The sequence below is a fragment of the Doryrhamphus excisus genome, linkage group LG7 (assembly GCF_037039965.1).
Source record: "Doryrhamphus excisus strain RoL-2023G ecotype Guam linkage group LG7, RoL_Dexc_Guam_v1.1, whole genome shotgun sequence".
Classification (NCBI taxonomy): Eukaryota; Metazoa; Chordata; class Actinopteri; order Syngnathiformes; family Syngnathidae; genus Doryrhamphus; species Doryrhamphus excisus.
Window position 1 is genome coordinate 9,212,738 of NC_136363.1, and position 71,645 is coordinate 9,284,382.

General features: G+C 42.2%; 4 protein-coding genes across 5 annotated transcripts; 1 reads left to right on the plus strand and 3 right to left on the minus strand.

The window, feature by feature from the left end:
• Positions 1–25,719: 25,719 nt before the first annotated feature.
• On the minus strand, positions 25,720–37,630 carry lpcat1 (lysophosphatidylcholine acyltransferase 1). Of its 2 annotated transcripts, XM_058048051.2 has the most exons (15): positions 37,436–37,630; positions 33,135–33,274; positions 32,831–33,045; positions 32,630–32,742; positions 32,504–32,564; positions 31,594–31,652; positions 30,201–30,235; positions 30,013–30,067; positions 29,860–29,942; positions 29,671–29,796; positions 28,677–28,824; positions 28,464–28,562; positions 28,237–28,378; positions 26,473–26,608; positions 25,720–26,401 (listed from the first exon to the last, which is right to left on the minus strand). In XM_058048051.2, the coding sequence occupies exons 1-14, from the start codon at positions 37,520–37,522 to the stop codon at positions 26,475–26,477; spliced, it is 1,497 nt and encodes a 498-aa protein (XP_057904034.2). In that variant the 5' UTR covers positions 37,523–37,630; the 3' UTR covers positions 25,720–26,401; positions 26,473–26,474. The 2 variants fall into 2 exon arrangements, with proteins under 2 accessions (XP_057904034.2, XP_057904033.2); XM_058048050.2 differs by having other exon boundaries at positions 25,720–26,608.
• A 2,201-nt stretch (positions 37,631–39,831) lies between these two features.
• On the plus strand, positions 39,832–42,105 carry ndufs6 (NADH:ubiquinone oxidoreductase subunit S6). The gene is made up of 4 exons (XM_058048067.2): positions 39,832–40,017; positions 40,235–40,288; positions 40,646–40,768; positions 41,972–42,105. Exons 1-4 carry the CDS (start codon positions 39,874–39,876, stop codon positions 42,038–42,040), a joined length of 390 nt encoding a protein of 129 aa, XP_057904050.2. The 5' UTR covers positions 39,832–39,873; the 3' UTR covers positions 42,041–42,105.
• A 1,816-nt stretch (positions 42,106–43,921) lies between these two features.
• On the minus strand, positions 43,922–49,561 carry irx4b (iroquois homeobox 4b). Its single transcript, XM_058048053.2, has 6 exons — positions 49,174–49,561; positions 48,875–49,060; positions 48,607–48,719; positions 47,850–48,006; positions 47,595–47,748; positions 43,922–47,518 (listed from the first exon to the last, which is right to left on the minus strand). Exons 1-6 carry the CDS (start codon positions 49,216–49,218, stop codon positions 46,953–46,955), a joined length of 1,221 nt encoding a protein of 406 aa, XP_057904036.2. The 5' UTR covers positions 49,219–49,561; the 3' UTR covers positions 43,922–46,952.
• A 10,542-nt stretch (positions 49,562–60,103) lies between these two features.
• Positions 60,104–63,332, minus strand: irx1b (iroquois homeobox 1b). Its single transcript, XM_058048052.2, has 5 exons — positions 62,792–63,332; positions 62,199–62,441; positions 61,290–62,046; positions 61,165–61,225; positions 60,104–60,648 (listed from the first exon to the last, which is right to left on the minus strand). Exons 1-5 carry the CDS (start codon positions 63,026–63,028, stop codon positions 60,600–60,602), a joined length of 1,347 nt encoding a protein of 448 aa, XP_057904035.2. The 5' UTR covers positions 63,029–63,332; the 3' UTR covers positions 60,104–60,599.
• Between the last annotated feature and the right edge of the window lie 8,313 nt (positions 63,333–71,645).

Genomic DNA, 71,645 nt, shown 5'->3' on the forward strand with positions numbered 1-71,645 from the left:
CTTTGAGCACATCATGAAGACTCTTTTGACTGGAGAGTGCATCATCTGCTTGGTGTGTGGATAAATTGCCTTTTTTTAAAGAAACTCAAGAGTTGTGCTGTGCAAACTTCACATCCGACAGAAACCCACAAAATACACAAATAACGCCGTTGTTGTTTGTCGTTTGGCTTCTCTCATCAGCACGATTTTAACATTTCTGGGGGTTGTGTCTTGGGCTTTTTGTTGTCGTTTGTTGATGTCACTCATTTAATTGTTGTTTAAAACACAATTTTCACATAATTTATGTATTTAATTTCGGCCGATTCTATATTTCATCCATCCATTTTCCTTGGAGCCTATCCCAGCTGTCTTTGGGCGAAGAGGCAATGGCAGGGCACATCATTCACACTCACATTTGGAGTCGCCAGGGAATATTGGAGCAAACCGGAGTGGATTTTATATTAATAGACAGAATATCTTAGTAGTCAGAGCATAGAAAACCTGTTCATCACTTTCTAGATACAATTTTGAACATTTTTAGAGACCCGTAGACATGAAATAACACCTCTATAATCACTTTTACACTCCAATTATTCTTTGTTTGCATCCCATTGTGCAGGCTTCGAGATCACTGCAGGGACATACCAAAAAAAAGAAGCCAAAAACTAACCACTTCCACACAGAATGAGAGGAGAAGCTTTTTTCACTCAATTGCAACCATGGTTGTGCTGGCTCAGTAGCCAGTCTCCATGCAGTGTGAAAGGTAATGTCATCATCAAAACATCATTTCTCATGACTTTACAGATGCCGAGTGACCAGAATTCAATATTTTTGGACTAATAATATATTGTAGTCAACCACGAAACAGCAATCAATTATTATTTTTTTGAAAGCCAGCAATGTAGCAAGGGATTTATGATATTTTATAATGTTGAAATAAATGAATAAATGACCGAGATGTCTTGCAATCAGTTTTTTTTTTATTTTCCACGTCAACGTGGACCCTTTGTTCCAGAATTACAGCCGGCTGTTTAGTCCTCCACACAGTCTGCAAGGATCGTTCCTAATAGCGTTACTTTTAATAACTCAATACGTACGGAGGCATCGACATCTCCAGCAAGCCTAAATGTTGATTATTTCACTCAACTTGTTGATGTATTAGCTCTTAAGGACATTATTGCAGCCGTATTTTTCTGGTTATTTGACACTCTGAACAGCATTTTGATGCATTGCATTAATCAGAAGGTACCCCGTGAAGTGATTTCCTCTCTGGTAATAGTTCTAATACATGTCTGTCTGTAATTACACACACACACACACACTCCAACCTGTCTGCCGCAACTGGTGCTGCCCATCAGTCAAAGTAAGCTGACAGCTGTGGCTAATTCTCCGCCCTTTTTATTTTACAGCGCTTCATAATTCACCATAGCTCTAAATCATACGCAACATATGTCGCACTATTTGTTATTATTCAATGCAGATTTGCAGCTCGGTGTGACATCATACTGCCACTTAATTGCGCTCAAATCATCTTTTTAACACATGAAGCGTGTAAAGATTCAATGCCGGTAAAAGTGTAATAAGAGATATTTTGTACCATAGATTCTTGGCATATTAACAACTTCCATGGCCGCTGTCAGCAGGGCATACTTGCTTAGTTATTCGGCGATAATGAGAACAGGTTTCTGTCATGCACACACACACACAGAGTGAAGATGTTGATTTTGTTTCAGTCTATCTAACCCAATGAGTCAAGGGATTTGGAAAATTAGCACTTAAAGCTGCGATATAGAATAGTTACCTTTTTTGCCCGAGGGCCTTCCCCTATAGTTAAAAGTATATCAGCCAATTGGGTGAGTGCAAATCCATTGTAGAGTGAATAACATGTGCACTAGTCTGAGCAGTAATATTGCCAGGCAGGTGAGATGAGCCTTTATTGTTATTCATTTCATTTTTGGAGTGCAGTACTTGGTTGTCACCAGCAGAGGCGCTCTTGGTTCACTTGTGAAATTAAGCTACATGCATTCTTTTGCTCGGTGTGTGTCCAGGCTGGTCCAACAATGTTTGAGACTAAAGTAGACGTCGCTATGGCAACAGTGTGGCATGATTGTCTTCATTACAGAGCAGTGTACCATCACATTGGTTTTGAAGCTGTCATTATGATAAAAATGTATTACATATTGCCATATTGATTGAAATATACAGCAGTGCCTTGATTTTTGTTATGAATTTGTTCCAAAAAGTTGAGGAAATAACGTAAATTCAATCAAACTGTTCCATTCATTCATTCATTTCCGCTTTTTCCTCACAAGGGTCGCGCCTATCCCAGCTGTCTATGGGTGAGAGGCGGGGTACACCCTGGTCTGGTCGCCAGCCAATCACAGGGCACATATAGACAAACAACCATTCACACTCACAATAGTGTCCATGGACACTATGGTATGGACACTAAATTGTCCATACCATGGACAATTTGGAGTCGCCAATTAACCTAGCATGTCCTAGAGGAAACCGGAGTACCCGCAGAAAACCCACGCATGCACGGGGAGAATATGCAAACTCCACACAGAGATGGCTGAGGGTGGAATTGAACCCTGGTCTCCTAGCTGTGAGGTCTGCGCGCTAACCACTAGACCGCCGTGCCGCCTCAAACTGTTCCAGACACACAAAAATATAAACAAAAGAATCCACTTTTATCAAAAATAATTCTATTTTTAGAGGCAGAAATGTGCATCAATTTATTGTTGATGCACTCTTTCCATACATCCTTGATTGGATCCAATCGTGTTTCTCACCTTGTTTATCAAATTGCTGGCACTCACGTTACTTGGCCCCCCTGGCAGGTTATTTTGTAGTTGCACAAAAATGCTAAAACGGTGAATCAGCAACATGTTATGTGTAATGCTAGGCAAATTTTGAACCAATATATTTTATGAAAAGCGATATGAAGTACATAAAATAGTACCAAAATGTATTTCGCCATAATAGTGTGTGCCTGCTTGATGGACGATAAAATGTCATTAGTTAAAACCCTAATGAAGCTTCCCCACACAAAGTTCGGGACGCCCTACTTTAAGCTGAACTCTTTGGCTGTGAACTTGGATTGACCTCTCGGAGGGGCCGACTTGGATCTATCATCTTAACTGAGGCGATTCGGGGATGACAACCCCCTCCGCCCCTGCCTCCCCCCGCCCGCATCCATCATGAGAAGTGCTCACACATAAAACCTAAAACTGCACTCTGAAGAACAGAAGTTGACATTTAACACCACAACCCAACTTTTCCCCGTGATCACACCATAAATTTATACCGGCAAACTTGTCAGCACAGCTGCACATTCTATCGGGTCTCGTTCTAAACGCAGCATCCCTGCGTGTAGAAAGGTTAAACACAACTAAGCAGAGTCGGAGTGACTGATGGCGGGGCTGTTGCTAAATGTTAATGACACCCTCCGGGCAAGCACACCGCTGGATCCTACCGTGGAGTTGCAGCACGGCGGTTATGCTATAGTGGCTCCGTCTTTGCATGCACGCACGCGGAAGGGACAGCGCCACTGTACAGCTGGCACACAGCCAGGAGTCCTTCCACTCCATGGTCAGGCAGAGAAATCAATCAAACATGGCTTGTCAGGCCCCTGAATCCATTACGGCAGAGAGCGTGCTGAGGCTTGAGTAAACAGCCATGACAAGGAGAGACAATTAGCCGGAATTCAGTAGGTTGTTGGGAGACATGCTCGGGGATTCAACGGTCCCTGCATGGCCTACTTTGGCCCACCTCGACTCCAGCTCCATCGCCGCTTTTTATTGCCGCTAATTCACAAGGCCCTCAGTGTTTTACGCCGCTCTCTTTACAGCCTAAGCAGGCAAAATCCATTTAAATAAACACCAGCGCTGCAGAATGATGACTGAGGTGTTTAAAGGCACTGATGCAGGAATAGCACAGTCACAGCTGGGCCGATTACGGCATTTCAGGGCCAATATAGCATACAAGTCGTGGCTCAAACAATGGACAGCCTCTTTGGATTTATACCCCATGCTGTACATGAATGCACCATGCTTATTGTGCTGTATTATAGTCCTAATGCAGATGTAATCTTCACACATTTACCACACAACCCGCAATGTGAGAGGTTGGGGTATTGAAACATCATTTGCAAACACATGCAGGGGTCTGCGTTTTATATGTGCCTCCATGACTCATACATGAACTCATTACGTTGGCCTAATAGCACTTATGAGAGAACATTATAGGTGGCCTATGGAAACCCGTGCCATGAATCTGGCACACAATTAACTGTGCGAGCCGCTCTAAAATATGAAGTGCTGAGAAAAGAAAGGCCAGAACATTTGATACACTTGCAGAGTCTAATCTAGTCAATCTCAACTGGCGGGGGTCAGGGGCAGGGATTTTTTTTCATGGAACGGGGCGCCATTAAGATGTTGAGTGTGGCAGGCCTGTCGAATGGTGAGCCTCTAAGTGCTCTAAACTTATTATATCTGAGTTTTGTAATATGCATCTTAGTTATCAACTAAATTATATGGAGGTGTTTGAAATCGCCGTGTACCATTGTTAATGTTAATTGCTAACGTGCATATGGGATTTTTTGTGTCAATTAGCATCGAGCTAGCGCTAGTTTTTTAAATGTATCTCATTTATATTTACTGTTTTTTGCCCTATTTAAGCATTTTCAAGCATAAAAAAGGCCTACATTACCTTAAATACAAGGATTTCGTCATTTGTTCAAAGACGTGAGGAAATGTAATATTCTACACTAGGTGTCAGTAATGTTACTGTCATGTTTGGAAACACAAGCACCAGACCAGATTGCCAGGACAACAAGCACCTTAAACTCCAGTTAAAAAAAAACACACATGCTACTCTTACGTCCGTAGCCCACAGCAAGCTAAAACTGAACTCTGAAATCTTGACCTCACTTCCTGTTCTCCCGCCACTTAGCTCCTGATGGGAACACATTTACATCAACACACACAAGCAGGAGCTTATTTTCTCCTATTATGGTTATATTATATTGGGTAATATGAATGTAAAGTTGATGATAGGGGGTACTCCGGTTTCCTCCCACATTCCAAAAACATGCTAGGTTAATTGGCGACTCCAAATTGTCCATAGGTATGAATGTGAGTGTGAATGGTTGTTTGTCTATATGTGCCCTGTGATTGGCTGGCCACCAGTCCTGGGTGTATCCCACCTCTCGCCTGAAGACAGCTGGGATAGGCTCCAGCACCCCCGCGACCCTTGTGAGGATAAGCGGTAGAAAATGAATGAATGCTCTACTAAATGTTGGAGGAAACCGGAGTACCCGGAGAAAACCCACGCATGCACGGGGAGAACATGCTACACAGAGATGGCCGAGGGTGGAATTGAACCCTGGTCTCCTAGCTGGGAGGTCTGCGCCCTAACCACTCGACCGCCGTGCCGCCCTACGGAAATATTCAATTTCTAAATAAGGAGTTTTACTTCACTTATCACAGTTGGGTCTGGAGCCAATTAACAGTGATAAACGAGGGATTACTGTTCCTTGTCAGTCCAGGGTGTACCCCGCCTCTCGCCCAAAGACAGATGGGATAGGCTCCAGCATACCTGCGACACTAGTCAAGATAAGCGACATAGAAAATTAATGAATGGATAAGTTCAGAAATTTCCGCAGTTTGGTTCGCCGCTTGCCATTAAGGGGGTGACGGTGGCTTAACCAGTTGAGAACCGCTGATTTCATCCAGTGAATCATGAGGTGCAAGTAATGTTTTGGTTTCTGCCAAATACGTTGTCAGCATATCTTTTTTTGTGTGTGCTAACTTCCTCGTTTGCATATCACCACCAACGGCGTCTCTGCAGTGTCGCCTGACAGTGACACAATGCCTTTGCACTCATGAGCGTGCATGATAAAGTAAACAGGGGATTATTTGGCAAAAAAAACATCACTCACTAACGCTGCGAGCTGTCTAAAACTTTACCAGCGCGCCCTTAGGCTGTAATGATGTATTATTTATATATTTACAGTGTATTCACACAGTAGCTGTGGTGTTGCGTTTGTCAGAAAATTGTTCTGCACACCAGCGTTATTCATGAAGTTGCACTCACTGCTTGCTGAGTGGAACTGTTTTAAGAGCGCTCGTAAAGTCCAGTTTTTGCCATAAATCCTCACCTTTAGAGCGTCTCAATGGACATCTGTGCCGGGGGGGCCCCTCAAGAGAAAGAGGCCCCTAATTTTCACATGGCAAGTTTGAAAACAAGCGTGAAGTTTAGCGTGACATTCCGTGAACTTGTAAGACTACTCTAGCTATGCTTGAGCCAACTTTGAGGTTTTTATGCGCTGAATTGCACACAAACACACACACACAAACACACACAGAGAGAGACACACTAGGCTTGCACATGCAGGGTGATTGCATGTCACAGAGTGCATTCGATCTGTCCCTGTGGGATGCCGTGCATGTGTGTAGGTCCAGGTGGAATACCTAATGCATCACATATATATAGACACATACATCTCTGTGTGTGTGCTAGAATATTTATCAAAGGACGACTCCATAGACTAAAAGCATCAAATAGGCATGGACTGCACATGACACGCATGCAGTGTTCTTGTATGGCTTCATTGATTTCCATCGGTTGAAAGAGAAACCGGGGCCAAGTGGAAGATTATTCAGAATAGCATATATCTCTCAGTGGGAGTCCGGAGAGAAGTGAGTGACAGCATCTGAGCTAAATTGTGATGAAATGATTGCTTCACTCTATGGTAAAGCCGCCTCCATACTCACATGTATGATTCATACATAGATGCATGGAGGATTCCTTCAAAGCTCTCACATGTTTATGAGTCCATAACATCTGACGTGTTCATGTTTATGCTCCCAAGCCACATTTGACATTTTCTAGATAGGATAAATCATTAATGATGACCTCAATAGGCTCTCACATCTTTTGGCCCGCAGATCAATAAAGTGGTTAGGAGAGTAGGTCAGAGGCTCTCCGGTGGTGCGCCTGTCACGATGTGCCTGCGCGCGTCTTTGTCTCTGGCCTCCAAACAGTCGCGATCAGCACGCCGCTGTCAAACGCCGCTGCTAATTGGCGGTCAAATGCGACACCGACAGCATTGCAGCTGGTTTTCCAAGGTTTTTTGTTGGGGTTTTTTTCCTTCCACCCTCGTGCAAAGCTGCGGGAGTTTCATCCATTATTGATTAGATCCAAAAATTAAAGCAGAGATGCCCAGTAGGGACTGTGCATTTTTTTACCCCATGCAGGAAAAAAAATGGTTTGACCACCAACCAGCACAAATACACTCATTGGACATTTTATTAGGTACACCTAATAAAGAATGAGATACAATACATTTTAATGAAGTGACTATCTATATTGAGTCTGTACATACGCACCAACAGGTGGGCCAAAAGACTTATCCACAAGTAAGCTTTTCTTCTTGTCACTCACATGCACATTACATTATATAGTCTCATCTTGCATTCCAAATTTAATTCCAGTTCCACAGACATTGAATTGTTTTTTTTTATATTTATCACAGCATTTTTGATGATGTGTTCATATCCACGAGGCGGCCGTGCCTCTGGAGGTTTCCAGAAACCAGAAGGTTGGCGGTTCAATCCTCGCTCCCTCCAGCCAGTCACTGTCGTCTTGTCCCTGGGGCACTTTGCTCCTGCAGCCAAAACCAGCTCCCAAATTGTGATGTCCAATTGTCTCTTCTATATGTACGTGTATATCTTGTGTATATATACATATATATATATATTTTTTTTTTTATTACCGAATTTCATGATTTTTTATGCTTCAATATAATAGTATTGCTATTACTAATTAAAAAAATATTAATTAAATTTAAGATTGTGGGTTCAATCTTCAAACATGCTAGGTTAATTGGCGACTCCAAATTGTCCATAGGTATGAATGTGAGTGTGAATGGTTGTTTGTCTATATGTGCCCTTTGATTGGCTGGCCACCAGTCCAGGGTGTACCCCGCCTCTCGCCCCAAGACAGCTGGGATAGGCTCCAGCACACCCGCCGCGACCCTCGTGAGGATAAGCGGTAGAAAATGAATAATTAAATTGATAGTAAACTAAGTCTACCGAGCTCTTGTCGTTAAACAGAGTACACTGTATGTAACATAAGAGAGTGATTTACTATAATGATACAACTTAGTAGCATTTTAAAAGCACCGCCCTCGCTTGAGACTTGATATTTCCAGTACGCAGATGATGACATGGTGTTATGTTGGGGTTTGCCAGGCTTGGCAGCGTCTCGGCTCAGTGCTGCTCAATGATTCAGCTGTGCAGCATTGACCTCCACCTCACCTTGGCAAAAACTCCCCAACCAAATGGACGCTTGGCAGCCAGCACACACTCTGGATATAGAAGCGTGTGTGCCCGCCAGTGATAACGCACACACTTGCAGATGCACACACACACACGGAGGGAGAGTCTCTGGCAGCGGTTGTAATGCTGCGTGAAACAAAGGGGCAGATGGTTGTCAAGCGAGAGCGCCAACACTTGCAAGGTGGTTAAAATATGCATTTGTGTTTGTGTGTAAGCAATGCAAGTGTATTTGTATAGCTCATTTGGAAAACGCGGTGATTAAAAGTACTCTACATGAAACATAAATGAGTGACTATGTCCTTGTACGTGTCTCTGAGGTGGTTTTAACCAGGTTAATGCACGCCCAACTGCAGCATAGACCCCTCGTATGTATTTGTGTTGGCCTGTTGCTGCGTGCCTGCAAGCGGTGCTTTGCCAAATGTGAGTGGAAGACACTGCCCCCGCTCCTTAATAGCGTGCACTCCCAGGACACTTTATTAGGTGCAAATGCACATTCTAATGCAGGCTTTGGGAATCTTTTTCCTGTCAGGGGCCATTTTAATGATGCACCGATCGAACCTTGGTGGGTTAAATGTTTTTAGCATTGCATGGTGGGCTGGATCAATTATCATTAGAGGCATTAGAAACTTTTTAATGACTGTTTTTTTTTTCAATGTTTTGTGTGAATCTTCAGGTCAGTAGGCAGTGGCGGCTGTTGTATTCCCACATGATTAGCATGTGAATGAATCTCTGTTGAGCCACTAACTGTCATCGCGAGCAAGTCATTTGGAAACTTCTGGAGCCAACAAGCATGCTGGTATTCTCTTGAACATTTTGCCTCATAAATTTGCAGGGTGTTGATATCTTGCCGTAGTAAAAGCTTATGAATGGTATGGTCGTGTGTTTTTTTTGCAGGGTCTTTCCACAGTGCAAATTGAAAGAGTCCAAAGCAATTTTATTGTCTTTAAATTTCTCATATAATATCATTTTAAGTATAAATATGTAATATTGTGGAACGCTGTTCGCATGCTATTTTGTAATAAGGAGAAGAGTGCCTTTCTTATCACCATGGCAACCCTGGATCAATTACCTTAGAGGTTTATAATAGCGGTGGACACCATTTTGTGTTAGAATTAACATCAGTTTTCACATTATCTTTAGAGTTGGTTATTTGCTATCAGTTTTTCTGCTTTTTTTAATGCTTTTATGTTGACTCGCCACACTATGATGACTCTAAGGCGGACCAGGGATGTATCTGTAGCAGCTTCAACTGTAGCTAGCTAGCAATCTTGTAGCAGCCCTGGAATGGTGCCATCTTAATTTAGCAATTCACCACTATCAGCAGCTAGTATGAAAAGACTGGACAACTACATGATGAAGACCACAGGCGACACACAGAACAACAACGAAAGAGAGCGTGAGAGAGAGGCCGACAACATGTGTGATGAAAGAATTATGAGGCTGTTTTAACAGGAAAGAGGAAGATTTTAGTTATTTTACTTCCCAACAGGAGGAGGATGATTGCGATAAATGCTACTATTTAACAAACCGTATTATACGCACTGTTTGGGAAAAAATATATATTATACTTCTTAACAGTAGGGGGAAACTCTGGGCTACAAAATGGGTAATTACATATGTATATATACATGACAAAAAAGATTGAAAGAAAAAAACACGGAAAATGGACCTCCGACCAGTCGATGGCCTTGGGGAGACAGGAGTCTGGGCTTCCTTACTTAGGCTGACGCACCCATGACCCGACCCAGATAAGAGGTAGAAGATGGATGGATAGATGGACACAGAAAATGTGTTTTTTATTGGCTGGCAATCTTATACATCACAACGGTAGGAGGAGCTCAGGTGGACAAAAAAGGATGACATCACCAAGTTAAAATGATTATGAAATGTTCTCTTAAATGACTGGAGTGGTAATGTTTGTTTAACTTCCAAGTAGTCCAGGGCCAACGTTGAAACGAGAGTGACATGTCAGTCTATCTCTTTATTTCTCATATTTAATTGACTGGCTGGAGTCCACTCCTGACATGAATGAAAGCGTCCACTCCGTGTCATCGCCGCATCAATGGCCATCCACTTCCATCCATCCCGAGTCGTTAGCCTTGTCCACGAGGCTAATCATCATCTCGTCTGGCTCGACTCATCCAAAGAGCGAGCCCAAGACAGTTAAATATTCATGTCTCTCGGCGGTGTAATATCCTCCTCAATAATGTTTGAACCTCTCGACCCGGGCAAATCAGGCCCGTAATCACGCCGACACGCTGCTCAGTGGGAAAGATGACGCGTGATCCGGCTGATGAGTGACAGCACACAATCTGTGATTGTTACTGTACATCAGCATGACACTCGAACGCAGCATTCCAGGAAAGTGACATCATTCCTCACACCCCTAGAGGCATGTGGCTATGACATCACTCGATTAATAGTGGAACAATTAATTATGACCTCTTAGGCGGGTGAATTAGATTAGATAGAGAGGAAGAATATATCCATGTGATAATATTACACCAGGATACATTAAGGTCTATCTAATTATAGCGATGATAAATGGTGTTAGTAATATGATCCTCCACCTGTACCCCCAGCAACGTTGTTGTAATTTGATGACAGTGAAGCTCGTGGATCTATATGTGAGTGGTGACATGACGCTGTGTGACAGCACGCTGCGTTATGAATGAAAATTTCATATTGACGACACACTTAGACGCAAGCTATCTTTGATGCGTAAACATTTTTTTTTAAATATGGATGCTGTTGTTCCTTCAAAGCAGAGGTGCTTGCAATGATAAACGTGACAATTGAGTTTGAATATTTAGTAGTTCCAAAGCATAAATATACAGTATATATACAGGAGCAGATGTAATAGGAAATGATGAATGAGTTTTTTTTTACTGTATATAGTATTGACTACATATTTATATGATGTTAAAGCATCCTCATCAAGAAATGTAAAGATGCACAGTTCATCTCATCTGGAGGAGGATTGACACAAAGGAGCTCAGACTGGTGGGCTCCTGTGCTGCATTCTACTGACATCTAGTGTCAGGATAAGGAAGTGGAAGTGCACTTACAAGTGTGTGACTGAGCAGGTGCACAACACACACACGCACACACACACACTGCCTACTCGCCAATACATCAGCGTATTGATCTGCTCACTGCGACCTTGAACGATCAGACAAGTGGAAGCGCCTCGTCGGGCCTGAAGCCATCCATTGCTTTCCTCCCGCCCTCCCTCCCTCCCTCCTTCCTTCCGCTTGCCGTAATGGCTTGAGGGGAAACAGCGAGGAAAAAGGAGCCCGCTGAGATGGATCTCTGAACCAGTGGGCTCTGCAGCAGCCTTATGTTGCGGCCAGCCTCCCCTCTAGGCAACAGTCTGTTCCGGGTAAAAGGAGCAAAACTGGGTCAGGCTGTCTGAGATGCCTGCGATGAGCAGGAACAATGCTGATAATAGAGTCATGCATGCAGTATAGACAGGATTATGTAAGGCATGTGTATGTTCTTCCCTGGGTATTCATATACGTACATCTGATGAGGGAATACAGTGAGTTAAAATGGTAATCAGTAGGTGGATGATGAAATGTGTTCTCTTGGGGGGGGGAGTCATGCCTGGGGGTCTTCATGAAAGCAGGTTTTGTAGTTGGGTGTGTTTTAGTATCTGACATCTGAAATTATATGTAAGCCATGTTTCCCTGCAGCGGAAAGTATTATAATGATCCTTGTGTGATTGCATTGCAGGGGTCGTGCACCGCATTTCAAGTCCAAGGGCGCTGTTGCTTTTGAGGCTTCTTTGTGGCTCTTTTGAATATAGTGTTGTAAACATGTTGGTATGAGGTGGTTGGAGAGGAGTGTCTGAAAATGTTACAGAAACATGTCTCCGGACATGTAGTGGTTTAATTTCATTTGAACATGCATCAGATTACAATTGAGTGCATCCCATAATCAGTTCACAGTTCCACATGTCCAAAAGGAGTAAGAAGAAGCAAAGCTCATTAAATCCTACCCCTCCTTCTGGTACTTTTACAATCAGTAACTGTAATTTGTTCACTTCCTGCTTTCCATAATACAGTTTAAGTTTTTTTTGTTTTTTTTTAATAATGTACCTCGTACCGAAGTACAAGGTGATATGAGCATCCAGTGACATAATGGGTACCATAGTAAGTGTCAATATAGTGATATATATAGCACATCATGACTGGTTCAAGACTCTTCATCCTTGTATTTAGCAAACATCAACTGCTTGTATTGTTTCTTGAATTGGCTCATCTTTGTGCATTGTTTGAGGTCCTTACTCAATCCATTCCATAGTTTGATTCCACATACTGAAATGCTATGGCTAGCATAACGTAGTCCTAGCATATAAGTGTTTCAAATGTAGTTCTTCCCTGAGATCATATTTCTCCTCTGTTGTAGAGAAGTATTGGATGACATTTTTAGCTAATTGGTTATTTTTAGCCTTATGCATTATTTTAGCTGTTTGAAGGTTAACTATATCAGCAAGTTTAAGTATTTGTGATTTTAGAAATATGGAGTTAGTATGTTCTCTGTAGGCAGCATTATGAATTATCCTTATATATCCTATGTGTAACTGTAACTTCTGACCACTAGAAGTCACTTCGTAAGAAGTCCCAAAATGTTGGATGTATATTCTTCTTTTACGGGCATCAGTGGCTCGCTATTATTTTAATGTTATTATGCTGCCCAAACTGGTGTAAGAATGTTTGGTGGTGGTCAGAGAGGCAATTGGCAGCCACTTTTCCGTCAGACTACCCCAGTGCAGCTGTAGCTACAGATGTAGTTGACCACCACCGGTGTGTGACTATGGAGTGAATAAATAATGGGTTTTACTTTATTGTGAGATGCTTTGGGTGCCTTGAAAAGTGCTGTAAAATTGTTAGCCTAACGAATGCATCATGGTAAGCCACACCTTTCTCTTAGAGTGAAGCATCCAACAGATGTATATAGCGTCTGACACTTGGATCTCGTCTGCTTTGTTTACACTCTGCTGTGGACACACACTGATTGTGTGATGCTAGGTACTGTATCAGACATGACTTTAACTGATTTTTCATGTGTTCTCGGGCTATACAGACATGGCATATATCAAAAGACTGTCATCAAAAAAAAGTTTATTTTTCTACCTTTTTCCATTCTTTAGTAATCAGAAGTAGAACATCAACAAAGAAAGGGAGAAAAAAAATTCAAGCATAACTTTCACTTTGAATGTGGCGGCACGACGGTCTAGTGCTCACAGCAAGGAGACCAGGGTTCAATTCCACCCTCGGCCATCTCTGTGTGGAGTTTGCATGTTTTCCCCGTGCATGCGTGGGTTTGACTCAGGTTTCCTCCCACATTCCAAAAACATGCTAGGTTAATTGGCCACTCCAAATTGTCCATAGGTATGAATGTGAGTGTGAATGGTTGTTTGTCTATATGTGCCCTGTGATTGGCTGGCCACCAGTCCATGGTGTACCCCGCCTCGCACCCAAAGACAGCTGGGATAGGCTCCAGCACCCCCGCCACCCTCGTGAGGAAAAAGCGGTAGAAAATGAATGAACTTTGACTTTGAATGTGAGTGTGAATGGTTGTTTGTCTATATGTGTCCTGTGATTGGCTGGCCACCAGTCCGGGGTGTACCCCGCCTCTTGCCCGAAGACAGCTGGGATAGGCTCCAGCACCCCCGCAACCCTCGTAAGTATAAGCGGTAGAAAATGAATGAATGAATGAACTTTCACTTTGAAACAAATGTAGGCATTTATATTTCGCCACAACATAAACAATACAAAAAAAATGTTGTTTTACATGAAAATAACACATAACACAATAACACACCATGAACTATTTACATACATATGACGTATGAACGTATGAACTGTGTGCATACGTTAAAATTCCTGTGAGATTTTTTTTCACTTCCTGGTTGCTGCAAAGCATCTGGCTGAGTTCTTATAAAATGCGCTTCTGGTGCTGTTTTTGTTGGCTTAAAATCACATTAAACATGCGCTATACTATTGTGCAGTTGCATCATCACCTCTTTGTGATCGTCACAAAGAGGCACAAGCATTTGGGTTGAAAAAAAATGTATAAATACACCTTTGGTTGTGAACGAGTTAAAGTAATTTGGACCCCCGTAGGATGGATTAAGACGTTTGGTCATCATGCCTCCGGCGCAGACGTCTACATTGCAATGATGCTTTTCCATTTATCTGATATTGATATGCATGCCTGTTGAATGTGCTGTGCACATCATTTTCTTGAGTGATGATCAATAAGAGAGACAGTCAGGCACTTTTCAATACTTTATCAAACTGTCCGCAACTTCACAAAAAACATGAAGACAGCTTTATGAGTTTGAGAGTGTTTGGAATGTAATTACAGTGACCATTACACTTCTTTTCAAATACTTTTTTTTTGAGGAAAAAGCCTTAATAGCCCATCACGCACCATAACGAGCCCCACACAGCGACGTATACGCATGTTCCATGTGACACCTGACGGCCCATTAGTTCCCAAAGTGCTATTGTATTCTATGAATTCCTCTCCTTATAGAATATTTAGACTCTGTGTGTTCCCTGGGCTTGTCAACACGGCATGCATTATTCATGTTAATGTGCCATTATCTGACGCTCAACGTGACGCAGAGCACCCACCGGCGGGTCCCGTGACCTCCTGAACCCGGCGGTGCCATCAGCGCGTGTACAGCGCTGCATAAAAACAAATGATTTCATTGCTCCATTAAAATGCACTGCACCTGTCTGTAAGAGTAAGTGGCTTTTAATTATGCAGTTAAAATGTGTTTGTGAGTCATTTCAGCGCGTTTAAGACAAACTAAGATGATTTTTTTATGAACGCATACATGTGTTCACAGGGAAGTTAGTAAAAAAAAAAAAAAGCTGCTTCACAGGACGCTATTGCAAGTTATGGTTCATATGGAGAAGGAATTTATGTCGCAACATTTTCTAAACAGCCTCTGTTGAAGTGCCAGCGTGTCAAAGTGCATTCTGGGATAGCCGCCAGTATTGCGTGCACCCTGAAAAGGATTAGACAGCAAGAGAAAATGAAACCTTTAGTCTCCTCAGTCATCAAACCTATTGTGGATGTGCAAGATGGTTGATGAGCCAATAAATGAAAGGCTTTTCACAGCTAATTAAGATGACGCTCGGAGGTTATTGACAGTGGCTTTATGGGCGGCTGTGGCTTGATGCGCAGGTTTATTTTTAAGATACCAGATGAGCACAATGCATAATTTATCACAACATGCGATAAGTCTCCCAAGCTGGAGAATAAAGGAAGAAATAGACGGCTGAAATGCTTTGCGGGGGGGGAGAAAAATCCAGTTTTCTGTTAAAGGCAAGTGTAATTATCTGACAGCCAACCAAAAGCCACTTCCTGTATGTGACCTTGCTGAACTTGTAACCATGGAAATGTTTTTTTTTTTTTATCCCCCAGCCTGGTCATTCAAAAATGTGTTGTTTCATGTCTTGCTCTCACTAAGGCACCTTGGAAAACGTCTTATCCTGCATTTTATAGCTTACATGTACGCCCTTTACTGTGTCCCGGTGACAAATATGCAGTTCACATGCTTTAACTGTCCACCAGTATACTAATTCTAGCCTGTAATGGTTTTATTGGGTTTTATGGAGGATCTGTGACAAACACACATACAACAAAAATAGAATAAAAATTCAACAATTGATGTGGCATGTGTATGGACAAGTTTATCTACTAATAAAATATCAATGAAAGTGGTTAATAATTAGGAGCAAAAACAACACCATGTGATAATAGCCCGCAAAGCATGCAGGGAAGCCCACGTACACACTTTCCCACCACGTTTTTTTTATCCATTCGCTGGTTTAATATTTTAGCTTCTGCAGTATATATGCATATGTACACGCAATTTCCCATCACAAGCAGGCCATGTAAAGAAGAGTCATGTGACTTGGGATGAAATGTAGCCTGTTAACTTCCAAGGCATCATCCAAAGAAGGCGGAAAATGAAAGAAATCAATCAAACCACCTCATGAAAAATAACAACAGTAGCGCGTGTGGGTATGCATATGAGTATGCGTGCACGTGTGCGACTCATCTGGGGGCTGCTTATGGAGCCACCTCAAGGCCACCGAGATGCTGTCGGTGGTTTTTCCGCATGCGTCGCCAATATGAGCGGGCTGTGTGGCCGAGATTTATGAGTCCCCCCCCCCCTGATGGGAGGCTTTTTTTATGGAGGCAAATACAAGTTCAGCAGATAGACAATGTTGGTGTTATCTGCTGACATGCACACATATCATATTGAGCTTACATGTATATTACGCCAACGTATGTGTGCTTTTACTGCAGGTGTGCAGCATCTGATGACTGCTTTGCTGCTGCTCGTGGGGTAAGCATCGACACAAATTTTTGGTCACTTTTTTTTAATGACACTTTTCTTGCTATATGAATGTATTTCCACTGTATACATTGTCCATCCCCTCTGAAGATACACAACTGTACAGTATGCAGCGTTCTGCAATAGCTGCCGATCAGGACAACACATTTGTAACAATTGAGCGGCTCACCGAGACAAACAATCAAAGTCAATCCGTAGAAAAATGACCTCATCTACCATGAAGGTTCTCGTCGCCTCATCGCCGCCATCTGAAATTGAGTTTGTTTAGACCTCCAGCTAACAATGGCCACAAGACTGGATTTTTTGCGTACAGTATGCGACATGGCATTTTATTTATTTATTTTATTTATTTTATTTATTTTATTCGCTCTTGTAAAAGTGACTATAGGGGTGTTATCTCACATCTAGAGGGCTCTAATAAGGTTAAAACCCATATTTAGAATGTCGTAAACAGGTTTTTTTATGTTCTAATGATGAAAATATTTGGTTTATAAATGAGAAATCCTACTTCACTGAAATTCATTCATCACAGTTGGGTTTGGAACCAATTAATGGCAACAAACAATGGACTGCTGTATATCTTAGCATGAAAGCATGAAGCATGAAATGGTCAAGTTTGAAGCTGGTATCATGATTGTACAATTCTTGTGAGTTTATTTCTCTTAAATAGCGGATTTTTTCTTGTAAAAGTGACTATAGGGGTGTTATCTCACATCTAGAGGGCTCTAATGAGGTTAAAACCTGTATTTAAAATTTCGTAAACAGGTTTTTTATGTTCTAATGATGAAAATATTATTGTACATTGTACTATTTTTTTTCTTCATGTACTCCAGTTCCTTCTGCATGAGTGTGTTTTGTGTGTGTCACTGTACATGATGTGACTTTCGGCAAAATGAGTCAGTTACCAGTGTGAGTCATTACGTGCAAGAGGCTTGATTCACGACTCTTCCCACCAAAAGAGAGCCACGTTGATACAGAAGTAATGTATTCATTAGTGTAGAGTACAACTGGATACTGAATCAATAATAAAGTCCAAATATTAGAAGCGGCTCTCATTTGGATGCAAACTCCAATACAATAACAACCACATGCTCGTGTCCACATCTCAATCTTTGCCTCTCAACATGCTTCCTTTTCACACTTGCCGCTTGCGTGTTTTATGGCTGATTGGAGCATGCCGGCTTCATTACCAAGTGTATGTAAGTGCATAATGTGCTAGAAAAGTGGAAGCAGCGGCATGAGGCTGTTTCCCGGTGAGGATGGAGGCTGCTACGCTTCACCGAGTGTAAAGCTCCATGTGAGTCACACTGAAGGATACGATTGGCTGCTTGGCTGATTGGCAGAACTCTCCATCCCAGTGTGTGTGTGTGTGTGTGTGCCCCATATCTCATCTGCTGCACGACACATGCAGGAATCTTTGTTGTCTTGTGTATGAAAGAACGCATTGTCTTTATTTCCAGGTAGTCTTTATAGGACCATATTATGTAACTTTAATAGAAATGGACACCATGAATACCACATTGTATAGCTATAGAATCATGTGATTGAGCCCAACCAATCAACAAAGAATGATGACATCATCAATCATTCACACCTATGGACAATTTGGAGTGGCAAATTCATGCATGTTTTGGGAATTTATTAAAAATGTTTAAAAAAATACAGAATAAATAATAAAATAATTAATATAATGACACAACCACACAAAGTACAAAAATAAAATATTTTACATGTCTGGGATAAAGAATATTGCAAAATGCATGTTTGTGGGAATCACAAAAAAATTTTAATTATGCACAAAATGTAAGTCACCCCCAAACACATTCAAAATTATTGAAATTATTGTTATGTAAATATAATTTTTAATTATTATAAATAATAATTATTTAATAATTATTATTATTTAAATGCATGCCCTCAATTTGTTTTTTTTTTAATATTCTTCAGCGGGGAGCAGTCACAAATGCTTGGTTGTCTTACAATTCTTTTTTTCTCCTTGGAGGGTTTTTTCCTTAGTTGCGTCATCACAGTGCTTACTCATGTTTGCTGCAATTGAATTCAAATTGTAATATAATATTTAAATATTATAATATATATATTTTTTTGGAGCATCTGTTTTGCCATTCTACATTTCCACCGCACTGTGTTGGTTCTACACTGCACTGTGTTGGTTCTAGGGCGGTTCTCCTAAAGTTCACTATGATTTTGCATTGTGTGTGTATATCAGTCCTACAATACTGTATGTTTATTTAGACAGACGGTCCGTCCATTTAGCAAAATAAGGGATGGATTCGATCCGAGCATTTGCAATCACCATGCAACACTCCTCATCCTCATCAACACGGCCAGTCTTTCTCTTTGGTGATATTCTGCAAAACATTCACATGAGGGCTGCTATGTGTTACTATGTGTGCATTCCTGATGAAATGTCTTTACGTGCTACAACCAATAAGCCCTTTTTTAATGAGTCTGTGTGTGCCGAAGCTCTGAAGATGAATGGAGACGTGTTTGGGCCGACCGACACCGTGTTTCATCAGCCTCATTAGAGAGCGATGTACATGATGGATATTTATAGCTGATAACACTTCTGTACATACGCTTCATTAACACGGGCAGTGAAATACTTGCTTGAAAGTTACTTTATGTCAGGGATGATAATAACATAGCAACACTCGCTGTGGTCACTGCACTGATTTGTTTTTTAGCTGCCTTGTACTTTCCCATTCTTTTAACATTAATGATGTTCCAAAGAGTAAATGAAAAATTGAAACTTTTTTTTAAGTAGACTTCATACACTTGTGAGTAATACTCTGACTGATTCATTTGACAATTATAGCCACTTAAATAGCGGATTCTCTCTTACTTACTAGGTTACTATAGGGGTGTTATTTCACATCTAGGGGGCTCTTTTTATATTTCCTTTATAAATGAGAAATTTATAAAGAGGACTCTAATAGGGTTAAAAACCGTATTTAGAATGTTGTAAACAGGTTTTTCTTATGCTCTAACAATGAAAATATTTGGTTTATAAATGAGGAATCCTACTTCACTGAAATTCACTTATCACAGTCTTACCACAAACAAGTTCTTGACTGAGTGGTAACAAAATCCAGTCAGTGGGGGTTTATTTCTCTTAAATAGTGGATTCTGTCTTGTAAAAGTGAATATGGTGGTGTTATCTCCCACCTACAGGGCTCTAATGAGGTCAAAAACCATATTTAGAAGGTTGTAAACAGGTTTTTTATGCTCTAATGATAAAATATGAAATTATGAAAATATTTGGTTTAGAAATGATGACTCCTACTTCACTGAAATTCACTTATCACAGTCGGGTTTGGAACCAATTAATGGCAACAAACGAGGGACTGCTGTACATCTTAAAGCATGAAATGGTCAAGTTTGAAGCTGGTATCATGATTGTACAATTCTTGTGAGTTTATTTCTCTTAAATAGCGGATTCTCTCTTGTAAAAGTGACTATAGGGGTGTTAGCTCACATCTAGAGGGCTCTAATAAGGTTAAAACCCTTATTTAGAATATCGTAAACAGGTTTTTTATGTTCTAATGATTCTTAATGTTCTTAAATTAACTTATCAAAGTTGGGTTTGGAACCAATTGATGGCAACAAACAAGGGACTGCTGTACATCTTAAAGCATGAAATATAGTCAAGTTTGAGGCTGATATCGTGATTGTACAATTATTGTGAGTTCCAGACTGAGTAGTAATACAATCCAGTCAAATTGAATTGAGTTGCCATACAGTGTGTGTGTGGGGGGGGCTGGGAGGGGGGGGGGGGTTCTTTCTATTCAAATAAGTAGCTGTATGTTTGCTATTCATGATTTATTTAGTATGTATGAGACGGCATGAAAATATCAAGTATTTAAATGTTAAAAGTTGCAACGGAGTGAGCCTCATTTGCATCTTGCCTAATTATCATGCTGTAGGAGGCTGCTGAGACTCCAGAGGGCGACTTTGTTATTCCTGATAAGAATGATGAGTGTAAAAGCAGTTCAACACTTTGACAGTGTTTCCTCCCTTGTACACTATCTATCTCGAGATTATCTCACGTCGCCAATTTAATGTCAGGGAGACCAAACACAACGCGCACCTAATCCAAAGTTAATATTGTGCAAAAGTTTTTCCTCTTCATTGTCTGAAAGCCATCAGGAGCTTTGGCACAGTCAAACACCTTCTCACGTCGGCGGTGGCGGCGGCGGCCGCGGCCATCGGTGTGTCGAGCATTAAGAAACGTTAATTGGAATTTTTTTTTTAAAAAGAAAATATTGCATTACTAGTCACAGGCTGTCAAAATGCAATATTCCAAATTAGATTGTATTTGGATAATCTTTTGAACTGTAATGGGTTTCCAGCCAGGAGGCATATTACTATTGGCACATCATTATTAAACAAAAGTGACACAGAACCATCACTTTGCAGGCGGCGCCAGATAAACGTTCGACACCGTGCAAATAATATTAGTTCTGCTTCCAGAGTCACTGGCTTATCTCTCTATGCTATATTGGCTTCATATCCCTGTCGGCGGGCGAGGGCCTTCTGACAGAAGTGTCTAAATTTATGAGTAGCCTGTATGTGCATGTATGAATAGGCTGCCGGGTGTGTGTACTGTGTAACTTGTGTGTCACACATTAACGCTTTTATATGTAAATGTTTGTGTGTCCACACGTGGGCGGCTTGGGTAGTCGTGCCTCCTCGCCTGTGTGTGTGTGTGTGTGTAAAAAGTAGACATTCATATGTAAATGAGAGTGTGTATTTGCGCCTGTATATGCAGACGCGACCCATATCATGGCATAATGAGATCCGCCACTGTTGGTTACCCTCAGACAGAGGTAATTATGGCTGCACTGAAGGCACCACATATTCAACCACACACGGGCCTCAATCCCGCTGAGAGGCGACGTGACGGCCTGTCCATTTGGCACCGGAATGGGAATGGGATGAGGCAAATGTGATGTGATAAATTAGAGCCGCATCCGTTTTCTAATCAGCATCACCAAACCTGTTATATCATTCAACGGCACATACAGGATGTGCACAATGATGGCATGACAACAAAAAAGTGGTGAACGGTTTGGACCAAAACACAACAAAAAGTTGGAGAAAAATGGGTTGGATGTGGATGGATGAGGTCTAGCTATCCTTTCTAAAGGGTAAAATCATTTATCATCTTTAAGGCACCATAAGATCGGGAAGACCTGGATTCAAATCATACACTTGTGAGTAATGCTCTGACTGATTCATTTGCCGATTATAGCCACTTAAATAGCGGATTCTCTCTTGTAAAGCTTACTATAGGGGTGTTATCTCACATCTAGAGGACTCTAATAAGGTTTATTTCTCTTGTAAAAGTGACTATAGGGGTGTTATCTCCCATCTAGAGGGCTCTAATAAGGTTAAAAACCGTATTTAGAATGTTGTAAACACGTTTTTCTTATGCTCTAACAATGAAAATATTTGATTTAGAAATGAGGAATCCTACTTCACTGAAATTCACTTATCACAGTCGGGTTTGGAACCAATTAATGGCAACAAACGAGGGACTGCTGTACATCTTAAAGCATGAAATGGTCAAGTTTGAAGTTGGTATCATGATTGTACAATTCTTGTGAGTTTGTTTTTCTTAAATAGCGGATTCTCTCTTGTAAAAGTGACTATAGGGGTGTTATCTCACATCTAGAGGGCTCTAATAAGGTTTTCAAATCTTTCTCCGTAATTCCGGTTTCCTCCAACGTTCCAAAAACATGCATACTCTGTTAAAATTGTCCATAGGTATGAATGTGAGTGTGAATGGTTGTTTGTCTATATGTACCCTGGGATTGGCTGGCGACCAGTCCAGGGTGTACCCTGGACAGCCTCTCGCCCGAAGACAGCTTGGATAGGCTCCAGCATACCCCCTATAGGGGATAAGCGGCATGTGGATGGATGGATGGATTTTTTTGACAATATTTTTCTATGAGAAAATTCTTTTTATCGAAAGTTAAGCTCTGAGAAGAACATGGTATATTTAAGGTACTAGTAAGGACTTTATTTCTATTTTTATTTATGATCATATTGACCCGGCTGCACGGTAGTCGAGTGGTTAGCACGCAGACTTTACAGCTAAGAGACCTTAGTTCAATCCCACCCTCGGCCATCTCTGTGTGGAGTTTGCATGTTCTCCCCATGCATGCATGGATTTTCTCCATGTACGCCGTTTTCCTCCCACATTCCATAAACATGCTAGGTTAATTGGCGACTCCAAATTGTCCATAGGTATGAATGTGAGTGTGAATGGTTGTTTGTCTATATGTGCCCTGTGATTGGCTGGCCACCAGTCCAGGGTGTACCCCGCCTCTCGCCTGAAGACAGCTGGGATAGGCTCCAACATTCCCCGCGACCCTCGTGAGGATAAGCAGTAGAAAATGGATGAATGAATGAATCACATTGACCCTAATATAAGCTGGTATTACATGCAAACCAACAGGTGATGTAAAAGGAGAGCTTTTCTTTCTGTCACTCACACACACACACTATCCAGAACCTGCTGGAAATACTGGTCCACCAGTATTGCAAACCATGACGGTAACAATGAAAGTATGAATGTAAAAAATGCTGTATTATCATTAATCTTATACTACCATGTGTGTATAAGTCGTTACAGAAGTGAGATAATTCTTTAGCATCGTTCATGATTGACCGTTACTCTATTCAGGCAACCTTTTAGGCTATTTCAACTCTCAGGATTGCTCCACCAACCATGACCACTGAGGTCCATTACAGGGGAGGTTGCTTATAGCATCATCAAATGCTAAGAAAAGACCAAAACCCATGCAGATCCAAAGTCCAGCTTCTTGAAACAATCCAAGCGAGTATTGCTATTTCCAGAGAGAATGGCCATGTCACCAACATGCAGTATTTCCATCCAAGGCTACAGTGTCCCGCCTCTTTATTGCACATTTTTCATCACTGTCGTTTTCCTTGTCTCCCACAGGAAACCCACCCGCTATCGAAAAAGATCCCCGACAAGCTCTCCATCGTGTTTGCACGCTCGTAATCCTTCCATCCAAGTTAAGTTGTGATTTATTTTCTTGCTCCTCGCCTTGAACCTTTCAGCGTTAGCATCGCTCCATCTCTGCATGTTTGCTTGTTGTTCCTTCCAAGGGCTAATGGACTTACACCCCACCATGTCACTTTAATGGTGTAGGGTCTTTGATGAAGAGCGTGTATGCAACATGGAGAGCTGTAAAAGGATGCATCATCTTTATAGGTTGGGATTCTATAGTTTCAGTCCATTGAGGGTCAGCTTTTTTTTTTACTTGGATATCTTTTGAATGGCTCCAAGTGGCTTTATAGCACGGTCCATTTCTTTCCATCCACTCCGTGAGGATGGCAGAAGTTGGAAAAACATTCAGTATGGCGGCACTCTTTTTCTCTTGGCATGATATCTGCTATCAGGGAAATAAACACGTTGCAGGCATGCAGTGAAGATGGAGGAGGAATATATAATTCCACCATGAAAATATGGAAACTGACTGGGGATAAGGATTCCTCCAACACCTACATCCTGTTTATGGATTTAAAAAAAAACCCTTGAGAAAAAAATCTGCAGTTGTCTATGGTGTGAGGCCAAAAGGCCAAGTAAGAAAAGTACATTATTTGTCCCCCAGACAAACTCTGGTACCCTTACTTTTGGATTACCAACCACAACAGTAGGTTAGCAGGGGTGGAAGAATCTAGCATGGCATCAATTCCCACTCAATTCACATTTGCCTTGTTCTCCAAGTTTCCATGTTTGCACTGTTGGATCTTGAGAGTAGAGCTTCAAAATGCAAAAAGAAGAAATGGGAGTGAGACAAAACAATTTTGAGTCAGCAATTTATTGCAAACAACCATTAAACTTGAAACTGAAAGTCCTAAATGTGATTTTTTTTTTTTTAAAGGAACTAAATAATGAGAAGTTGTTTTGTGGTTATTATTTTGTGTAGTGCAGCATAGTCCTGTTGAAAAAGCCAGTCATTACCACACAGGCAAGGGCCTTCAGTCATGAGGGAATGCCCCCCTGCCCTATCTCCTCATAGTTAATCAACCGTTTGACGCCCCTGCACAACCTGGAGCTCCATTGTTCCATTGAAGGAAAAAGCATCCCAGAATCAAACTTTCTTCCACCTTTCAATGCCCCATGTTTGCTGCTCTCGGGCAAAATTCCAATATTGTGACGTTGAAGGAGATGAGGATCTTCCCGTGTGTTGACGGACAGCCAATCGGATTCTCCACTTCAGGACCAGTGACATTTTGGGGAGGGGGGCTCTACCACTTGACTTTCTTGTTCCATATAACTCAGGATCTTTGAAGAAGTTTCAAATGATTGTTACAGCAGTGGTTGCCCCGTGAGAGGCCTTGCTTACAATCTTAGTATGTTCAAAAAGAGAAAGCCTTTTTGCCTTTGCCATCAAGAGATCCTGGGAATACACTGGGAATACCTGGATTCAGCATTTTGCTCAGTGGTGTTAAAACGGTTGGTACTCACTGCAGTTGCACTCACAAACCAGATTTTGGGAAGAAGAGTCAATCTTGTTGGTATGGTAACCACGACGACACACTCTCTACTGCTACTGTATAAAGACAGTATTTATCATAGTGTCATCATCTTAGTGTTAGGACAGTACACTCAAATGAGTCAACCTTTGACCTTTCAGGCCTCAGGTTTGTTTACTGTATGGCCACGGCGGAGAGATGAAATAGCGTGAACACATTCCAGCCTTGTTGGGCTGCAGGCGTGGTCTTTTATTGCAGATTCCTTTGAGGCAGGAGTATCTGAGGGAGCCTCCACAGAGCCGCTGCTCGCTGAGCAATTTATATGTTCTCATCAAAGCGTCTTCTTTAGGGCCCTCAAGGCAGGTCTTAATTGTTCGACGTGATATCTCAAACACCCCTCCCCTCGCGTTCCCACTCCCTCGCCTTACTTTTGACTATGTTTTCCTCTCCCTCCTACCTCCCACCCACCCTCCCTGCAGCTATTAGGAATTGGATTTGGAGCAGAACGATCCATTTAGTCTCTCTCTCGCTTTCTCACCAGCTTCCACACCTCCTCTGTAGGCTTCTCTCATCAAAGCCAAGGCTTAATCTGTCTATTTTTACCTGGAGGAATGAAAGGAAGGGGATGAGGTAATGCTTTTCCTGTCCATCAGGTGGGCAGTGGTGCGTCTGGTGGGATTTAGGGAGCTGGCGCCACCATGTGGACTCATATAATCAAAACATAAAAGTGGAAAAAAGCAAAAACAAATGCAATTCAAAATAAAATAATTGCATTGTTTGCATTTGAATCAAGACACCACCCTTTTAAAAAAAATATTATACAGTATTGGAAGTACAGTTTAGTTACATTTTATTAATTCCCTGGCAAAATGTGGTGATTAAGTGGATGTTTATTTGTTAAATGTGTATCTTTGGGTGAAAATGACAACAAACGTCAGAAAATAAATGTCAAAGTATCAAAATAAGTCTTTCTCTTATGCTTTTTGAAGCCGCCCCCCGCCCCAAATTGGCTGTGAGCTCCTGTATTCCACAGCAAGGATGTACAAAAGTATCCCAAAATAGTCATACATTTGTAAAGCAGATCCTAGATCTCATTCCCATTGCTTCTGTTAGATTCAGCATTCAACCTTCTCTGCTTTAAAGGCACAAAAGTGGCTGTCTGCCAAGAAAAAAAAGGTAAATAAATAGAAATGTGGCAAGAGAGAGAGAAGAGAGCCTCTCAAGTCCAACCTTCAGTTGTCTTTGTCGCAGTTGTGTCCATTGCAGGTGTTGCGTGGGCGGACGCAGAAATGGCGGGGGTGGTCTTTAAAATCAAGGTAGTCCTGGACGAAGTGTGGATGCGCCGCTACGAAACGGCGAAGTTCATCTAGACAAAGAGGAGCAAAGGTGAGAAATACGATCAATACGGCAGTAAAAGTTATTCACTTTATCAGAAGACATACTGTACTCGCCCATTTAAAGACAAAGGCCTGGTTACAGGTATCTAGTGTACCATCTTCAAACATGTGGCAGTATTTTCACAGGCTAGTTGTTGTGTGGTACTATAGCTTACTAGTCCACATATAGCAGGGGTCGGGAACCTTTTTGGCGAAGAGAGCCATGAAGGCCAGATATTTTAAAATGTGTATCTGTGAGAGCCATATACATTTTTTTAAACATTGAATGCAATAAAATGTGTGCATTTTTATGTAAGACCAACAGTTTTAGATAATGGGCTCTAATTGTGTAGACCAGGCACACTACCCCACGCCAATGGGGTGTGGCCGGCACACTTTCGTGAGCAGCGCAGTGTCTAATAATAAATCAAATACTTGTTGCCATTATTACAACTTCTGCTGCTGCATAATTTTGCACCATACTCAGCATATTTCATTCTTTTGGCCATCTTCCTCAGAAGGCTTGGTTCTGCAGCTTTAGCTAGGTGACTATTTGACTAAAGGAGAAAAGTTTATATTTACATGTTGACATCTCAATGACCGAGGTAGACATTACCCAGTAATAATCGAGTTTTGGTGTTTGAGCTGGAAAATATCAGGAAAGATGGATATGGTTGGCTGTAAATAGATGGACGAATTAAAATACATAAAAAAGTTGTTGATTATTTTTAACAGTCATTTCTGTGATGTTTACTTTAAAATGTTAGCAAAAATACATTTTTCTGATAAGAAATGCTTGAGAGCCAGATACAGTCATCAAAAGAGCCCTACCTGGCTCCCGAGCCATAGGTTCCCTACCTCTGACATATAGTATTATTGCTACTTAGGTGTGTAGTAATCTGATCTGGGGAAAACAAAATCCAAGTATGTGTGTTGCTAGCTCTCGCAAGAGAAACATTTGACAAGCAGAAAACAACGGGGGACTTGGGAATTTGCAAAAAAATAAACAATCACAACATCACAATGTGACTATAGAGGTGTTATTCATGTCTAGAGTGCTCTAATAATGTTAAAAAGCAGGTTTTCTTTGCTCTAACAATACAATTATCACAAATAGTCCATTTATGGGTACTATAGCTTACAAGTCCACATGTAGTATTATTGCTACTTAGGTGTGTAGTAATCTGATCTGGGGAAAAAAAAATCCAAGTATGTGAGTTGCTAGCTCTCGCAAGAGAAACAAGTGACAAGCTGAAAACAACAGGGAACTTGGGAATTTGCAAAACAAATAAACAATCACAACATCACAATGTGACTATAGGGGTGTTATTCATATCCAGAGTGCTCTAATAATGTTAAAAAGCAGGTTTTCTATGCTCTAACAATAAAATAATCACAAATACACAGTGGGGAGTGGTTAGCATGTTGGCTACACAATGGAAAGACCTGGGTTAGATTCTCCTTGTGGAGTTTTGCATCTATTGTATCCATTGCTACACATCCTCTATTCTTGTGTCTCCCAACTTTTTGGAGACGTTGAATTGTGCGAATATAAAGCTGATGTTCCTTTATGTAACTTATAAAGAATGTGTGAAATATATTTCAGAACATTTCTTACCGTATGTAATCTTGCCGGTGTCCGGCCCTTCAAGCGACATAAACACCATGGACAGCTCCACTTCTTTCACCCCCAGCATTATTTCCAACATGGCAGCAAGTTCATGCTCGTGGACCTGGCCGCTGTCCTCATTCTCGTACATCTGCACAACAGTGGCAGCTCTTAGCATTAGCACATTAACACACTGAGTTTAAAAAGCAGCTTTTATGGTAAACATTGTGCTTTACTTGAAACGCCATCTTGAGGGTCTCCATTGCCCTTGATGGTCGGTGAATAGTAGACAAGGCAATAACGTAGTGCCTGATGTCTATCTGCCCCTCTTCGTTCTGGATAGGAATAGAATAAAAAGAATCAATTTGAATCTTGTATGTGGACCTTACTGGTCAGTCCGTCAAGTGTCCACTAGAGGGAGCCATTCTACGGCTAAAACTATTCATTACCTGGCCAAAGAGGCTGAGGACTTGTTGGAGTGTAATTGAAACAGGCACATGAAGGAAGAGGGCCAAGTCCTCCAAACCCAGCTGATGTTCTCGCAGCTTCCTGACTCTGCTGACCTGCTCCTTTAACAAACTCTCTGTAGTCTTTAGCCTGCAATACAGGGTAGTTAAATAATCATCAGTGGTTGCCGTGCATGTGAAACCTCACCAGCCTTTTTATTTACACATTTATTTACACATATAGTGGACTGTATTTAAATGCCCCCATGTAGTAGGATTTGGAATGTAGTCACACCTCGCTATGTAAAGGTTCGAATCTTGCTTCCTCACTTCATTATATTGTGGCTTTTTTTTAAAAATTATCAATGATCACTGTTTCGTGGTTGACTTTGACCTACTTATTATTTGTGAAAAATATTGAAAGACACATTATATGTAGTATTGCGGTCACTGGCATGTTATGAGACATGATCAAAGATAGGTTCTCCTCTCATTCTGTTTGGAAGTGGTATTTTTTTGGCTTCTTTGTCCTTCTTTTGAAGCAAAGTTTGAAACACATTAAGTTTAGAATAAGTAAATTGGAGTTTGCTATGCTAGCTGTGACTGTCTGTTGACCCTGCAGTGATCCCACAGCCTATGCAATGTGAGTTAAAGTAAGTATAATATGAGTGTAAAAACCTATTGCGGTGTTGTTTCATATCTACAGGGATCCAATGGTGTTAAAACTCTTACTTAGAAAATCATAAACCGCTATTATATGCCCTAACTATGAAAATATTCAATTTATTAATATTAAGCCCTACTTTGTGAAATTCACTTAATATGGCTTCAAAGTTAAACGAAATGTTGCCATCATTATGTGTAATCTGAATATTGGACCTTCAGGTTTTCAAGGTTGACTTGGAAGTGTGTTTCTCTCAGTGAACCAGTAGATGTCAGTGTAGCACCACCAAATAACCCACCAACCCACCCAACTACCGACCCCCCCACAACCTACCCCAAGCGGCGAACCAGCTGGTTAAACTCCAGCAGGCTGCTGGGGTCGTAGACGCGCAGGGGTCCCTGTGCAAAGCTGATCTCTCGGTCCTCGAAGGACAGATCTGTGAGCGGCAACTCTAACGCTCTGTGGAGAAAAGACAAGAAAGTTAGCTAACGGGTGGTCAAAAACGTGAAAATACACACTCACTTGGCCATGATTATTCTGACATTACTGGCAAACAGACATGGGTTTTCCTTCTCCTCATCCGACGGAGTATACACAGGCAGGTACTGTGGAAAGACAACTCCAGCTTCACTCAAACACGCTGTCATCTATTGCACGCTCATCTAAAACACTCACCTCTACCTCCATGGAATTATGAGGCTGGCACAGAGTGAGCCAAAGGATCTTGAACCTGGAAGACACAAGCATGAAAATGCAGCATGAAAATAGCTGAGGTCAAGACGGGGTCAATGACACAATGTCAAATCCCTTTTTAATGCTGTTTGAACAGCAGAGAGGTGGCAGCAGGAAGTAGTTTGACTTACGCTCCGGGCCCTCGCCATGTCCATGAAACTGTATCCTGCGGAAAGGAAGTAGAGAAAGGAACATGAGTATGCTTTGTTTTTTTTGCAAAATATAGCCGTGGTGCTTTTGTGTGCATGGGTTGTTTAAATGGAGGCGGGGTTAGACAGGAAGTGGTAGAGGGTTTGCATTGAGCTCAAACTACAAAGCAGCCCATATCAGGCCCAGAATGCTTCAATGAATATACAGAATGGATAAAATAAGACTTATAGAGGTTCTAAACTCATTCAATTAGACGTTTTTGATTATTTTGGCTATATAGAAATGGAATGTACCAAAAGAAGAACAAGACTCTCATCAAACCACAGTCTAGACCAGACTAAAATACACACTAAACACGATAGAAATCATTTACAAATACACATGCATGTGTTTAAAGGGGACTTATTATGCTCATTTTTCGGCCCTTTATATTGTTGTCGACTCCTATAGAGCAGCTACACACAATAACCAGCATAGAAAGATCTAGCGTTTCCAGAATCTGCACCTATTCAGCTATATTTCTTTGGATTCCGTGCTTCCCGCGAAAACGGTCTGTTTTAATGTATTCCACCCACAGCCTGCCTCCAGGCTCCAGTGCTTCGAACCCAACTTTAAAGGATTTGATAATAAACGGCCATGTATCATTTTAAAATGTCTGCTTTTAACATACAGCCATATGTTTTGGATCCCGAATCCGATCCGGAAGTGACTACTGGACAGTCCGAAGTTTCTCAAGAAAAGAGGTTGCTTCAAGACGTCTCTCAATGGTAAGTAAGTTTAGCATTTTAGTGTTTTCTACAGCATCGCTAACGTCTAATGTGTTTTGCAGGACTACCAGTGTTTCAAAAATTCGGGTAGAGCCATTAATTGTGGTGGGAAACAGCTATGAGCAACCCCACTTCCTGTATGCACACTCTATAGTGCTACACAGACAGGCGCTTTTGCTCCATGACTTACAGAAAATAAATACAGTTAGCATCATAGGTCCCCTTTAAGTATAACTGAGAAGTGGTCGATCATCAAAGTGTCATTGGGGGGAAATATATACTTCATGGGGGAATGGTTCATAGAGACACGACACCTGTGTGTGTATTTGTGTGTGTTCGTGAGAGAGGGCTAAAGGAAGAAAGGGGGAGGATGAAATATCATCCAACCAGAACATGAAGTCATTCAAGAAAAGACGAACACATACAAACGTGCGGGAAATAGACACCATTACATCACAGGTGTGTGTGTGTGTGTGTGTGTGTGTGTGTGTGTGTGTGTGTGTGTGTGTGTGTGTGTGTGTGTGTGTGTGTGTGTGTGTGTGTGTGTGTATGGAGTGTCAAGCTAAATTTAACCATGGTCCAAAAAGTACTATAATACTGTATTTACCAGTTTGTTTTGGTACCGTAACACTACTGGTTGTACTGGGAGTCCCGGGATGAAAGCACCTGAGGGAGAAAAAAGGATGACAATGAAAAGTGGAAGTAATCCCCCAACTATTTGACTACACACAGAAACAACGATATGCACGGCAGAATAGAATTACAGACTGGAATAAATGAGGATTAGACGGCGCAGGAGTGGAACAATGGCTCACAGCGAAGCGTGATGAGACACAGGATGTGGGGGGATTACAATATGCACGTTAGAAGTGTTGTTGAGGGGACCTTTAGTTTAGTAACACACAACACACAAATGTGTTGTAGCATTTTTTTTAAACATCGGTCGACGGCGATATCAATCAATTTGTCATTTTAATGCTGATATTGGGCTGATATCCCTAGTAAAAGTAATCCAAAATGTTGTATAAACATTAATAATAATCATTATTATTATTATATTTTTAGAATAATATTTCTGTACAATATATAAAAAATATAATAATACAAGAAATTATAATTACTAACTATTATATAATCAATTACAGTAAGTAGAAGTATTATAATTACTAAAATTAAGATTAAGATTAAGATATGCCTTTATTCGTCCCTCAGTGGGGAAATTTGTAAATTCTAAATATATAATTATATATATTAATAATATATTATTATATATAATAATAATACAATTAATTATCAATAATATTAATAATAATAATAAATATAATAATAAATAAATATAATTATATTATTAAAAATAATATTTTGGGGGAAAGAAAAGTCACAAAAATAAATGTAATCCCCATTTTTTAAATTCATAGTAGTAATAGTAGTATGGTAGTTCCTAGCCTGCTTAAACATAGTGCCGAATAAAATGGGAAAATATATAAAATCTGTAATATTCTCAATAAAATACGTACCAGCCTTGAATAAGATGAGACTGGACCTGTTGGTGCAAGTGCCCTCTGGAAATATCATGATCTAAATAGAAGAGAACACGAGTATTTCAAACCCAAAAAGTATATAAAGTGACATGAATACCTTACCTGAGGCCACTCCCCTCCAGACTGCACTCGCCTCTTGATCTCCTCTACAGTTTGTCTCCTGGAGTCGTGATCCGAGCGGAACACAAACACCGGTCTGATGTAATTGATCAAAGCTGGGGAGCAAAAATAATTGATGCACCAAATTCTGCACTTAATTAAATGTGGTGCGGTCTAATTGCTGGAGAGAAGTTAGTTACTGACTTCCCCAGACCGGAATACTGCTACTCTCCAGTTTGGTAACAATGGAGCACATGGTGAAGGTGACCGGGATGGCGTCAAAGTAGGTGGAGTGTGGCGCCACGGTGAGGATGGGGGCCTCCGAAGGCGCCACCTTTTCCCCTTTCACTTTAATCCAATGGAAGCCTCCGCAGAACCACATGGCTCGCATGATGACACGCAGGGCTAGGTCTACTAAACTGGAAATCAACACAAGAACAGCAGCAGCAGCATGCAAGCAGTCAGAAAACCAACACGGAAAAGTGACTAAATATTCAAACACACACACCATCTCCACCATGACTGCGACTCAACCACAAACTCAGAGCGTCCCAGCGAGGCCACAAAGGCGAAGGGCCAGGCTAGCAGCATGAAGAAGGACACCATGAGTAGTCGTACTGGAAACACTGTCACAGACATCAGTCCAATCTATGGAGAGAAACAGAGATGGCATTCCATAAATGTTCTCATGATTAACGTCAACCGCAAATAGCCGGGTAACAATAGTATATGTCTCTTAGAATAATGAGTCATTGTATGCAATAAACAATATATATAGATAATAGTTTGTGCAATATACAACAAATACTGCAAGGTTAGTCTCAAAAAGTTGACAAATAAGAATCCAGTTAAATCCAGATGGCAACTGTTGGAAAGCTGCAAGTTTCTATGTTGCACAAACATCCGTGGAAGAAGAAAAGTGCAGGTGCAAAATAAGACAAATGCTGCAATTAAATAAAATGCAAACCCCAAAGTGGGTTAGTCTTTAAAAAAATCACAACTAAGAATCCCATTTCTATGTTGCACAAACATCCATTGAGAAGAAAAGTGCAGGTGCAAGACAAATGCTTCGATGTACAACCAAAGTGGGCTAGTCTTTAAAGAAAAAAAAATCCCAACAAAAAATCAAATTTCTACGTTGCACAAACATCCATAGAAGAACAAAGTGCAAAGCGTGAACGTCTGGACTAATACAATCAGTCATATTATCAGCACGTTATTTTGCTGCAGGTCCGGTAGCTGTCAGTGACTCAGAGTGATTCTTCTTGAGGACACCCGCCTCAACGCTGTACAGCCATTGCAAATTATATTGCAATACATTAGCCCAAACATGGGTAAAAATAATGTCAGTTTTACTAGCTTGGGTTGGAATAATTTAGATAAATGAATAATTTAGAGGCGAACGAGGTAGAATCCACTTAGCAAACATTATGCAAGGGGAAAGCCACCCACTGGTCATATGGTCCATGTGGTGTGGACGTCAACGAGAGCACAAATCAGGATAACAAATAATGACTTGGATGACTGCTCCCTCGCCGTGTTCTGACATGAGGCGTCAGTGTGCGCTGTAGTGTCGCAGGGGTCACGGTTGGCTATGTAAATTCACACAGAACCATTTGTCAGACATTTTAAACCCCTCCTAGTCACGGCATCTCTTCGATCGCTTCATCCAACGCCGCTGTGTGCCGACCTCCTGGCCTGCTTTACAGTAATATCCCATCTCAGAGGAGTTTCCCTCCCATCTATCAATCCGACACTGACCATGTCGGTTTGCTACTCAGATGCGCCTTGCTGTTTTTATGCTGCTCTGGCTTCAACTGTCTTCCCCCTGCTTTGCATTGATGTGCATTTTGTCACCTCCCTGGGGAATCATCTAGCCCGCCCATCCCTTCCCGCTCTCCGTCTCTGCGGAGGAGCCCAGGTGCACGCTGCAGGGCTGTATTAATAAATAAACAGTGATGAGGCTGATTTATGACGCTCTAATTCTTCTTCCTGCCTAAACAACCCCCGCTTGGTTTGTTCATCAGAGCTTCACAAATCCATCTGGGAGGATCCTCTGACATTTTCTCAGGAGGGGGTATGACAATGAGGGCAGGGGGGGAGCCGTTTCTCGTGTTTTATGGAGGCTGTGCTTCATCCAACGACAATGGTGGCTACACTCTGCTTGCGTCAACCGGTCTATACCGACTGTATAAAGGTTTTAGATTTACAGGAATGGCGATTTGTGCCCCACACCAGCTAGATCAGATCTGTTTATATTTCAATTGATGGATAAATTGATTGATTATTCAGCTTTATACCTGTAAAGATATATGCACATAAAAGGCAGGCATTTTCGAGAAACATGCTGTAAGCTAAAGCATCCTAGACGCATCCACACTGTACATGCCAGCAGCAACACAACGATTGCACCATCTCAACATTCCAGCTGCTTCAAAGGCATAAACAGGCAGCGACACATGCCCTAACCTCCACGTGCACACAGCAGGGGCATAAAGAAAGGGAGACAATATCCAGACCGCTTTACAACACATTGCTTCTGACTTTACGGAAGACTTTTTTTTCCAAAGTCAGAGCCATAAAGGTATGCTTAGAAGAACAAATGTGCGATAGGATCTGTCAGGCCATGGTCACAACCCACCTGAAAGCTGCATCTGATGTCAAATATTTATCCCAGGTGTTGCCAAGAACACGTGACGGGAATGCGATGAGTCCATGGACATCAACAGCTCTACCAAATGTGTTTTGTTTGCGAGCTGGCAGCATTGTAGTCACTGCTCAGAAATGTGTGACTCAGCTGGAATGAGTTCTAATGGGCGTCTGTGGCGCTTCCTGACCTGCATGGACTACAATTGCAGGGTCAAATAAGCATCAAATGTGCCTTTGTGTTTTGCAAGAACACGGTTCAGCAGGCGTCAAAGGAGTGACTTGCTTTGCTTTTTCTTTGGCTTTTTGGCAAGAAAATGAACAGCCTCAATAAAGTAGTGCTTATTTTACCAGAATAGTGTGTGTGCTTTTTGGGTTAGTGAACAAAACGTACATGAACTAAATGCAAGTCCCTTCATTTATTGATGCAATACATCATTGGCCAATTTTGCTCAGTATTTCAGAAACGGATGTAGCCATCAAATGAGACAAAAAAAAATCTGTAATCTTCATGCTGGGAAGAAAGATGTAGTCACTGATGCAATTCCAATTCGCTTTAATGACACCCTTATATCGTTTACACAATTAGACAAGGTGCGGCAAACAGCGGTCCTGTGTTGAAGGCCAGAAGTGTGTTGTGTGTGTTGAGAATGTCTGTTGATGGTTAAGACAAGCTGGGTGCATGAATAAACGTGCCTCTCGTCTATTTTTCACTCCGGCCTTGCGCAACATCAGCGCGCATTGTAAAACGCTCGCTGACCCTAAAGCGGTAAAACCACACTCTTGCAGCCAAACTAGCATGCTCTGCTAAACTAAGATGACCCAGCTAGTTTTATTGTCCAATTCCTCCATTCCGTTATCACTTGGTGACAGTTAAGGCAATGTTTGGCCATGTTTTGGTTAGATTCTTTTTACACTTGTGTAAGTGAAGTGAGGAGCTTACATAGGGCTGTCTTATGTCTTCATATTAAGACTAACTTTGATAAGACTATTAAAACATTCCCTGTACAGTTATTAAATTTAACATGATAGCAACAGTTTGATCCCAGAACAGATTATTTCCATTTCCATTACTTCCTACTGGGGGGAAAAAACGGAAGCTCAGAAGTTCCACTGTATCTTTAAAGCCTAAGGCATGTAGAAAGTCGTGTTTGTTTATGTTCAACACTCACGTGTCTGAAGTGGAAAAACACCCCACACTGCCACAGTCGACGCAGGGAGAAGAAGGTGTGACCCAGACATGCTTTAACTTATATTTACAGGACTGATGCATGCCGTCTGGCAGAAACACAACAGTTTACAGTCTCCTGCAAACTCCAGTAGGGAAATGGCAAGGCAAGTGGCCAATAAAGGCATTCCGTGACTGGAAAATCACACAGTGAGATAAACAGAAACCAGAAAACCACTGTTTATTGGCATGAAAGCATGCAAAAGCCAATTGTCTTAGGGGAAACACCAGGCTCATGTTGCGCTTGCATGTTTTGGTCGGTATGAAGGCAGGCGGGCACCCTCAGGCTATATCAAAACAGTCTGTACTCTGTATCAAGTCAGTTTCTGCAGAATAGGATTCCATGCCTTTTATGCTTTAAAAATAATACAACATCAAATGCGCACAACCCATCAATCACCAAGCAGAGGTCAATCCATCTATAGGTTGTTTGAGAGGCATTTTGAAAAGACGGCTAGCCTAGTAGCTGTGATTGGTTGAGGGTGGAAGTACAGCTGCTGAAAGTCTGCATGTTCTTACTTTGATCAGGCCCTGATAGGCCAATTGTGACTTTTTGGGACCAGCAATGAGGCCACAAGTTGCAGCGACGAGCAAGGTGGGGCGGTGTGCATGAACTTGTTTATTATAATATACCTCTTTAATTTATTATAATGTATTGCATGAATTTCTTATGCCAGTTTGTTACAGTTGCTAAAATAAGGTCGTGTGTTCAACATGTGGTTTCTCTACTTGAAGTGGTGCATTTTTCTAATTACTTTCACGACGATACAATGCAATTCTACTCCATTACACGATAATAAACACACTTATCTGGCAATAGACTACATGTGTACCTAATGAATTGATCACAGGATGTGTCAAGTGGCAAAACATTTTAGAAGCAAAGTATAAACTTCCTGAGGATTAATGCAAGGGAAAAAAAACAGTTTCCTCACCGTTATTTTGTCTGCCAGGCTTAATTTCAAATTGTGGACGAAGGGGTTCCTCCCCCATCTGCATGGGCGACTGCCCGACGGGTTCATGGTTGGACGACCTAAAAACTATGTTGAGAATGTTGTGTGCCCTTTGCAAAAGTCGCTGTTTTAGCTGTAGTGTGTATGTGTGTGTGAATGTTTGTGTGTGACGGAGAGAGAGAGAGAGAGAGAGAGAGAGAGAGAGAGAGGGAGAGAAAGAGGGAGAGAGAGGGAGTGTCAGCGTCGTCTTTCATCTGACTGGAAACGAGGAAAGCTGTGCTTCTCCGGGTCGGAAGCGGCGGGGTACAACAAGTTAGCAGCAGGCTTATACACTCAACTTCCGGTAACAAAATAAAAGACCTAAGGTCAACACGCGCCGCAGTCCCGGTCACGAACCGGTGCGTTAGCAAGCTAGCAAGACTTACACTGTCGTTTCGGTTCAAAAATAAAAGCTCACTAAAAACAACACACGATGGAGGGCTGTATACGTTTTTGATACGTTGTGAATTGAACAATGCAAAGACCGTCTCGTTCTAAGTTTGGTTTATTTTGTATTATCATATGCACCCTTGAAATATTTAATGTATGAATAAATGGCAACGAAACGGAACTCACAAAATCTGCGGAAAAGGATAGTCACGTTATTTGCACTTCTATGACAGTTTTCACAACAAATTCCTGACCACACATACTTTCTGAAAAGTACTCTTGTATTTGTAAATATTAACTTTCTTGGAAAAGCATTCAAGCAGGTTTTTCCAGTTTGTTGACCAATACGTTCCAAACCAGTCAGATATATCCTACGGCATACTGTCACTGTCACCATGTATATTTCATATTGTAGCCAAAATTTGTATTGTAGCAAATATAACTCTATTGTCTACATGCTTATCAGTCTGAACCATTTGTAAATCACTGTAAAGAATAGTAAAGAAGAATTCGAAATGCAAAGACTCTGTCGCCCCCTTATGGAGAACAATGTAACATCATTGATTCTGCATAATCACAATAAAAAAATAATTTTATTGTGTGAATATCTGATAACAAAAGTGGGGGGGATAAAACTAGTCAGCATAACAATTTATTGCAAATAATGTCATAATATTCCCCATAAGCCTTCAATATGACACTTCAGCCTTGTCTTTGCTTGTGTCTCGGATTCGTCTTGCAGAACACAAACAAGCGTCCCCTCCGTCGCACAAAAAAACAGTCTTTGCAGCGCTTCTTCAGCGAAGACTTGGTTTTCATTCCATCAGACGGCTGGATGCAGGGAAGATGCCGACACTGTTCCAGCAAGGACGGCACACGAAGGACTGGCTGAATGCCTTTGGCTGATGACCGAGGGCGAGGAGTTGTATTGAGGCTATGCAAACATCGGAAAGAAGTGAATGCTGGCAAATAGTTCCAGGATGTCCGATTCATCTGGGCCACCTGGCGAGTCAAGGCGGCAGTCAGGTGCTTCAACAAGTGGGATGCCATTGGGTCAAGGCCTGAAATAATTAAGAAAAGAAATAATAAGACAGAACTGTGAGGCAATGGTAATTACTGCTGCTGTTGCTACCTTTGCTTGAAGCCATTAGCTCTGAATATGTGGCGTCAACGTATTATTGATATGACTATTGATCAACACATGACACATATGGATTATACAATACTGTATTTACCTGGCAGTTACACGACATGCATAAAATAGAAACACTACTATGGAAGCAAGAGTTTTTGATGCAGCTCGTTTTGAATCTCAATGTTTAATACCCGAGTACCTAATCTAACGGCCGGTGAGTGCCTCGTGACGAGCCTAGATTCACATGGGTAATTTTCTGTTACTTTCTATTTCATGAATGTAGTTGCATTACTAAATTACGGTAATAATGGCTGAATAATAAACTTCAGTATAATGTGACTTAAACAGTGTAACACGCCAAGGATATGCCTGCGTGACCTGCTAGCTTCATTGCAAAACGCGATGGCACGATCGTATACATTCCAGGCGTAACACACTTCTCTATCAAATAAAACAAAATGTGAGCATACCTTTAACACACCTCGGGGTGATTCAAACAGGATTGAAGCCCCTGATAATTGTGTTTTAGTTTTGATCACAACAACACAACCGTGATGCGACTTTAGCTCAAGAGGAGAATACAGCTATTTCCGGTGGAGTTGAAAAAAGTAAGCCCTCAACTAAATCTGACAGGCCGTCAACTCGTCAAAGAGTCGTTCAATTAGCGATCCTCACATCATACGAATAAAACTTTCCATAGAATGTGATTTAAAAGCATATAAAAATGGAAATAGTCTCCAAATTAATCAATTGTTCATCAAACGTTTAAATTGTATGCGGCGATACACCTGAAAGTCAAATGTGTGGGTACGGCTCTCTTCTCGCAAGGCATCTTGGGAAGAAACGAGCTGCAAACATGGCGGCTGCTCTGGCAAGAGTCTTGTCCTTCAGTAAAAATGTTAAAGCATTTGTTACTCCTTTGAGGCTCTCTGTTGTACCGCTACAGCAGTACACTTTAGAAGTCTCCAGCACCGGCGAGACTATCACACACACCGGACAAGTACGTTGGCCAGCTGTTTCCTTGTCTTTGCACGGTCGGTTAGCTTAACTGTGTTGCTAGCTTCGCGTTATCCAATTTGTTTGTGCGTTGATTTTGACAACGGTTTCAAATGACGTACATGTTTGCCTCCAAAATGATCACATGCATTATGCCAGACACGTTAACAAACTTACTAGATTAAGGGAATCACCCGTTTAAATATACTTTTTGTACACAGGTGTTCGACGAAAAAGACCCAAGGAGAGCCCGTTTCGTTGGCAGACAGAAAGAGGTAAGATTTTTCACATTTATTTAACGTGTTGCTTTCATTGCATAAATAATTTATTTGAATGAGATAGATATTTCGCATTTGTTTAAATTGTTTCTTTCATTGAATAAGTTGATAATTTGAATGAGTGAAGACTGTCTTTGGGCTCTTTCTATACGGCACTTCTTCCATCATGTTTTTGCGACAATTATTGACTTGTGTCACCTGCTTCAACACATAAACTAGTAGGTACTTTCCATTGTTGTTTTTATGAAAATCAAATACTTTAGGGGTGCCAAACATTACAAATGCCTTGGCATTTAGTATTATAGTTGACAACACTTGCATATAATAGATTTATAATGGAAGAAATGTTTCCAGGTGAATAAGAATTTTGCCATTAATTTGGTGGCTGAAGAGCCAGTGACGGACGTTGAGGACCGTGTGGTGTCCTGTGATGGAGGAGGAGGCGCGCTTGGACACCCCAAAGTCTACATTAATCTGGTAAGCTTCTCATTACACATGAACAACAAATAAAGAAAGTCCCCCTTCGGTCTCCAGCTATCTTTTTTTTTATGTAATTCGTGCGTCCCGCTATTCATGTGTTGTATAAATTTGATTGTATGTGTAAATATGGGTTTTTCTACGCTATACAGCTCAATCGTTTAAAAATGAAGACGACAAAATCAAGACTTGTACATATCTGCCAGGTCGGATCAAAAATGGTGCTGCGATATATGTAGAGCAGGGGTCAGCAACCCGCGGCTCCAGAGCCGCATGTGGCTCTTCAGCCTCTTTCTTGTGGCTCCCTTTGCAATGCTTGAATATTTTTTTTTAACACCCGAGTGAAGAAAATGCACATCTTTGTAATAAGTTTTAAAAATTCCAACTTTGTGTGAGTCCATGAATGCATCCTGACTGAGTTCTGACTCACGAGGGTGAGCAGACAGGATGCTATTCAGTTCTCTCTCTCACAGGTAAACATGTAGGAAAATACTTTATAAATACTTTTCATACTTTCCCAGAGCTATTTGACAATTCTAAAAAATAAATTAGAGATCATCTAAAAACAGCGGCATTAAAACTTCAGGTATCAAGTAAGTTTACAGTAATTTACACATATTTATGTAAGTTTATATATAATATAATACTAGCAAGAGTACTCCAACTCATTTTTTCTTATCTGAACTATTTTGATACCCCCAAATTCCCTCCAATTTTGTTTTAAACATACTATGTTTTACGGCTCCAGGCTATTTTTCTTTAGTGAGCAAGGGGGTGAAATGGCTCTTTTCATAATAAAGGTTGTCGACCCCTGATGTAGAGTATACTCATGAACTATGGTTTAAATTGTGAACACACGTTTGTTATGAAACATTTGGTTTTTACAATAGTCGCAGAAGGTAATTGCTTTGTGTGTAGCTGGGTGAGTATTCATGCCAGATACTCTGGTCTTATTTCTTATGTATTATAGATGTTTTTTATATAATTTATACATGTTTCTGAACACTTAATTGATAAAATGTAACTACTAATGTAATTGCGCTATCTAGGCAGCTATTTTAAAGCTATCACCGTATGTGGAACTGGGTATATTTGTTTGTTTTTTCTAAGGTGTATTTATTCAAACACTCGAGACAATTTATGTGGCGGTCCATAGCATGTGGCTAGGCAAACCTCTACAAACTATTTTGGGTCTCTTTCCAGGATAAAGATACTAAAGTGGGCACATGTGGCTACTGTGGATTACAGTTCAAGGCGAAGCATCATCACTGAATCTATTCCTCTCACTATGCTTCACTGTGTAACTCACCATGTTGGTCAATAAATTATAATCTGTACCTGAAGGTGTGTGTTGTTCTCTGGTAGACTTGCTGGAAGGAAAAAAAAGAACAATGCAACACATACAGTATTCACTTGCAAATTATTAGCATGTTATTCGTACTGCCAAATGCAATTTTTGTTTTTTTTTGGATGGAAAATAGCCAGCTAACATTTACATGATTAACATACAATACCCATTGTAATACACTCTGTTTTGTTTATTTCTTGTAAAAAGTAAAGTTCAGAAATAAAGGTAGGTGCAGTCCCAACGTTTGACCGTTAGATGGCAGCATTATTCTGTCATTCCCAGATTTCAACGTTAGATGTCAGCATTGTCCGGTATATGTAGGCTGAGCACTCATGAGCTAAATGAGGTATTGCGTTAGACGGACAAGGTCTTATTTAATATTGCATTCGTTATGGTGACTCAGCTTATTTGATTACGATTTTGTGGACATTGTGCACAACATGCATCATGTTTAGCCAAGTGATTGTGGTCGACCAGCATCTGGAGGTTTGAAAGACCTTATCTCTTCTTTCTGCACTTTTCCTTCAATGAAATGCACTGCTGAGGCTTGCTCAGTTCAAACTGCAGGACATCAGGGTGAGGAGCCGTCCTGATAAGACAGCAGTGCGGAACAATACATGTTTGAAAAAGATCATATATATATTTCATCAGGCTTATTCTCCATAGACCTCTGCATGCCAAATTGGCCCGCACTTGCACTCCAGACAGCACTAGTCTGCTCTGTCCCCTGTGATGCAGCCGGTGGAACTGCATTTTCCACACCATAGAGCTCAGGTTGGGAAGGAAAAAAGTAGTCAGGCTGATATAATTGGCCCTGGTGACTCCTGGAAATGGGGTTTCTGCTTGTAGTTAACCTCATCTATAGTCAAGACTTGCTGTGGATGAGTGAAGGGGAGCAGGGAGAGGGGTGCATTGTTAAAAATCCATGTCAGAGTTGACTGGTTGGTGTAGTCAGAGGTGGCGCTTGGTTGAGTTATAGGCAATGCCAGGGGGCAACATCTTCAGATGTAACCGAGCCAATGAATTTCGCTGAATTAGACAGCACCAATATTTTTTTTTTTGCTTGTTAATTATTCAGCGTTCATAAACGAAGCCCACAGCATCCCCTGAATGTTGTTTATACTCAAATGTGTAATTCCTGAGTATAATAAAGGTGGCCACCACTAGTGATCTGCTGCGTAATGCAAGACCGTTCAAAGATCCACGCAAGTATTCTCACATTAAAAACTCCCGGATAGATGATGAAGTTTAAAATGCCAGTGAGTTCTTTAACAAAAACAATCCCTCACGCTCCACAAAACATCCTCTTCGTTGCTGTAATTGCCCCATTAAAATATTTTCCCTTGAAGAAGTGTCATTTTACAAACCCCCAGGCTCATTATGGCACTGCCTGCAGCCAATTATCTGAATCTCCCTGTCTGATGCCAGCACCCCCCCCCCCCCCCCAAAAAAAAATGAAGCATGAGCTTAAGGCAGATCTGGGAGCAGTCCCGACCTCCTCATATCTATACTCATGGTACAAGGAGGCAAAACAAAAAAACTGACCTTTGGTCATGGTCTTGAGGCGACTCCACCGAGCTCCACTTTGGAGTCAGGTGACAGAGTTTCTGACCTTTTAGCAGGGAAATAATGACTTGTTCTCGTGCCAGGAGATCGGAGGTTACAGCGGGGTGCAAGACACTTCTGGCAACATGTGACAGTTTTTGGAGGAGGCAGTTTGCACTCAGCGCTTTGATAGCTTCGGAAAAGCAAAGTGTGTGTGTGGGTGACAAGGCTCAAGAGATTTCGAGGCTGTGTGTGTGGAAAAGGAAATAGGTGTCAGACACATGGCGCAATTTGAACTTGTCAATACTGTACAGTGCTCAAACGATAAGAAAGTGGGTCACAACATATGCACACCGCCGAGCCTTTACTGATAGGATCACACTTTAAAGTAATTTACATTCACCACTGTTATTCCAGTCCTCAAGGAAAGAGGTGGTGTGAGGCTGACAGGTAAACAGTAGCTGTAACATCCCCCCCGCCGCCACCTGTACAGCAACTCATGGTGGCTTAATCACATTTTATGGCCCAGGGAGCAAGGCTTCGTGTCAGGCTGACTGTCGGATGGCTCGCTTGTGTTTCCACAGTAGACGGAGGCGAGATAACGAATGCCAAGCATGGAGGGCTTAGAGAAGGCAAAGATGAAGAGGAGAAGGTGCGTAGATGATTACTGGAGCAAGGGTGTGAAAGCTCGGTGCAGAAAATCACAATGTGAAAGTGAAAACTAGCATTTCAGGTGAATATAGTTGACCCGTACCGGCTCCAGCCAGTTGTACTCCGTAACACCGGGATAAAAATATCTATGTACAACAGATCCAGTGAAAGGGCGGAAAAATACATGTAATTGATTCATCCATTAAAATGTGCATCTTTGACACATGGCCCCTTTACCCTCTGTTAAATTGTATTAATTATAATGTTTTCAATTGATTGTTGTATTCAGAACGCTCTTTTCAATTGCCGTTGTGCACTCGCCCCACAATGCAGCTTTAAGCCCTAAAAAATGTAACACATTCGTAGAGAACTTAATCTTCTGCGCCTCACAGCAACTATGATGCGTTCAAGGGCTGCCGAACTAACTAACTAAATAACACTTGACAAAACAACATTATCAGTGAAGCGTGAAGATATAAACATGTAAAAAAAATGTGTGTTATATGTATGCTGTACAGTTTGGAGAAGTCACATAGTGGAAGCGAAGAACACGGCAGTAAGAGCGGGGAACAAAAACAGTGGCAGTGGTTATATTTTGTAAAGTATCTCAACAGATTGTGACAAAACCCAAAACTGATGGCATTCTACGCCTGTTTTTTTAACTCGATATGTAACAGATTGACATTGAATGGCCTTGAGTGGGGAATAAAACAAGCTTATTCTCAAGGGAGAAGTGATGCTTCCAACAGTAAAGAGTGAAGACAAGTGTGTGCTCACGGCTCTTAACCCCACTCAGCAGAGGGTCATTCTCCTATCAGAACGCCATGTGATATTCATCGTGACTCCGCTTCTTCTGCTGCACTTAGAGTGATCTTTTTAATTCTTGCATTCCCATTAAATCACATTTTAGGTGGACCAAAAAACAAAAAAAACCAAAAAGGAAAACCCATACTCAAACAAGACTTTCCGTTGAGGACGGAAAACTTTACAAAAATAAGTCAGATGTCATTATTTATCATCTTAAGTCTTACTTATTTATGAAGCAGAAAGAGAATGAATTTCTCGGATGAATTCATCCTGAATTATTTAATCTGAAATGGTTAATTCCATACAAAGCCCGGAAGATCCCTCCTCTGTTCTGATAAATACTTTATCACTGCTCCTAAATTGAAAACAGGAGAACAATGGTGGAAAAAAACACAGTTTCTTGTTGTGCTTTGTTTTAGAGAACGCCGCTTTTAAGTGCTTTAAGTGCTAAATGTGACAGTTCCGCTCTGCCTATCTGAATCAGATGGGAGGGCGTTATGACGCACCGTTTAATGCCAGTGATGCCATCTGTAGTGGATTGTTTATTTCTATGACGGTTCTTCCTATTGTTTGTAACATGAAGTCACTCAAGTGGATCCACATATTACTTACTTAAAATTACTTAAGAGGTTTTATGAGGCATTTTACTGGCGGAACGTTGTCTCCAATTCCCAGGATGCCAAAAGTCAAAAGCTGCCTAATGAAAGGGGACGCATGGCTGATTGCAGCTATATCTGGAGCTCGGCTGGAAGTGGCATCGATTTAACAATTTAGCAGCACCCTCCTCTGTGTGTTTCCATTAGTCACGGCTGAATACAATCCACTTCCCCCCATTCCGCTGCCTCAAACCACACACACACGCTTAAACACACACACACACATCCGTGGTTGTGGAGGTAGAGTTCACATTGTTTTAAAGGATTTACATCATTTGAACTGATGCTAGTCAGCTTAACATTTATTCTCAGTGGGTGTAAAGGTGTTAGTACAATATGGTACAACCTGGATGCAGTTAAGATCAGTTGAAACGGGGTCCATAAGTGTGTCAAAGTTGCTAGAATTGGTTAAAACGGACCGCTCAGTCCCGAACCTGCTGTTAGACAGCGACATCGGCAAAGTGGATAGTCCGAGAGTTCCCTTTTTATAATGAAATGTAATCTTTGCATGTCCACTAAGCAGTAAAGTAAAGCAAGCAGGATGTCCATTAAACGATGAAAGTAGCCGCCCAGCCCCCAGCCAAAGGAGAGCATCACCAATAGGTGATCATTGGTGGTGTTGCTTAAACTAAACTTTGTAACATTTAGGATCAACACTATAGCTGCTCTAGGCCTCCCTTTTATAGATTTAGACAACTGGCTAATGACACCAACGTTTAAGTGAAAAGCAAAAGGAGTCATTTATCTGTCTGTGTAGAAAGTCAATTTAGTGTCACAAGACCAAGATCATCTCCTGTGCTTGAGTCTTTAGTTGATTTCTAACAAATTAAGAGGATATATCAAAGACCATTGGAAAAGTCTTTTGTGTACATTGTATGCAAAGATTGCTTTTTTAGGATTCTTTTTTTCATGAATCACAGGGAAATAGTTGGTTATTAATGTTTTTTAAATAATCTCATAGCATATATGTTATTGTAATAACTAATCATATGAATTGAGTTATGAACAATATCAGCTGTAAGTTGTGGCTGGCTGAGTACCCTTTGGATGTAGAAGTGAGACCACCAGGTGACACACAACAGTGTGGTGAACAGTTAGTCAGTTACAACATCAAAATATAAACTTTTATCTATCCAGTCCTGCAGTGTGTTGTTTTAAAATAGAGTTGCTCGTGGCTTTACAAAGATGTTGAAGATCTTACAAGTTCAAAAGGTTGTCCTGATGTTCTGCAGCTCGACGTCGCTTCGCTCAAACCTTTCCACGGCGTGGCTGTTTTGAGTTGTTGGAATGGCGGCCCGTGGAAAACGCCGTCCACCCACTCCCTGAGCGTGGCCACCGGTGATTCCTGCTTCCTTTCTGCCGTGGGTAGCACCATGTTTGAGGGAAAGCCAGGAGAGGAGGAACCGGTGGATGACAGCATACAGGGTGGATATTCAGGCTCAATGCTGTTGTCCAAAGACACAGCAGTGTGTGCGATGGACCAGATCTTGGGTTTGGTGTCTGTCCCCTGCGCATCTGGGATAGGATAGAAGGTGTTGGTCTGGTCGTGAACCGGTGTGAGTTTGGGGAAGTCCGGAGACAATCTCTCTGAGCTCGGGTTGTACGTGAGGTGACCGGATGGGACGTTTGAATTGACTTGGCTTTCCTCTGGTAGAAACTGTGGCTTTGGCTCACAGTCGGATGCATCAGACTCCAGCAGGTCAAAGTCTTCAAGATCGCTCTGCAAGTCAGCAGACTGTTGATCTGTGAGAGTGAAAAAACAAGTTCACATGAAAGCGTCAGATTTATTCAGAACACATGTCAACTGAGAAGTTCTTACCAGGATGATCTTTGTCAGCTTTAAGAGGCTTCTCTACTTCATCGCTGTCTTCATCACGGCCTCTGTCGTCTGAGCTTTTACAGGCTCGCGGCGACCACGTCACCTTGTTCTCTTTCTTCAGCCTCCTGCGAGCATTGGCAAACCATGTGGACACCTGGAGTGGATGTCAGAACAGGATGCTTTCATGTTCAAGTTGTACCTTTTAAGGGTTCCAATACATCTAGGGTGGACAATGAATAAGTAGGGTGTGATCACCTGTGTGAGGGTCATCCTGGTGATGATAGCAAGCATGATCTTCTCTCCTTTTGTTGGGTAAGGGTTCTTCTGATGCTCCTGAAGCCAGGCCTTCAGGGTGCCTGTGGTTTCCCGGGTGGCATTTTTACGGCGTGAAACTCCTTCGGATGAGGAATACCTTAGCAGTGTAAAAAGTTTTTGCACTATTATGATTAGTTCTGGCATGAAACAATTGTTTCACATTGTGCTGTACTATAACCCTCCCATTTTCCTGGGGAACTCCTGTATTTGGCCCATCTTTGCCATCGACCTCATGTTTAGTTTCCCGTACATTTCCAGTATTTTCATTAAAAATCCCCAAAAATTACTACTTTTCTATCCTGGTGAGAGCAGTGTTGTCGGAGTGGGTGTCCGGCTGATGTTAGGCTGTATGAGAGTGGCTGAATATTAGAACTATGACACTGTGAAGTTTTACGCCACTACCACAAAAATAAATTCACTACAGTTATTGTATTAGATCATATTAGATTTATATGTAATTTATTGATAAAGGTACAATACATATAAATGATCATTTGACATGTAGATATGTGAGATTGTAGCCAATGGCTCATTTCTACATTAACATTAACACCTCTAACATTCAAAGAAAAACAGTACATCAAGTAATTGGATCATATTAATGTTGTGGACAGGAAGTGGAAGCACCTCCTGTATGTTTTTTTCACCGCCAAGTAACACAATAAAAAGTTGCTTTAAAGCCTAAATGCAAACTTACCCATATCTGTCGTAAGAATAATGTCCAAATGTGTATTCATAGGGGTAGTAGGCAGACGTCTGAGATGTCCCCATGTGCACAGATGCAGCTACAGTTTTGGGTTCCAGTCCTCCCTGCACATTGTTGACATCATCAATGCACTCAAGTGAAATTCTGGAATCTAAAACACTTAAATGAATTTAATAGCTTGAAGCGGCTTGTATCAGATCATAGTAGAATTCCCCTGTGGAATTTAAAGTTTAAAAAAAAACACTAGTCCTAAACTCACTCTGGAATAGAGAGGGCTGGCGTCGCCGGTGCAGGTGTTATAGTAACCTTGGCGCTTTGGGTATGGGCTGCACACACCAATGCCGGTGCCAGGGGTGAGCTGGTGGCCGGGGGAGCGCAGCACCGAGTGAGATGATGCAGGGGATCCCGGCTCCAGACAACCAGAAAGGCTTGAGGTCATCAGAAACTTTAGAAATAATTACAAAAAAGTCATTTGCAGATCTATATTTATTTTCCTAATAGAAAAGTATCATTTTGAAGCTCAATCATGACGTCAACAACAACAAATGCGCACTGTACCTGTGGTGTAGTAGAGTAGGAATATCCCAGCTGAGAGTAAGCCATGGTTGAAATAATGTCAGAGTAGCAAGGGGGCGTCCACCAAAAGCATTAGTCCAAGCAGTAAACTTGTACTTCTGACTCTTGTCCACGCGAATACACTTCCTGGCTAAAATATCAAATGTTTAGCCTAATCCAATTTTGGTCTCTGACTTTTACGCACAGTACGCTGACATTTACGCGCCACTTTCATGGTAGAAACGATGCAAAAAAAGTAATTTCCGTGAGTCCCCAACAGTTGCTCCTCGCTCTCGGAGCGTGACTGCCTTTAGTGTTGTTGTCCTTGCTGCTGTGATAAGATCCAAAGGCATGAGTGGGAGATCAAACCAAGAATCACTCCGCGCTACGCTCTTCCAATTTAAGGCGCGCCTCTGTGACGTCACCACGGACTCCGTCGCCCGGTGTTCAAGTGAAGATGAAGCGACTCGCCTAATTAAATCTCTTCATTTCAGCTCTTACTCAACACTGCAGGTCCACGCAAGCCGGTGAGGCTCTAGGCGTAATTACAATGCCATCAATTCTCCTTTCCTAACTAAACACACATAATGGTTTTGACGAGTAAGAGGGGGGGCTTGATGCCTTGACACCACATTGACACAAGATGATTGATGACTACAACCTGATATTAGCATAATCGTTTTGCCCCTGTAGTTGAGATAACTTGTCACCACTGAGAAATCTCCCTGTCATCGACACATTCACTACTGAGAGAGAGAAGGGGGGGGGGGGTGTTTCCAGGTCCCCTCTGCAAGCAAATTAATCAAAGAATAAACAGCCAGCATTCCCTTGAGTAAGCACATTTACCAAGTGAATGGCTTGTCATGTTTTTAATGATAAAGCCTTTAAACGTTTCCCCCCCGTTTTTCAACCCTCAAACCTCCACACTTGACTGACTCAGTGGTGATATGTCACAATGCCAAATACTGCAAAAACACGTATCATTGGGGCTTCAACCGGACATGTCTACGGGAAAAAAGTCAAACAAAATGCTTGAGCTGAGTAACAATCTGAATGATTCACTCCATGAGTGTTTTCTTTGGATTTTGTGTGGGTTTTTTATTTTACTGTGGCAGTATTTTAGTTAATTTTAGTGTAATGAAGACCAGGAAAGGGTCTGGCTGCTCAGTACAATACAAGCAATTACCACAACTTCCAGCTATACCTAAATAAAATGTAAAAAAAAAAAGTATTAATTCATTCATTTTCTACCGCTTTTCCTCATGAGGGTCGTGGGGGGTACTGGAGCCTATTCCAGTTGTCAAAATGAATGAATACACACCATCATGTTCCCTCTCATGTATCTGGATTGAAAGTGTGTTGTTGGATTACTTTTTTTTTGTTGCTTTTTTTGTCATTTCTACTGGGATGAAGCACTATGAACTGGTCCAACGTAATGCCATATATCACATACAACAACATAACATTAAGGATTGGGACAGGATGACACAAACGTTTTGGTTCGCAGACTGTATTTTGAGACGTGTAGCAAAGCCTACTTTTTTACGTAGCTGTCTTCTGAGAAGTGAAGAAAAGTCAGCCAGGATCATAGATCAGATTGTGTTCGTCTTTGGAGGTTCCATAGATCAGATGGATACATATTTTTTTCCAATATCAAAATACTGTCCCTGCTGTTTTATGGAGCTCTTGCTTCCTATGCGATTCAGACAGAGAACGATGTTAAAGCGAACCAAAGTAAAGAAATGAATACGATAAGGGTGAAGGAGTAATGGTTAATAGCGGAACGCAGCAAAGGGATGTGAAAGGGTAAAAGGCCAAAATATTCCCAGTGCAACCAGAGTAATGCAGGAACAACAGAGCTGCATCACCAGAAAGCATCCTCGTCCCCACCGGAGAAGTGGGGGGGCAGATGGCATCTGTGTACCGCTTCTTGATTGACATTCCATTTGTCCCGTGAAAGGTGCTCATATAGTGAACACGGGCTAACTGTCTGCACGCTCATCTGTGCTCAACGCTCGGAAATGAAGTTATCTCCAAACGCCACCGTCGCCCGTCTTTGCACAAAACATGTGCCACTCAAAGACAATAGCAATTTGTTTAGCCGCTGACAATGAACATGACTTGCTTCTTGGTTGCATTTATTGGGAAAAGTTGTGAGCTTTAAATGAACTCTATGGAGCATCATGCATTGAACTTCCAAGCCCCTTTCTTCCTTTACACAAATCCAAGGCATACATTTTATTTCCTTCTCTTTGAATATTCAATGAGCTACTTATATATTAATATATGGTGTCTTTATAAATTTATGGCATTCCTCCAGTATATATATTTCTTAAGACCCTGCGTTCGTTAGACCATGATTATATCTTTCTGATCTGGCTCCCCTCACATCAATCATTCATTCAAAAATGCTCCACGAGAGAGAGCGAGAGGAGGGGAAAAATAAAACGCATTCTTATTTTACCCTCCGTGCATCCTGCTCCAGCTATGATGTAGTAGGGGGGACAATGGGGTTAATGATAGAAGCATGTTAATGTGAGAGGAAGGTGCTGTGCATCTTGTTTGCAAGAGAGGCCAAAACAAGTCCAATCACAAGTTCCTTCAATCACAGAGCGCCGCATTTGAGTACTTCCTACCTTTTAAAGTCAGAGATCTATGCAACTTTAATAACTGTTTAACATGTAGATGCTTTTTGAGCCTTCATCTTGTCTTACCTTGGAAATAGATCTCAGTGGATGGTGCCCAAGAAGCCAACATTCTTTTATCAGCATAGGTGGAACCTGGATTTAATTACCTCCACATGTGTGTGTGTGATAATTGCAAAACCGTGCGCAAAGCCAAAGTTGTTCTTCAGCTATTGTCAATCATATCGTATTACGCATTACCGCCATGGGTCGCACAGTGGTTGAGTGGCTAGCATTTAGGCCACACAGCCAGGAAATTGGGAATACCTTGGTTTGAATCTCCACTTGGAGATTTCTGTGTGGAGTTTGCATGCATGTTCTGCCCATTTTCTCCATTTGAAAACTAAAATCCATGGACAATGGTGGCCATTGCTTCTTTTCTTTTGGTTGTTGGTTCTTTTTTGCGTAGAAGTTGGTAACCACGTTATACTTTAGAAAGAGTGACTGGAGAATTAGACCACTAGATGCTATTTACAGTAGTACCTCAGTTTTCTTTCTTAATGTGTTTCAAAAGGTGTGATGGTAACCAACGCGTACTAAAACCAAGGCAATTTGTCCTATCTGTCGGGCTGAGGTTGCCCGGGTCCTTGTGGGGGTGAATGAGATCTGCCCAGAGGTCTGCCCAGAGGTCCGCAAGGCTGCCAGAGCTGCACTTTGTCACAGATTCCGTTCATTACTGTTAATTACCGCATTTGAATTTCTAGTTGAGGGGATCTGGTTTGGTGGGTGCAGGATTGGGTCTCTGCTTTTTGCAGTTGCATTTCCGGTAGCTTCATCGGGTGATGATGTCGCTGGGTCAGTTTGCAGTCAAATGTGAAGTGGCCGGGATGAGAATCAGCACCACCAAGTGCGAGTCCATAGTTAGTTTATGTACAGCTCATGTTTGTCTGCATTCTTGTCGTTGTCCTGTTGAGTTGACTTTGGCATTCAGAATATGGGGTCTAATATTGGATTAAGGCAGTTTTACTTTTCAATGATTGTCATCATGTGATCAATCCTTGCTTCCAAGATGCAGGACAATGAATTACTGGACCAGTGGATACTCATTATAGTTTCCCGGTGTTAAACACAAGCAAGTACAAGACTTGACGTGATCGACAAAAAACAAAGCAGCCAACCGAGTTTCTGACCACGGTATCTACTGCTGCTTCTTGCTCTGGTTTGATATAATCCTCATGGAAACTGTGGTAGCTGCTGAACTCTTGAGCTGGGATACTATAAATGCCCCGGCCTTATTCATCAATGATGTAGGACATGGGGAACAGAGACAAGCTAACCCTCTTAGCCGCTCTGCGGTGTCTTAGTGTGTGTGTGAGAAAGACGGGAAGTGAGATAGACAGAGGCAAAGCGGGAGGTGTAGGCTACAGGCAGCTCTTAAGAGTGTGTACAGTTTGCGTTGAGCCCTGGGAGGACGGCCGTATTCCTCCCAATCACTTCCACTTCATTACTCCTGCAGCGGACATACATTATTCAGGCCTTTAAGCCTCGGTCCACAGAGACCAATAGAGCCATTAACAAACACTTAAATCTGTCTCGACTCTTTTGATGAGCCCATCTCTGTTACTGTTGCTGTTTAGTTATGTCTCTTGTTGGAACTTAGTGTTTGTGTTCCATATTTGTTTTCGGTACTCTATTTGATTAATATCTTGCCATACCTGAAATCCTGCAAAACTTAACTTAGTAGGTTTAAAAAAAACAGCTCTTTTCTAAGACTACAGTTTTCATCTGTTTATACAGACGTTCAGTTGGGTTTAAAGTTGGAAGGCCACTTCAGTGTGGTTGTGTGTTTTGGGTCATTGTCCTGTTGGAGAACCCGCGCCCTGCGACTGAGACCAAGATTTCTGACACACGGGCAACATATTTGGCTTCTGAAGGCCTTGATAGTCTTGATATTTTATTATACCCTGCAGCAGTCTCCTGAATTGGTCCCTTAGGCCACCTGTTGACTATAAGGGGGGTACACCCGCACAATCTATTGAGCTTCAACACAAGACTTCCACCTTTGCAAAGGTAATATTGCTTAGTTTGAATTGGCACGTGTATGTTTTTAAATCGGGTTCTACTTTACAATTGATTACAACTGTTATTGCATCATCCATATGTAATTTCTACATAGAGTGATGCAATACCATATTGTGCATGCAGGCATACCTTATAAAGCAGAGGTAGGGAACCTATGGCTCGGGAGCCAGGTAGGGCTCTTTTGATGATTGTATCTGACTCTCAAGCATTTCTTACCACAATAAAAATGTATTTTTGCTAACATTTTAAAGTAAACCATCACAGAAATGACTGTTAAAAATAATATTCAAAATCAACAACTTTCTTATGCATTTTAATTCGTCCATCTATATTCTGCTGCAATACGGCCAACCCTATCTATCTTTCCTGATGATATTTTCCAGGTCAAACACCAAAACTTGATTATTACTGGGTAATGCTGTAGTCTACCTCGGTCATTGAGATGTCAAAAAACATGTAAATGTAAACTTTCCTCCTTTAGTCAAATAGCTAAAGCTGCAGAACCAAGCCTTCTGACGAAGATGGCCAAAAGAATGAAATACGTCTTCGGAGTACGGTGCAAAACTATGCAGCAGCAGAAGTTGTATTAATGGCAACAAGTATTTGATTTATTATTAGACACTGCGCTGCTTACGAAAGTGTGCTGGCCACACCCCATTGGCGTGGGGTAGTGTGCCTGGTCTACGTAATTAGAGCCCATTACATCTAAAACTGTTGGTCTTACATAAAAATGCACACATTTTATTGCATTCAATGTTTAAAAAAATGTATATGGCTCTCACAGATACACATTTTAAAATATCTGGCCTTCATGGCTCTCTTCGCCAAAAAGGTTCCCGACCCCTGTTATAAAGTGTCAGGTGGGTGTAGAGAACATTTATCTGAATTTAAATTGCTTCCAAAGCATCCTCCACTTTTAAGTGCTATCCCCAGCATTTCTCTGAGCTGCTGATGAGAACCAGTACTTGGAGCTCAAGCGCCATCTTGTGGTCTATGGGGATACTACAGAAGCGCTTTCTTCTGTGGTAAATGTATGTGTGTGTTTGCCTGAGGCTGCAGTGGGATCAACTTGCGGTAGTTATTGACTCGGGGTGAAGAGGTCACACTTAATTTTGTGACCAACCAAGGACAACACAGTCGGTGTGCTTGCCTGCATGCATGTGGATGAGGTTGCAGGTTTCATGTCTGCAGACCTCCCAGGTCTTCTGGGCCACCCTGGTAATTTAGAGAGGATGAAACAGACATCTCTTAGCCATTGCAGCACATCCTCTTTCTCCAGTGATCATGCGTGTGTCACATCTCCCGCAAGCCTCGCACTGTGCACGGTGACTGATCCTGTGCCATCAAACGCTCTTCCACAAAGTATTAATCTGCACCAAACGTTTTCCAAAAACCCTGGCGACTGACAGGGTTGAATGTGATCGCAGTCGATTAAGTGCCTCTTTCTGCAGCGCTGGCACTCTCCCGTGAGAGGAAACAGGGTAATCATTGCTTCAGATTGGCCCAGTGGGAACAAGACTGCTAGTTTTCTGTGTCCGCTGCAATCACATCAGTAATGGAGAGGCGGGTAAGCATCTGTGACAGTGGGAAACCAGATCTCCAGCACCCCCTCCACTACCCTTGTGGCGTGCGTGTGTGTGTGTGTGTATGTTCCTTGCAGATAAACAGTTGGCAGGTTGTCCTGTAGCTCTGTGCACTTGCATGAAAACACATCCAGAGTCATGTGAGTCCTCATTCATCTGCCCGAGTCATTTAGGCTAATAGAGCTTAATGGAGTATATTAACCCCTGTCCATCTTAGACACACACACACACACTCTCTCTCTCTCTCAGATGTGTGTGTGTGTGTGTTGGGGAGAGAGATTGACATAGTCACAGTGTATGTGCATGCAAACCTCTTATATTTAATTACACTGTGGATTTATGTGGCGCTTGAATCATTTATCGGTCATGAGGTTTGTTAATTCAACCTTGTGGCAATGTGGGAACAGTTTGGGGAAGACCCTATTCCTGTACTCTACCCCCACTGCACAAAGCAAGGTCCAGATGTGTGAAAATAAAAATTGACAGAATGCCAGTTACTTTTTTTATTGTTGTCATATGTTTTCTAATTTGATGCTGAACCATCAATTTAGACACCCAAAATGTGGACCCTCCCAGCAGTACACTAGCTTGTCGCTTTATATAAATTATTCCCAACTGACTGAAAGGAGCCAATGGCCCAAAAACCTGCTCCTTCCCTCAGACTATAATCTTGAATGGACATCCATTCACAGAAAAGACTTATCACTCCCACTCTTTCATAGTATTTGCTGTGTGTATTTCCCCTGTATATCAAATTTATCTTTTTATAAAGGCATTTACCATTTGTCTGCTGGGTACTCGCAGCTGCAAGCGCACAATGAGCTCAAGCTAAGAAGCTGCAGCCTGTAAACTTGCGCTTTGTGGTGCTTGTTGAATTACCCATGAGTTGTGATACTTTGCTTTTGTGCTAAACGCTTAATTCCACTAATCCCTATACGGGAGTAACAGTGAATGGCGCAAATTCCCTATGATATCTCTTCTAGGCTAAACATTTGCTCACTTACGTATACACAGGGTACAGAAAATTATTCTTTTGACGACATTACAACAGATTTAACCCAGTGGCCTGTTTATCCTGCAATGACATGTTAGTTTCATTGTGTCAGGGAGCCACATTTACATTTCAAATTGCAGCGATTGCATTTTTTGTTGTGGGAAAATTATAGTTGCTTGCTTGTAGTTGCGTGCTTACAAATGTCATTACAATGCCACAAATATTAACTACTATGTCCATTATCTTTTCTCCTTAAGGTCAACAGGTGTAAAGCCTTTTTTGCAATCAAACACACTCTCTCCCAACCCCCTTTTTCCCTCCTTTATGACTCCTCATCCCGCGGTCGTTCCCCTGCCCTGCCCGTGTCTTTCTGTGGGGCTGGCCCTCTCAGCGGGGCTATACAGCTCTAACTTGTCTACATTTACCCCCTGGGTTGATTGACCAATGAGACCATTGCGTGGTGAGTCCCTCCTTTTACCCCTGCGCCATTCTCCCCGAGTCAGCTCATGCTCTCTGTTTTCACGACCTGTGACCCCAGGCCATGGCAACAGTGGCAGGAATGTCAGGAGTGATTGGCAGGATAAAGAGCACGGCCCCTCTCTCTTGCACAAGCGGATTTGAGACACTTTCAGGGGCGAACAATGGCGGATTTGGGGCTTGATTGGATCACCGATGAGCTGATGACTGTCAAAAGAGCACGTCGTCTTTACATAAGCCTGATTATCTCCTCAGCGGCAAAGAGAGGGAAGGTGGTGGCGGTACGACGGGCGAGGGCGTACCGGGAGCTCACCCCCATGCAGAGCACCTCAAAAAGGGATAGAGCATCACACGATGACTAGGCTACCACTCTCATCCAGTGGGGGCCTTTAACAAATCTATTCAGGCGACCAGGGGCCCTCATGCATGTGGTTATAGTTGCAGGAAGGTGGGCTGAGGGTGGGAGCGTGAGGCGGCCGACGCACTGGGGCCGTCATTGTTCAGTCCGTGACCGTCTCATCACAGGCAAGAGAAAGGAAACGAGGGAAGGATACAGGCGGAGAGGGAGATGGTGACAGAAAGGAGCAGTGGGACAGGCGAATCAAAGACAAATCCCTTCTATAATCTGCCTCTTTAATAGGGATTAGAATTCACCAAAGAGCCCATATACGAATACTAAAGCACCAATGAAGACTTTATTCACACAGAGAGTTTGAGGGGCTCATAAACCCCCCAAAAACTCCACAGAGAATGGTTTCATCACAGTAGCTCTGCAACAGTGCCCGTATTCCTCATTCCTCCCAGCATGCACCAGTTTTGAAAAGTTTCAGCAAACAGCCATGAAGCATGAACTTGAGGAAGTTTCTAGCAGCTCCAGCCAGGAAATGCTCATAAAATTTTGGATCAGCACACTTTTTTTTTATTGTGCATCCTTTCATAGCTCTACTTGTTTTTGGACACGCTGTGTAAGCGATGAAAGGCCCATTTGATGTCATTTTCAGTGCCATCATGCAACGCTCACTGATATCCAAGTTTGAAAGAATAACATATTGTTTGGGTTCTTGGAAGGACAGTCGCTCGAGCTGGCTGGTATGAAGCGCAGGGAAAAAAAAGAGGAGGTGTGTAGAAGAGAAAGAGCGGGAGAGCAGCTAATATTCTCCTCAGCAGTGCCGGTGGCAGTCTGTCAGATTTGGCAGAGGAAGTGAAAATGGCCTCAAGTGTCTGGCTTGCTTCCATGTTGTTCTCACATCAATGACAGCTCTCACCGCATCATCTCTCTGTTGCTCGCTTACTGCTGGGCTGTGCTGTTTATTATCTTGTGTTCTGATCCCATCTATCGGTGTGGATGGACAGCTAGCGTCTGCTGTACACAACCAACGGAAATGTCAACCTCTTCACACGCTAAAATCCTGTTTCATAGTTGCTTCTGCTCCTGTTTGAACTGCGCTTAGCTGTTGCTGTCAGTGTTGTGCTGAATGCCAATGCATGGACAATGGCGCTCATTAATTATTTTTGCTTTGGCATATTGTCCATTATTTAGTGCAAGTCTTAATAATATTGAAGTAAATTGTTTAAGGTGACATTTTATTTTTCCTCACCAAAGATCCTGGTGAGATCCTCTCTCTAACCGTAGCGCTCTGCTGTGTTTTAATGACATACTTTAAAAACGATTTGGTATGGTGTACAGTATAGCAACTCTATTATTCTCAACATGCATTTGGTAAGCAACACCAAATGGTCATTGGTGTTTAATATAATAAACCACTAATGCAGGCAATGCGTCAATGTTATATTATTACATTACAACCCAGCCTAGCATGACTTTGATGCTCTTTTTGAACATAGCTGCTTTAAATGAGCGGTAACAGTTTTGCAGATATACCTTGAGGGAAGGTCCTGTTTTAGGTCTTCCCAAAGAGTGACTGCATGTAGTTTGATCCACCGTAGAGGTATATGTTAGTTCCTGGCAGCAAAAGCACACGTCTACATTAATTAAATCTGAAGTTAATGCACAGTAAAGCCAGCATGGAGTCCAACCTAAAGCGTTCTTGGCACAACTGTTATAGCTACCTGGATCATTGATGCAATCTTCCAATGAGGTGTAATTCCAAAGGTAGAACAAAGCACTCATGAAAAAGTGAGCATTTGTCAAGATGAAATGTAAAAATGTTGTGATGTTTGCACGGCCGTTTGAAACTGTTGACTGATTGTTGACTGATGATGAGGTTTGTAAAGGAAACTCCTGTTGTTACATATTTGGAAGATCACGAGATTGGATTTGCAGAACAAGATAGTTTACTGGAGGGGAAGGGTCTTGGACTATGTTGTGCTCTAACTTGTATGAGCCTGAGGGGGCAGTAGCGAGTCCATTTTGTGTCTGCCCACATATTTATCTTCCCAGAATATGCTAAAATACGTTGTTTTTTTATTCTTTCCATTTATTGTATATCTCTTAAAGCATCTTGTTTCCTACAAATGCAACTAGTAGTTATTGTTATCTGTTTTATTCTTAACTGGCATTTGTGGGGCCTACAAGCTGCCTTTCTTCCCTACCAAAGAAACACACTATTTTGCATCCCTGGTTTTAAGGGGCCCTTGAGGCACCACATGCGGGTCCCCAAATCCATGCATGATACCAAGCGGGAGCCACAGCTTTTATGCTCGACAGCTCTAAGACCCCCTACCTTTCTCTATCTTTCTCTCCACCCCCACTCTTCGGGGCCCTTCAACGTCAAAGATGAGTTGGAGTGACACACAGCCCACCAGGCCTGCGCCACCCCCTGAGCTGCTTTGCCCCCCTACTGCCCGCTGGCCTTTCCTGCCTTCTGATCCATATTTCAGAGGTATAGCAGTGGTGCCACTGAAGGGGGCATAATCCAACATTAAAGCTTAAAAAAAAAGACCCGGCTGAAAGCACAAGCGCAGGTCCATAAGGTCCTGGAAATCTTCTATTTCAATTTCCGCAGTGTTTATGCCGGGACTTCCAAGTCGCTGGTTTAAGCCTTTGAATTTTGGCAGGAGTACAAAGTTCAATTGGAGCAGGACTTTTCTTGCAGGAAAAGGGTCAATACTAAATGCTTTGGATGGCACACAGAACATGACGCTAGCAACACACAGCTTGTAAATGTGACACCAGGCAAATACTGCTAATATTTACAGTATATTGTAATATATTTTATCACATTAAAATAGCAGATAGTGCATTTGCAAATAGCACTGGACAATAAAAAAAAGTTCAAAATTCACAAGATAAATTGTAAATGTAATTCAATCAAAATCCCTAACATAAACATTTCATTAAATAGTCGCTTTTGAAAAATGTGCTCCACTTTTCCGCTCTTCTTTGGTATTGTTCCCCAAGACAAGTGCAAGCCTTTTTTCCTCAATAATAAATGACTATAATGACATTTATTTAGTTTCTGAAAAATATATTCTTTAAAGACAAATTCATATCCTGTATTTACAGCGTTTCAAAAAAAAAAAAGAAAACAGAAAAAACATACATAAAAGAGGATATACAAGTGAATCATGTGACAAAAACAACAATCTCTTTTACAAGTAGCTAAACAGTAACACTGTATAACAGGTCGGCCCTGTTCAAAATAGTCTTTTGTTAAATTGTTCTCAGTTAAATAAAATTATTACTTGTTAAAATTGTGGTTAGTCTTTTCATAATGTTGTTGTGAGAGCCCGCTGTGCTCCTGCGCCATGATGAGGTCTGTTGGAGGAAGAAACAGGAACATTACAAGTGGAATTTAAAAATGTGCTATTACATTTAATTCCAGCTCTTTAATTCATGCAATTATCACACAGCTCTGGAATTCTTTCTAATGTTAATCTGCAGTGTTAAGTTAAATTCCTGCAAATGAAGAAGGAAAACACATCTTGAAATTGTTGTTCAAAGCCTTTCACCCCCAGTTACATTCCTGCTATCTGCTTCTTTCTTTGACATGCATTGACTGCATTCACTCAGGGGAGTGGCATGAATTAAATGGCTGCAGATTATTTAAATGACCCTGGTGGGAGATAACTCCGAGGCCCCCGCAGGATGCACCAGCCTGCTGCCTGACGAGGCGTTAAAGTGGCCTCTCAATCACATGATTTATGGGTTGAGAGAGGGCTGCCTCCATGGCCAGTCAGGTGTAGCAGTGTTTACCCCTGCTGGAGGGTTCATTTAGCAGGGGACATGTGGAAAGGAACGGTGTCATGATGTCGTTAAAATTCATGATGTTACCTGTCAGTGAGGAGCTGAAATGGAGACTTGAGTGATTCCGGCCTGTGGTCACTGTCTTCGTCTGTAAATAGAAAATGGTGTTTTTAATCTCGATGCAACTGTGCGGTAACTTGCATTGATCCTACCGTCTCTTTTGGGGCTAAAGCTTCCAGATGAGTCTCCGTCACTGTCGTCCTCCGTCCCAGATGTACCGGGTCCTGTCGCGCCAGGTCGCGCGTCATGACGCACGGTGCAGGATGCGGCGCCACGGAGAGGCAGGTGTCCACCCGGTGCTCCACCGAGGAGCGATCTCATGTTCAAAAGAGAGTTAGCGTTGAGAAAAGCCGCGTTGGCCCAGTTGTGCAGTTTGCCAATCTGGCATGTGTATATCCCATGGCCCGGGATCAGTGCCGGGTGACCGGGGTGGTGCGCATGAACAGCATGGGGAGGTTTGTGCGAGCTGTCCGGAGCCGTAGCGGTCTCTGCAAGGGACCAGATTTTAGGTTTGCTCTGCGGCGGTCTGCTCGGGGAGTGATCCCCGTTGCGTTTAACCACCACAGGTTGGGGTTTACTTAGGGAAATAGCAGCCTCCACCCCTCGCAGGCCTTCCGCGGAAAGCGTCCTGGTGCTTTCTTCAGTCGAGGCCTCTCTGTCCGCCACGTCCGCCTCCTTCTCCCCCTTTCTGCAGCCCTGCTCCGCTGCTGCGCGCTGCTCCTCCGGTCTGTCGATATCGACCGTTTCCAAGTCGATCTCCTCCTCTTCGTCGTCGCTGCCATTTTTGCCGTGCTCGTCTTCGTTGTCGCTGCTGAAGATGCGGCCGTCTCGGTCCTCGGCGCTGCGGCCCCAAGTCACCTTGTTCTCCTTCTTTAGGCGCCTGCGTGCGTTTGCAAACCAAGTGGACACCTGGAATGGAAAAGAGGTTTTATTCAATCATTTAACATATGCAAAACACCTTAAATGTTCGTCGAATATATTTTGCATTATTATAGAAGTCATGCATTTTAATGCTTTACAGTTAAAAGTTCTGTGCATGTAAAATATGCATTTGTTCTCACCTGTGTGAGTGTCATCCTCGTAATAATAGCAAGCATGATCTTCTCTCCTTTGGTGGGATAAGGGTTCTTCTGGTGCTCCTGCAGCCAGGCCTTCAGGGTGCTGGTGGTCTCCCGGGTGGCTGTCTTGGCCCTCGACGGGTCTCCGTAGGGATACTGTCCGTACGGGTAGAAGCTTTGAGCGGCGTGCACAGGCAGAGAGGCCGGGTGGGAACCGGGACTGTCCTTTAGCTCGTATTGGGAGCCCTGGAATGTGGAGAAGTGACAACTTGTTGAAAAAAAATATCGAAGTAAGGAAAACTGCTTTAGTGTGTAAATAATTGCATTGCAGAAATAAAAAGTTAATGAAACTTTATACATGGTTATGTATAAATTAGAATTGTTTTAAATTGCAGAATTGCAGGGTTTTGTTTAATGTGTAATTATTTTTTATGCAAATGGTCAAAGTATGTTTGAGTAATACAAGAAGTATTTTTAATTGTGATTTTTTAAAGTCAGTGAGTTGTTTATACTTAAACAAATGAATGAATTATAGTCTGCCAATGAATTTGGGCTATATTAGGCAGGTGTCAGTCATGTTGAGTAACAAGTCTTACCATTTGGGAGATGAGGGCGAGGTCTGGAGCTCCGCTGTACGGCAAAAAGGCACTGTAGTTTGGGGCCGCCCATGGGCTTCCGTACATCCCCAGCATGGAGCCGACAGCAGCGGCTGTTGCGGACGAGCTCACGCCGCTTTCGGTGCTTCCTTCCCGGCTCGAGGCCGGCCGTTCCCCCGCGTAAACCTCATGGGAGGCACTGAGGAACTGGGGGTACCCCAGCTGAGGGAAAGCCATGTCCAGTAAATCTCTCTCAAAAGTCGACAAAAGGAGGCAGTGGAAGGGTGGAAAAGAGAAATTCCCAAATAGATAGAAAAATAAAAAATAAAGGCGCTGTCTAAATCACCAGAGTCCTCTTTTTTGGTAAACCGTCAAGCTTCTAACAATCCGAGAGTCAAAGCCCCACTTTGGCACGTCGGGTGCGGTGTGATGCGCGCGTTTGGCCGCAGGAGCTTTCTGGATGTGGAGCTGACTGACTGATTGGCAGCCTACTTAAGCTCCAAGCTCCTCCTATGCCCAGGGCAGGCGATTAGTGCATTGGTTAGCCGAGGTCGTGTGTGGCTAGTGTGTGTGTGTGATGGATTTTTTTAACAATATGGCCATGGAGAGGAGGAAACTGTGAAGTGTGTGTTACATTTCCCTCTTATTAGTGGACTGACAAATACGCCGCCTGCCATTGTCGTTTTATTTATGCTCAACTACAAATCACAGTTAGGGGAAATAACCTACATCACCAAAATACCCATTTTAAATGGTTACATAAATCCCTTTTACTCATACTTTCGACAGCTGATCGCACTGCGTTTGGACACTTGTGGCGAGCAGATGGGCCGAGGGAGAGGCTATTGATATGATCGGCCAGGTCCTGGAGGAATGTCTGTGATTATCGACGGAAGTCAGTGGGGCATATTTTCAAGAGGGAGTATAGCAGGGATTGATGGAGAGATGGACGAGGATAAGATAGCAGAGGAGTGCTGTGAAGTGGAAAATGACAGATGTTTGCAGAGAAGAATGGAGCTATTGTCGAAGTTAGTGTGGCTGCTGAGCACATTATTAGGTACACTTAATATTGGAAAGTGTGATGATGATGCTTGCTTGCTTTTGCAGTACAGTGGACCATAGGTTTGAGTCGTGAATCCATTTCAAGACGTTCAAATCTAAACGAATCAATTTTTCCCAAGGGAAATAATGTAAATCCAATTAATCCGTTCTAGAAATCTCACAATGTTAACACAGTTATAGTTTTACATGCAGGTTTACATTTGAAGGAAATGCATAGTACATTTAAATGATAAATGAATGGCTACATTAACATTTAAAAGGATAGTTGTATGACATCCCCTACACAAGAGAGTTAGTATCACACGGGTGTTCATTGGTGAATGTAAACACTTTGGAATGCATACACAACAATGGTCACCGTTGATGCATTACGCTGCTAATGGGGATGTCATACCACAATTTACTTTTCAGACATGATTGCTGCCAAAGACACTGTGGCAGCAAGATCGACACAGAAACCACTTTCATGTTTTGCCATGCCTTATTTCTTAACTTCAGTAGTGTTTCTCACCTCAAGTTTGATCACAGCTGCAAAATAACTATTGACTATAAGACTATTGAGTAAGACAGGTGACGGAGCTGACTTCCTGTTCCTGTTTCCATGTATTAGCAAACGTCTAACAAGGATGGATTGTGATGAAAAATAAATACATTAAGGACACAGTTGGACTCCTGCAGTGCTTTGATAACACTAGCATATGATCCTCAAGGTTCCGTTATTTGCAATACAAAATGCAATAAGTGAAGGGACTGTATGTAAGTTGTTGTTAAATTGAATAATTTTTTTTGTAAATTTCCATTTGGTCTAAATAAAATAACTGGTGTTCATGGCTGTCATATACACGTACTGTGTAAATCAGGCTGGTTTTGATGTAATCTATAAAGGCCTGGTCAAAAACATCGGCGTGTTCTGCTAAAAACTTTTGCATCTTTGGCTATGACTGTGTGCACAAAAACGGCATCAGAGAAGCAACTTATAAGTTGGATATTATCAGCTAAACTTTGTCAAATTGCTATCAATAGCTGACACATAACTAGTGCGATGTGTGTGTTACTTCAGTGTACTCAAAGCAGGAAGAGACGCATAATACTTGCAGTATGTTCGGATGGTGGCGCCCTCTAAGCACCCGGGGGAACCTGCTGCACACAGTCCCTTTCAAGTCAGTACTTTATGGTTATATCATGCATGTGTACACACCATGCTAAGAGAAAGTGGACTTTTATGGCTGGGATTATGCTCTTATGCTCTCAAGATAAAGGCAGATAGGGTGGCGCCTGTTGCCTTTTCATTAACAGGTTTCAAACATCAAAATAGCAACAATTCTTACGTGAACACACACACTTGGAGCACTCGGGCAGTGCTAATGAGGTTGCACACCCTACGCTACGCTCACTGGCCTGTGGGCCTCCCGGCTTCCCTCAGAGGTTAGCTGTGTAATTACTCCATCGCCATAAATACAGATTCATCGTCATCCTGGAGCCCCTCCCCGCCCCCTCCCTGATGAGCTAAGAGAGAAGGAGAGATGAGAAGGAAGGAGGGAGGGATGGAGGCGTGGAGTCTAATGATTTCATTAGAGTGCTTAAAGCCCACTCGGGTTAAGTGATGGTCCTCTCTTGGTGTCGTTTTCCCTCCTCGAAACGCCGAGAGGGCATCTCCAAGCTGTTTTCCTAAACACACATATCATGATGCTGCTGCTGTTGCAGTGTGTGTGGCTGTGTGTGTGAGAGAGAGTGAGAAATAGAAAGAGAGGATGCTTAATCTCCATGGCATTTTAAATGGCATTCATAGAGAAGAGAGGCCCTATCCTCATTGCCAAGGTAAATGGAGCCAGGGGACTCTCCATTTCAGCTTGATAAAAGAGCAACGTTAAACACTCTCAGCTTTCCCTTCCTCGCTCTCTCTCTGTCTCACTCTGTCTTGTTTCTCACTCAAAATTGATGTTGTTTTCTCATGACAGGGGAGGGAAACGAGACATATCCACCATCTAATAGGATAATATAACCCCATTCAACACACACCCTAGCCTACCACCCTCTCTCTCTCTCTCTTTCTCTCCCTGCCTTTGTAGCCGCCTGATTTCCATAGTGTCTCAGTGGAGAGGCAGTTAATGAATTCCTCTGAGCTGCAGAAAGGGGGTAGAATGGTTTTGGCGGTTGAGAGAGAGAGAGAGAGCGATAGGGGGAGGAAAGCTTTGAGCTATGCCATTCAACTTCACAGCCTAGGCCTGCTTGTGCATTCAGTGTGTGTGCATTTGTGTGTGAGTGTGTGTGTGCATTTGTGCGTCTTTTAACATGAACCTGCTAAGACTACCAAATATTTAGACTGGCCTCAGACCTTCTCTTTATGGATCGAGGGATCTCAGGAGGCGGCTTGACTCCATTTGAAAGCCATTCCCCGCTATTAGCCAGGCCCAGACAAAGGAATAACTTACATCAGGACACGTTTGCAATGAAGTCCCCTGCACAATCCACTCACACTGCTTGTTTCCTCCTGGGTCATTTGCAGTGAGGTAAATAAACATGCCATAATAATTCAGCATTCAATACTATGTCATAAGCAAACAGGTAGCAACAATGGTGATTATACAAACAAAAACGCTTCTCATGACACTATATATAGGCATGCCGACTTAACATTTGGTAATGATCTTGCATTTTTATAAGCCCTATTAACTCCCTGTTGCTTTGACGGATTTACTGATTAGCTGCAATCTGGAGGAAAACATTATCCTGCTTGTGTAAACATTGAAAAGTTCTTCCACATACACTGCTACTCCTTTGACCAAGGTTTAATGTTCTGTAATGAGCAAAGGGAACAACCTTGTGGTGTGCATTGAGGGACAACACCACTATAGTAGTTTACCTCACTTATGTTTTGTTTTTCTTTTGAAACAAATAAGTGACGTTCCCACTGCATCAGTAAGACTGTAAAGGGCTAGGATTAAATTAGCTCTGCTTCCTCATCCTCCTTTTCAAGCATGTTGAATTGTGCAAGTGTAAACATGTGATGTTCTTGAATGTAACTTTAAGTGTGAAATGAAGCATAACCACACTAGTTGCGTATAGTTTTCATACAATCAATAGCAGAAATCAGATAAGTCACCTGTCGGGACAACAGTTGTTTGCCAAGAATTCACATTATCATCTTTCGTTATTCTAAAGTGAAATAAATTGTCTTTTCGGAGGCTTTGTGATCACATTGTGTGATATCGCAGATTGTGTCAAGAGCCTGGTGATGGAAGGGTGAGCACAGGAAAGATAAATAAAAAGTCCCCACTTGAGAGCCAAGATCAGCACGGATAGCTTGTGAGCTGACGCTAAAACAGATGAATCACCGTACTGCGACACAGAACAGATAAGCTTGACAGCCCCAGGTAGCGGCCTGACGTTTTATAATTATGATCCCTCACACTCTGCATGTAGATCCACAACACTGGTAATGGTTATTAGCATTATAATACCCACAATTATATCAGTGGCAATTCGACCTGACAGCCTTTTTGCCTGGAGATGGATCCTGCTGACTGAACATTTTGACCCAGAGGGGAAACACTGACAAAGAGCCTATCATTAGCAATTAATGGGCGTGCCAGCGTTTGTTTGTTAATGGCTTCTTTAGAAGTCCAATGGCACTCATTTACAGTGCCTGGGCCAAAAAAACAGACCCTGACCTCGGACAGGGGTCACGCAGAATCGGCCGCCCCACCCGCTCGTGAAACTCCACCGCTTTTTATCCGCTGAATGCATCTGAAGAGCCGCCGTTAAATACAGTTCCGTCATTCCCCATTGAGACGGCGATGAAAACAAGCGATGTTCAACAAGATTGCTGACTAAAAAAAAAAGGTGAATTCCCTCCTCCTCCTCATTAACAGAAAGACTTAGCAGGGGGTCTTTCTCATGGCCAGCGATCTGATTGTTTTCTAAACGGATTATTAACTCTTTTGTTACAGTAGGGGTCACTTTAATGCTTCTTAGGGGACATTAGCATTGCTTTAAAGAGCACGCACACACACATACATACGCACACATAGTGCTGTGTTCTCGGATTTGGCATTTCTTGTCTTTGTTGTTCTCAGTGGGAGCGGAATGATACCGTTATAATGCCGTTAAAAACAATACATGGACTTAAAAGAGGGGAGTGTGTGTGTGGCGCTCTGAAAAGCTACCCTTATAAGAGGACCAGCAAGCTTAATGCAGTAGTGCTGACTTCAATGACTATTCCTCAAAGAGGGGCGGCATTACACAGGCAAAATCCCTCACGAGTCCTTGACTGAGGGAAAGATGAGTTTGAGAAGTGGCTTAGATCACCGAGATGAAGAATTAGACCCAAAATGTGTCACCTGTAAGACTTGCTATAAATGCTCTGTTTGTTTCTCCAAGCAGAAATGGAGGAAAAGCTTCCCCTTGGGAAAATCAAAGGTACTTAACTCTCGTCACATGACAGCACCAAGGCTCATATTGACCATATGAATGTGGCATAGTGGAGGTGGTGGAAGGGGGGCGGAAGCCCCCGGGGACCCACCGTTGCTGGCTGGGTGCCCCGGCAAGCTTTGAGCTCCTGTTCTGGGGGGAAGGATAAAGAGGGTATCCCTTACAGGCCTGACCTCCAGCCTCCCCTGCCATGGAGGGAGGGGTTAAAGGTCAGATCAATTGGCTCCCTACGGCCCGCTGTCTTCTACCAGGACTTAATCAGCGACTGACTGCCACTACAAGAAGAGATCGTGATGAGTGAATTGACGCTATACCATCTTGGCTTTGGGATGTACATCATTTCTACTAGTACCATAGCGTATTTATGGAGAGTATTACAAAAAGTACCTACTACTACCTAGTACCTAAAAAGTAAGACAAATGTTATTTTTTTAGCCATGAACCCTGCATAAATATTTAATAATATTCTCTACCCCCCCCCCCCCCACTGTGTTGACTGTACCATTATTTTTCTGACAAACAAACCACAAGGCGACACTGTGAGTAAACCTCTAATTTGACCCCATCAGTTGCATTGACCCACCCATAAACACCCACTGTAACTTTAGGGTGTTTTGCCAAATCACCACAAAATGTGGTACACGCCTTTAGGGTAGCAACTAGAACCTGTGTATAAAAGATTGGTTAAAAAAAACATGGCCACCATCACGCTATACATCCTTACAGACAGGCGAACAGGTGCCAATAAGTCATTGACGTTTGTCTAATGATTATACAACTTTGAGGACCTCTGTATTACATGTATGCTTGCATGTATTACTAAATGAATTGGGTGTAAAAATACATTCCTGTGATTCCATTGGAAATCATAACGCTGCCACAATTTTATTTCATTGCTGAGAACAGTTTGGAAAAAGGTCCATGAAGGCATAGCTGGCTGAGTTTGGTGTGGAAGTACTTGAGAGCTGTGACCTTTACCCCATGTGGCACCTATGGACTACACTAAAACATAATTGATCCGTATATTACCTCTGTCGAGCCATTTTTAATTAAACATCCCTTGAATGGTTTTGTTATTTGTTCCACATTTGACCTTTTCTACCAAATATTAGCCTCCATCAATATGTAAACTATTGGAAGTAATTGAAATCCTTCATGCCGATCTTAGTCTGAAATATTTCCCCCCCTCCCTTTTCCAGAATAACCCAGAAGGTTCAGTAAAGCAAACAGATACATGAAACTGAACTGAGGGCTGTGGCGCGCTTGGGTTTTTCCAGTGTAACCCTGAGACGTTGACCACGAGCCATTTGGGTGTGTGCTCCGTACTCTTAAGCTTTGTCAACTTCCTCCTAAACCCCAAACTCTCGCTCGACATATCTCCACCCTGCGACCAGGTTGGTCTGAACCTTCCAGCACTGCAAAATGGGACATTGTTTAAACTCCCTTTTCAATTAAATCTCCCAATATCTCCCTTTATTTTGCCTTAATTTCCAGAAAACTGTCCTCATTTTGCCCTTTATTTAAATGCAATTGTTGACAGCTATGAAGTGAGTTATGTGTTACATTTGAATGTCTATTAAAATGCGTTGACGCTACAGTATTGTTAAAGAAACATGAGTGGCGTTGTAAGCCTGAGCGCTGAAACTGCAAGTTAAAGGTCAAAGGATGCCAAGACACTTGCAGCAATGACTGACAGCCCGTCAGTGGTGATTATGGATGAAATTAAGGAGGGCTTTTTCTTCCTCATCTGTCAGGCCCCAAAAGAGGAGCAGACTGTCACATATCTGCGCAAAGACTCAATAACAGAGCGCCTGTCTTGCCGCAGTCTGTCAAGCCTTTGAGAAGCAACAGTGGAGGTGGTGGTTGTGATGATGATGGTGATGATGATGATGATGGTGGTGGTGGGGAGGTGGTGGGTTAGTGTGCATTCCTCACGGCGGCTCCATGCAGCTCGGCCAATTAGCAGCTGAGTGGTTTGTTTGAGCCCGAGTGATGATGAGATGTTGTGCTGGGAGGCGGCCCACTTCATTAAGCACACTGTTGTCTCCGGTTTACTCAGCTTGCCGGTTTTAACAGCTTGTTTACCAGCCGCAAATATGACAGACTGTATGTCTATTTGACCGTCTGTGTGTGTGTGTGTGTATGCATGTGCATGTTTGGTGGAAGTGATGGTGGAGGCGGTGTGTGTGGGCATGTGACCAGGGTACTGTATGTACAGGCGGTGGACACAGTGACACATGTACGTTATATGAGATTCATTATGGAACAAAATAGTCACCCTGTGCAAAAAGTAACTATATACTGTATGACTTGTGTACTGCTTGATTTGACTTAAAGTATGATTCCTTGTAATTGGACCCTGGTTCTGCTCATGTTGGGTCTCATTCGTTAAAAGTGTCTTTCCTGCGCCTTTGTTGTGGCATTGCTTCCTGGCATTTGCCTCACTTCTTTACATGCATGCCACTTTCAATAAGGTTCTATCATTTCTAGTTAATGTGGGTTGTGAACATGCTGGGGCAATCGCCCATAGTCCGAGCGGATTTGGCATAGCAGCATGACTTGTCTTTTACTCCACAGTCTCCACGGGTTTTGTTGCTGCCCTCAGTCTCCTCTTGGATAAAACTCATTTCATGAGGCTCTTGTTTTCCTCCAGTGTTGTTTGTTGGGATGTGTCTTTCTCATTGATTGGTGCGTTTATTAATACTTTCCTGTGGTACTTTAGCGGTAAATGGAGATTACGGTCATAATGACTGAAGCTCATTGTGACTGCAGGGACCCTATTTAACAAACAAAAGATAAAGTGTGGCAGTAGCTTTAACTTGGCCCAAATAGTTCACCACACGACAGTCAAATAAGGAGGTCCTAATCAATGTGACTAATGTCTCCAATGTCTCCTTTTTCCCCACTTGCACAAATATTAGTCCAGGAGCAGCAGTTTAAGTGCAATTACAGCTCCCCTCCCCTTTTTGTTTTCTCATTCAACACAAGCGCATCAACCCAGCCAAACACGCTACAATTGACGACCACACGATGTTGACCCAGTGAGACCCGAGCCCCGCGCTCTACCCTTACTGATAAAACACGCGCAGAATGCAGACAAAGAGCTATTATGAATGATGCAGACTTCAACCATGTGTCCTCTTACCATTATCCCCCAAAGAAATGTGGGTTTATTCAAGACGTCACGGCAGCATGGATCTCACTTGGAGCGTTCAGGAAAGCTTTCTGACCGTATATATATGTGTGTGTGTGTGTGTGAGAAAGAGGGTGCTTCTTAAGGCCTTAATGCAGCAGGCGATGACAGATCACTTCATTCACGCAAGACGAGAGCAATTATTTCAACCATGACAGACTGCCTCAG

Coding starts and splice junctions, on each gene's coding strand:
- lpcat1 (XM_058048051.2), bottom strand. CDS start 37,522: ATGAACCCGTCGGGCAGTCGCCCATGCAGATGGGGGAGGAACCCCTTC. Junction 32,565..32,629: donor CTGGAGGGGAGTGGCCTCAG/GTAAGGTATTCA, acceptor TCTTCTATTTAG/ATCATGATATTTCCAGAGGG. Junction 28,825..29,670: donor CAGCTGGTTCGCCGCTTGGG/GTAGGTTGTGGG, acceptor CCTGTATTGCAG/GCTAAAGACTACAGAGAGTT.
- ndufs6 (XM_058048067.2), top strand. CDS start 39,874: ATGGCGGCTGCTCTGGCAAGAGTCTTGTCCTTCAGTAAAAATGTTAAA. Junction 40,018..40,234: donor CTATCACACACACCGGACAA/GTACGTTGGCCA, acceptor TTTTGTACACAG/GTGTTCGACGAAAAAGACCC. Junction 40,289..40,645: donor TCGTTGGCAGACAGAAAGAG/GTAAGATTTTTC, acceptor AAATGTTTCCAG/GTGAATAAGAATTTTGCCAT.
- irx4b (XM_058048053.2), bottom strand. CDS start 49,218: ATGGCTTACTCTCAGCTGGGATATTCCTACTCTACTACACCACAG. Junction 49,061..49,173: donor CCTACTCTACTACACCACAG/GTACAGTGCGCA, acceptor TTATTTCTAAAG/TTTCTGATGACCTCAAGCCT. Junction 47,749..47,849: donor CCAGGATGACCCTCACACAG/GTGATCACACCC, acceptor CATCCACTCCAG/GTGTCCACATGGTTTGCCAA.
- irx1b (XM_058048052.2), bottom strand. CDS start 63,028: ATGGCTTTCCCTCAGCTGGGGTACCCCCAGTTCCTCAGTGCCTCCCAT. Junction 62,047..62,198: donor CGAGGATGACACTCACACAG/GTGAGAACAAAT, acceptor TTTCCATTCCAG/GTGTCCACTTGGTTTGCAAA. Junction 60,649..61,164: donor TTTCAGCTCCTCACTGACAG/GTAACATCATGA, acceptor TTCCTCCAACAG/ACCTCATCATGGCGCAGGAG.